Source organism: Patiria miniata, unplaced genomic scaffold, assembly GCF_015706575.1.
Source record: "Patiria miniata isolate m_02_andy unplaced genomic scaffold, ASM1570657v1 HiC_scaffold_25, whole genome shotgun sequence".
NCBI lineage: Eukaryota > Metazoa > Echinodermata > Asteroidea > Valvatida > Asterinidae > Patiria > Patiria miniata.
Window position 1 is genome coordinate 13,869,944 of NW_024037064.1, and position 64,387 is coordinate 13,934,330.

The window sequence follows — 64,387 nt, forward strand, 5'->3', positions numbered from 1 at the left end:
TTCCCATTGATTTCACATGCCTGCTGCATATAGTTCTAATGTCTTCTTTTTCTGCTGCTATTCAAAAATGTTCTCTTGCACTGTGGTTGCATGCTCGCATCCTCAAACAAATTAAATTGCTTGTATATAATTGCGTAAGATAATGCATTCAAGTCACACCATCATTGATTTTTGAAGCAAAACTATGTTTATAAAATGTAACCTCACACTGTTTCTGTCTATATATAGACAGAAACAGTGTGAAGTTACATTTTTAGCCCTACAGAACATGATGCTGTGATGCAGCTTTCATGATATGCATTTTAAATCCACTACACGCTTGACCAACTTTCTGTAATGTAAGTATGCATGGAATTTCAGATATTAAATAAGACATCAAAATTCTCAACCAAACACAGTAGGCCCCTATACTTTACGTATCATATTTCAGAAACATTTCATCTTGGTTGGAAATGTTTAAAATGAGGTATGCTAAATTAAAATAAAGTAATAAAACAAAACGTAAATCACCTGTAGTCAACATTCTGGTGTTTGAAATGGAACTTGAAAACGTTGTCTTCATCATCATCATCTACAGAACTAGACGCTGCCAAATGGCCCCGATATTCCATTAGGAACTCACCCCTTTTCTATTGCATTAGTGGTATAGATCCCAAGGCCTAGGAATTGTAAACATCGTAATTATTTTGATTAGAAATAGACGGATCTTTGAGCAACTTGTATAACATTAACATTTGTTATGCAGAATTGGGGCAGTATTACTATACCCTAGCAAGCAGCTTGTATTTCAACTGACCAGCCGAGTTTGAGGCCTCATTTTCAATTTTAAAGTGAGTTTCCTTCAACCTAATTGAGAGATCACACTTGAAGATATCAAACTAGAGGGGCACAATTAACAAGGCATCTGAATTAATGAAAACTTTCTCAAAAAGACAACATAGTCATAACAGATTTAAGAGAGATTTGGAGTGAGTCTTAAGAGGCTGTAAAGGTCAAGCATTCAATTATAATTACGGTATTGGGAATACTTTGGACACTCTTTTGTAGGAATTGAGTAAGTTCCCACCAGCCGAAATTTGTTTCTGCATATTTGCAATACATGTACTTAGCAGTTGGGATATCTTACCTACATATGTACTCACAAATCTTTTAACAAAACCATCTGGATCTTTTGACAGTGTACACCATTTCTTCGCTTCCTGCTGTGAAGAAATCCTCTGTTTCTTGTAAGGGGCCATAATTCTGTATAACAAAAAGAAATAAAGAGAAAAGGTTTTAATAAAGCAATAATATTTGAGCAAAAGTGCCATGCAGCAAAAACAAAAATTAAAACAGTGTCTGATAATCGCAGAAATTTATCGAACAATTTTTCCTCTTTTCTTAGTTATCACCAAGGCCAATCACAGCAACCATCAAAATCAGAGAACATTTCTTGTTTTGAAGTAAATAATGCCACAATTTGAATTGTTTTTACTGCACTAAAGTCTAAAACGTGTTGTATGCTCTAACTTCTGTGTGAGCAAAGTTTCCATCTTCTTTTTTCATATGATGGAAAATTGTAGAATGCAGATTCCGTTACCAAGTCCCACAATGTTCACATTCATACGTAGTCATTTAGCGGATAAAAAAAACAGGGGAAAAAATGTGTCTTGCTGGAAAGCGCATTTTGAAATGAACACATGATGACCTGGAAGCCCAAAAGTTTTGATTGACTATAATCTATGCGGTATGCGTACACAATGGTGTAAATTTGCCCAATAGGCAAGATGGCGCATATTAAAACCATGCAACACCTTGTTCGCGCGCCTAAATTCATGAGTACAAAGTCAAAATGATATTAAGCACGTAACCATATTCCTCATGGTACAAAAGGTTACCCCAAAAAGTCACTGCATGTTGCCATGGTTTTGCTGGTACAATACTGAAAAGAATTTTTTAAAATGGTTATAGGTCAAATATCCACTGCCTAGTAGTAGGCTGCTAGCCTGGATATGCCATGAACTATTCCTAATGCGAAAGCTTTACTCACCATGAAATCAACGACTAAGCCTAAGGCTAAGCTGAGCTTGAACCTGATGTAGGCTTAAGCAAAGCCCAGGGCTAGGCCTAGCCTAAGTCAGAATCTCTCATGTAGGCCTAGATAAAAAATTAAAGCCTAAGTTTATGAACTGTTAGTTCAAGGATGATCACAATGGTTAAAATAAACATCCACATGAACAAACAAAGACGGTGATATAACCAAACGCTGCATGTATTCATGCACAACATTGATTTTTTTTCGCTGTCAAAAATATGGGAAAAGTCATATCAAGTAGTTGCGGAGGGGTCTGCCATTTTGCAAGAAACGACCTAGTAGTAGACCTTCTTGGTAGATCAAGGTTTAGAAAAATACTAAAGCCCAACATACCTTGTTGCATTTGTAGGACTGTAATAATGTGTGGTCGCTGCGGTACACGATTTACGTTCAAGCATGTGTGAGTATATTTTAATGGAAATTCAAAGAGCGTGGACTGGCCTCCTAGTGTTACTATTTGCCTTAAGGGATTAACCAGATGTGACACTGCATCGGCTCAGTGGGTTCATCCAACATCATGGTATAAAAAAGGCAGGGCTTTCAAAAGGGAAAATTACGTCGTGTTTAGTTGATCACCATGTGCATATTGAAGACTTTTTCAATTATCAGCAGAATAAGAAGTGTGATTATTGACACTGCCAGTACACTGGGGGTAGTGAAGAGGATGCTCTTATCCTTGTCCATTCTGAAATAAAACAACGCAGTCATCCTTTGTTAACCCACAGTAGCATGTACCATAAAATAAAGCTGATGAATGCTCACCTATAGGCTCGCCTAATCATAATGTTAGGGCTTCAAACGCAACCTTACATGGAAAATAGAGTAGGATATAATAATGTTACATCCACTGCAAATAAGGTAGTAAACTCCGCAGGCCCAGGCATTTCTTTCTATAAACGATATTAGGCCTGCTGGATAGTACAGTGCCCTCTTTGACGTGTAGATACCTTCTAACTAGTGACGGGAAAAAAGTTTCACTTTTCTAAGACTTCTATTTTTCATGTTTAATTGTAAATATTTCTGCATTCTAGGCCTAGGCCTTTGTCCCCAAAACAGTCCTGCGCATGTTCAGTGCCTAGCAAAATATCTTTACGCAAAGTAAAAGAAAGCCATGGAGTGCCAACTATAAACATCAACTGCTTACGTTGTATTAACAGTTAGCCTTAGTCTAAGACCCGCACTGGAGACAACTCTGTGGCTGAGCCATACGTTGAATGCAAAGGTTGTATACATAGCCACAAATGAGTTGTACAGAAAATCAGCAGAACATTTTTTTTCAGCAGACTTATGAAAAAGATTAGAGAAATATTGCACATTTGGTTTGAAAAACCTTTTTTTTTAAAAAGATCCCTGAAACAAACCCTTGCACAATGGAACAGCAATATATACTGGGTGATTTGGCAGACTTTCGAAGTGGATTTAGCAAAATTTTACATGGTAATTACGGTCATCCTGCCATGTAAGACGGTTAGTCGGATTCTCACTGGTGATACTCCTACCGTTTTGCGCATGCGGAACTCGGGGTACCAGAGTGACATGCCTGTCTATGATTTTCTGATCATTTTGGAAAACATTCGTTGTGGCAAAGTTGTGCCGTACTTTACATCAAATATCTTGGCAATTACAGATCCAACACTCGCGTGAACTCACAGGAAGCCTAACAAGTAAGTGATTCACCTATGGCATGTATGGGCAAAATTATACATGGTTATATGTAGCGGATCAAAAGATGCTTTTGCTTGTATTTACCCGAGGGAAGCGCATGGCGTTGTTTCCAACGCCACGTTCACGGGTCTAAGTCTAGCCTACAGCCCGGCTTACCATGCTTACCGTATGTCTTTGCAACCTTATGATGATACTTGATAGGCATAGCCTAACTATAGCCTAAATACGATGGCTTATAGACAGCAGGGCGATAGTGACAGTCAAAATAAGTATCCAGATGAAGAGGACAAATACCGTGATTATTAATTTTCGCACATAGTCCTGTACAACGTCAAGCCTCTAACTGTGTAACGGTCTGTTACACACAATTAGGTTCAGATAACTCCACAAGAGAAGATGATTGATTCAGGATTAACAGTTCTGCTTGATTTATTCCGAGATTACGATAATTGGAAATCACATTGTTGATCGGCCATATTTGATTATCCCAGCATGCTTTGTCGGTATCCCTTATGACGTCATGAGTGGTAGTATCGAGTCAAGTCGTTTGTGTGAGTCTCCATGTCATGTCGTCATCTACTGCAGTCGTGTCAAGCCCGTTATACTCCCCCCCTCTAAGAAAAGTCATGTGTTTGTTTCTTGTTCTTCAGGGAGGTCGTGTCCTCTGAAATTGGCCATAAGTAAAATATACATTGTTAGCTGACAATGATTTACAATCTTCCATAAAATTTTGTTTCGATTACAGATAATCAATGGTGAGTTTAAAAATAACACAAGAGTCCTTCTTTCCTGCGAAAAGGAAACAAATGTGATCAGTATCCGCAACAACTGTCAAGGCCAATGAAAACACAATTAAAGTAGCAGTCCGAAGATTCACCATTATTCAAAGTGAATAACATGTAAACGTACATGTAGGGTTGTTCTCCTTCCCTAAACAAAAAGAAAATTTCTTTTCAAGACTTCTTTTTCTTCTGTTTGATGAAATAAACAATATGAACATGAACAGTTGCTTTGTTCTGAAAATAAAAAATGCACAGCAAAGTTAATTACTTTTTTCTTCTTTCCGTCCGTTAGTCCGTCTATGCCAACCTAACAAACTGGAATGCATGTACATGTGAACAAACAAGTGGAGTACAAAATCTAACTGGCCCTAGCACTACAGTCCAGACCAGCTATGACTGTAGCAAAGGAGCCTAACTAATAAGAACAGTCAGCCACATGCAAGACTAGCAAGGCTTAAGTTGGTCGATGTGAGCGATCACTTCCGTTCCAGGTGAAGACACTGGAGCAAGTTTATAGTTCACTGGAGTGAGCTGCTCCAAGACTGTCAATGGGCCACACCACTTTGGAGCTAGCTTGGCAGAAAAGTGCTTCTCTGCGCTGGACTGCGGATGGGTTTTCAGCATAACCTGATCTCCAACCGCGTGCTTGGCAGAACGACGTCGTTTATCATAGTGGTGTTTGCGCTTCTGGTAAGATTTCTGCATGTTCCGGGTCACCTCCTGCCTCACAGTATCTGCATCCTGCCTCTCTGACGTATCGGTGAGATGCCATTTGTTGTGTAGTGGACTCTGCAGCTGACGACCAAACATGACAACACAGGGGGCCATGCCAGTCGTGGAGTGGACAACAGAATTAAGCGCAAATGCAAATTCTGAGACGTGAATGTCCCACAGTCGATGATCATCAGTGAGGTACGAACGCATCATCCCCTTGATGTTACGGTTCACTCGTTCAACCCAGTTGGTCTGTGGGTGATATGGAGATATAAAGATCTGCTCTACACCCCACTCGTCGCACACCGCTGCCATTGCCCTGGAAATAAACTGGGAACCATTATCAGACAAAAGTTTCTTAGGGGCTCCATAACGGCAAAAGAGCTGTCGAACCATCAGGGACGCCACAGCCTTACCCGTCGCCTTCCGCATGGGAAACACCTCAGTCCATTTTGAAAAATGGTCTACTGCAACGAGCAGATACTCATGCCCACCATAGCTACGTGGAAAAGGGCCCATCAGGTCTACACCCAAGACTTCCCATGGCTGTTGAGAGTGTGACGATAGCATCAGACCCGGTGGTTTCCTGAACACCGGCTTCATCTCCCTACATGTTTTACAGGCTCTCACAAAGTTGCGCACATCTTTGGAGATCCCAGTCCACCACAAACAAAGGTCATCCAGGCGGTTGAGGGTCTTGGTACGCCCAAGATGGCCTGCTGTCGGTTTGGCATGACAATCGTGAAGAACATCCCGCTGTAACGTCTTTGGAACAACAATTTTCCATTTTGTCCCGGTGTAACGGTAGAGGACATCATCCTTCACCCTGTATGCACCTGACTTGTCTGCCTTCATTTTGATCAGGGTTGGGTCGCGTGACTGGTCTGTCTTGAGCTGTTGCCAGCCGGGAAAAGGAAGAGACTGGTTGTTGGCCTCACCATCTCCAACTGTCCGCCACTGAAGGTCCATCCGGTTCCTCCAGCGTGTCTTCTTGCACTTGGTGCAGGTGTACACAGGCATCGCCTCTGCTCGTCTACGGCTAAGATTGACACACTTTAGGTGATACCAGCTCTGGCATAAGTCGCACTGCACCCAATCCACCGGATCAGTATCTGGCCTCTTGCAGACAGTTGCTGCACATGTATCATCATCCCGTGCTCCATCGGTCTGGGCCCCAGGATTGACATCAGCACCCACAGGTGGCGTAGCAGGTTGTATATCATCACCAGTGAACGGGAACTCCTCTGCCAGGTCTTCCCAAACAGCTCCAACAATTGTGTCATGAGCCCTGGACAAACCGTCTGGTAACACATGGAGAGAACCTGGTCGGTATGTCACATCAAAGCAAAATTCCTGCAGCCGCAACACCCATCGGGCAAGTCGACCAGTTAGCTGGGCCTTCCGGAACAACCAAGTAAGAGACTGGTGATCGGTGACTACCGTGCAGCGTTGGCCCTCCAAGTAGACACGCCACTTCTCCAACGCCCACACAACTGCAAGGCACTCGCGTTCTGTTGTGCTGTAATTGCGTTCAGGGCCGTTGAGTGCACGACTTGCAAAGGCAATGGTGCGCATGTTTCCGTCATCCTCTTGAAGCAAGACCGCGCCCAATCCAGTGCCGCTGGCATCAGTGTGTACCAGGAATGGACGGGTAAGGTCAGGGTAGGTGAGTATGGGCTCTGAAGTCAATATCGTCTTCAGGGTTGTGATGGCGGCGGTACACTTGTCCGTCCAGTCCCACTTGGCGTTCTTGTGACAAAGTTGATTTAGGGGTTCTGTGATGTCAGCCAGGCGTGGAATAAACTTGGCATACCAAGTTACCATTCCCAAAAACTGCTCAGGCTGCTTCACAGATGTCGGCATAGGGTAGTCAAAAATAGCCTGCACTTTCTCTGGATCCATCTGCAGACCATGTGGTCCAACAATGTGGCCCAGGTAGCGCATCGTACTGCATCCAAAACTGCACTTGTCTCTGTTGACTGTTAGGCCCGCTTCACGGAGTTTCTGGAGAATTTGTTGAAGATCAACAAAGTGTTGGCTCACCGACGAAGAGTAACACACTATGTCGTCAAGATAAACATAGCATGTTTTCCCGATGAAGTCTCGAAGGACCGTCTCCATTAATCTCTGGAAACTAGCTGGGCCGTTGACAACCCCAAATGGTAGGACTTTAAACTGGTAGAGCCCTTCCTCGCATATGAATGCCGTTTTCTCCACATCTTCTGGGGCCATTGCCATTTGATGGTAGCCGCTCTTGAGATCAAGCGATGTGAAGACAGTTGCACCATGCAAAGACTCGAGGATCGCATCGATCGTTGGCATCGGGTAGACATCGATCTTTGTTAATCGATTCAGCTTGCGATAATCGACGCATAGCCGATAATCACCTTTCTTCTTCTTGGGTACCATAACAACTGGTGATGCCCACGGGGAATGCGAAGGCTCAATTCTTCTGTCCTCCAACAGTTCCTCCAACTGCATTTTCAATGACTGTCGACGCTCTGGGGAAAGACGGTAAATGGGCCCACGGACTGGTAGGGAATCGCCGGTGTCGATGCGGTGCTTACTGATGTTTGTCCGGCCGGCTTTGGTTGTCAGCACATCCGAGAACTCACTTAGTAAGTCCTCCAGGTGACAGTTGTCGACAGTCGTGAATATGGGGTCAGCTAGAAGATGTAATTCACCTTCCAAGGGGGGGGGGGGTCAGGGGTAGAAATCACAGGATCGATCTCAGGGGGTCACATGACGTCTCACGTAACCCAAGCAATGGCCACTTGATGCGCGGCCCATCCGTGTGAATTCCAATCCAATAGGAATTCTCGCTGAAATCCATCACCAGTTTTGCCCGTGTAGCGAAGTCCTTGCCTAGCAACAGGGGGGTCGGCAAAGTTTTCGTCTGATGCAGGCGAACAACGAGACTAGCTCCAGCTACCTCGACCGTCGCCTCCACAGTTCCAGTGGAGCAGAACTCAGTCCCGTTTACCATAATCAGGGGTCGGGCAGATGTCTCCGGGGTCACAGACAGTCCAAGGGATTCACATGCGCTTTGTTCGACGAGGGAGATCGTCGATCCTGTGTCCATTAATGCTGCAGCATCATGTCCGTTGACGCAAACCATAATGTACGGACCAGTGTCCAGTGGCTCCGGACAGTCACTCGATGTCTGTGACATCACAAGGTTGACCTTTGCCCCGGTTGGTTGAGTTGTTGTTTCTGGCGGTTTGGTGGGTTTCGTGTCTGGTCCGTGTTTCCAAGGCCTGTTGTCCTGTCTTGGGGTGGGCGGGAATGGGCACTCAGCCACCCGGTGCCCCAGTTGGCGGCAACGAAAACAGACTGTCTCGAAAGTTCCGGGCCGCTTTTGAGGTGTTGCTGTTGCTGTACTGTTCCTTGGTGGCGGTGCTCTTCCGGCACCAGCAGAACCACTCTCTGGTTTTGTGTGAGCATGAGTGTTCACTTTGTCATCCGTTGGCTTGGGGGGTGGGTAGGGGGGCCTCTTGAAGGAGTGGGGATGGAACTCTTCCGTTTTTCGGTTCAGTATATACTCATCCGCCTGTCGAGCCACAGCTTGGACAGTTGGCAGTTTCTTTTCACGCAGCTTTGTCCGGAGGTGTTCGCTCTGTAATGATGTCAGAAACTGATCTGTCAGTAACAGTTCCATCATGCGTTTCACGTCACCGGACGTGTCAGATTCATCCGATGGTTTCAGCCATCGTTTGAAGTATAGCGAGAGCCGGGTGGCAAATTCCTCAAATGTTTCATCCGGCTTCTTTGAAGCAGTCTTGAATTTGAGGCGGTATGCTTCCGGGGTCAGTTGATAGTGGCGCAGAATGATGGCGACTATTTTGGAGAAATCCTTTTTGTCCTCCTCAGTCAAAGCATGAAAAGCTTTTTGTGCTTTTCCAGTCAGGTATGGCTCGAGTAGACGGGGCCATTCACTCTTTGGTTTTTTCTGGGCAGTAGCCATACGCTCAAATGTAGCCAAGTAACATGTTATGTCATCATCACTTGACAGTTTATGAAAATCGGGCAGTTCAGGGCCGACTCTAATTGAGGAGACAGAAGCTTTGGTGGCTTCAGTCATTGCCTTCAGCAGGGATTGACAAAGGGCCTCAGTTTCACCCTTACGCAGGGTCTCAAGCTTTTCTAGTAGCTGTCCTACATCTTGTTGTGGAGGCGAGGGTTTACTCTCAGGTTCTTTCATGACAGTGAGTTCACACAAGCACTGAATACGGTCCTGTTTGGATTTGATTTCGTTCACGTCGATGTGATTGGAATGGCATAGCTGGGCTATGTATTCTCCGGTAAATCGCCGCAAATAATTTGCCCTGTTCTCGGCCATGATAACAGCTTATATTCTCAAACGATTGTTGACTCAATTATTACAGTTATCAGTCAATTATATCACGTAGAATTATCAATGTTCATTGAATATCGGCACTCAAGATTTAACGTTACTCACGCCACCGCCCGGACTGCCGATGGCGCTACAGTGTACTCGCAGATCAAAACCGTCCGCAAAATCCGCGAAAATCACCCCTCCAGCAGAATCATCCTGCCGACTACGCCAGGTGTAACGGTCTGTTACACACAATTAGGTTCAGATAACTCCACAAGAGAAGATGATTGATTCAGGATTAACAGTTCTGCTTGATTTATTCCGAGATTACGATAATTGGAAATCACATTGTTGATCGGCCATATTTGATTATCCCAGCATGCTTTGTCGGTATCCCTTATGACGTCATGAGTGGTAGTATCGAGTCAAGTCGTTTGTGTGAGTCTCCATGTCATGTCGTCATCTACTGCAGTCGTGTCAAGCCCGTTATAACTGTCGTACAGATGAGCAAATGTATGCCTAGGCCTATATCTATATCTTGGTCGTGGATGATCTGCCATTTTTTTATACAGTTGTGAAAGAAAACACGCTAGTTTGTGCAGTATATTGTCTACAATAGCTTAAAATCATTATACTGACCTTAAAAAGGTTGACCCACCACCGGCACCGAGCATGTAAACCGTACCGTACCGCGTACGTACGCTGGTGGTACGCACATGAAACTTTTCCCGGTAAATTGTAGACCTACTCGCGCGAACTCCAGCGACGGTGCGCATGCGTAGCGTCCATTGGCACAAAGCAGCCACAAGAGGGCGCTAATAATATTCATCCAGAACAAAACACATAGGATATACATTTTGTCACTTGCGATCGGTCACACTGAAAAAAAGTGTTTTGACGCGACAATATCCGAATGTGGACCATCGACTGTTGTACTGAAGAATGTAATCGGGGACGTCCCCGCTTTGGGAGCGTCCCCAAATGGAAGGTGTTTTCCGACGAATGTCCCCGATTGCAGGCTAATACAAATGCACGCACGCCGAATACAACAGAGTCACGATACAATATGTAACATTTTGGTTAACCAATGAAACACGAGAACCTCTTATTAGTATGTAGTGGGCGGGGCTTCCTGCCGCTTTTTGCACACGGCATTAATGCAAGGTTTTATCGAGAACGTCCGGGTAAAGTACCCCACCCACCCACTGAAAAATTCCTGGCTACGCCACTGGGTATAAGCTACGGAATTAGCAATCAACATGTTAGGAGACTTTCGAACTTTTGTAAATAATTTAAAAATGAAGAGGTATGTTTACAAAAAAAATGGTAATTATTGCGTAATTATTATATTTTCGAAATGCTCCAAAACTTTCGTGCAAAAACACCCTTTCACAGAACTAATTTGGTAAAGCCCAGTTTCTGTTGTGTAGAAAGTTTCTACGCTGGTTCCCGATGCCAGAACGCATTGCACAAACACGGTAACGTCTACCAGTACTAATATATATTTTTTCGCGCGTGCACACGTTCGGACCAGGATCCCGCCAACTAACCAACTTAAGGTTGCCAAACCAACGTCATCATGCCACGGCCAGGGCCTGCTTTTTCAGCAACCAGCGAGGCAATAATCGTGATAAAGAACTACATCAGATATTCAATTTTCGCTGTGTTATTCATGCTTATTTGGATGCTTGCTTTGACTGCCATTGTCAGCATGAATATTGTTCTCGTGTCCAACTCCAAGCCTGCTGAAGAGGTTTCAACAGTATCAACGACAACGTCAGGCCTAGCCCGACTGCTCACTAGGCCCGGCCCACTACTCCACTAGGCCTACATGTACAACAGCTCTGTAGTACGGACTTGCAATAGTACTGTACGGCCAGATGCAGTCGGGCTACGTCAGGCCAAGGCCTGTTTTCAACTGAAACCCAAACTTATCAACCTCCTCCATTTGGGCACTAGGCCCACTACTCCACTAGGCCTACAACAAGTACAGTGAAGTACAACAGCTAGCCTAGGCGCCTAGGCCTAACATGCCTAAGTACAGTATCACCTCCAGATAATCGCCAAATCGGCCATTATATCATCCTAGCAGGTGAGGTGTATGTTTTTTTGGCAGTGTAGGCTATATTTTGCCGGCAACGGCAATCATTTAGCGAACGTTTGTTTGCCGTTCCTTTGCTGTGATTTGTCAACTCCCATTACGTCATGCCGGCTTTCTTTCACTTAACGTTGGTTTGCCGGAGGTTGTTCCTGCTGATGTTTATGCATGATCTCTTGCATTTTATGATTTACGAACCGCCCTGCCGGCTTTTATTTTGTAAATGATATTTAACCGGTAATGTGGCACACGTCAATACTACAGCTTTACAAGGGCGGCAGAGAACAGATGTACATGTACAAAACAACAATGTACCCTATTGCATGGTATTGTCATGATTGTGTTTTTTTTTCCTTCAGCGATCTTACATGGGACCGGGACGGGTGTGTATGGTGTGTGCCGTTGGGGGTTGGGCGCAATCGGTCCATCTCTGCGATCGCACACTGGGGTAGACCCTAGCCCCATAAATGTGGCCTATTTACTGGACTACCTCCGTAAACATAGGCCACACATGTACAAAAAAGTGTTGCACTTTGCAAAATTTTGATTTTCACATTTATGCTTATAGTTTGTAGGGTTTTTTTGCTTTAGAAGCATACTCACCCTCTTTATAGGCTTATCAGAAAGTGCTGCCTTTTTCAGATGTCTAATTTTTGTGAAATTTATGTTGAAATTTTGATTCGCAATTGTGTGCAAATGAATCTGGAAATTTCACGAAAAATAGACAAAGTTGCTTGGACCTTAACTGCCTGCCAGACCATGTCCAAATGTAAAAAAGGCGATGGGTTCCAAGTTACTCGGACTGGGGTCCTAGCAACTACAATGGTCCAAATCTTGGTTTAATTGATCTGCCAATATTCCAGGTCAAAACCTTCAGATTGTTTCCCCCCATGCAGTCCCGAACATCCCCAATTTGACCCCTAAAGGACTTGGTGGGAATTAAAGGTTTGAATGATGGTGGTTCGGTTCACTTACCTTTGGGAAAAAAAATAAGTCAACTTTTTATGAAAGCATACAATATGCTGATTTATTTTTACCGCCGGAAGCCTTGAGCTGATAAAAATAATAATAGTAGTTACTGTTATTACGGTACATGTATCGCAATGTAAAAAGTTGATTCATGGCAACTGCATGCACTTCACTAGGACAGATCCCGTGCCAATTGGGTTGTGTGCACGTAGGGGGGGGGGGGCTTTGTAATTCTGGTCAAATATAATGCAAATATGATTTTGCTTACTTCAAAAATTTGTCATACAGATGGTTGAATTTGCTTTTTAATATCCACACATTTACAATCCGCAGGACAATACCGGTACAACATTAATACTGCATATTAAATTCATCTACATTGTGTATTTTTCAGGGACGGGATTGCCTTTCTACAACTGGCTGCAGTAAGCATAGTAAGTGCCAGGTATGTGCATGTAGAGTTTCCCCATGTTGTTCTGTAAGTAAGGCTACCATGCACTTGATGAAGTGACCACATACCCGTATTTCGCAATGAGCACTTGGAAATTAACCTGTAGTGGCTACCGTATGTGCCAAGTGTTATCTGTCTAGCATGGGTGAGATTTCTAAACAGGACACTTTTTAGTCCGAAAGCAATAACACGGCCTTAAAAGTCAAATTAGCAGTGAAAATTAGGAAGCATTTACTGAGAAAATGCTATTCAGACCACCAGTCTCCTAGGATTTGTGCAAAGGGTGTCAAGTATTCTCCATAGAAGGAAGTCTTTAGCGTGTGCACTCCAAACTACCTTGCCTTAATTGCGCTCCACAAGCTACAAATAATCTCATGCATGCCTTCATCACCAGTCTCCTAATATACACTGTAGTATTCAGTAAGCTTGATTATTTTTACATGTATCAATAACTTTTGACAGAAGAACAAGGAGGGCACCTCTGCAAAGAATGACTGGGCCATAACACTCTACTACCACTGCCAATTCAAGCAATGCCAGACTAGGAGATCACGTCTGCTTCAGCCCTGAACTGTGACACACTCACTTACATTTTGTCGAGTGCCCGGAAAAAGGTCGTAAGCACGAAAAATGGGTCAAAGGTCAAATTTTGGGGTTTCTTGAGCAATCAAAAGAGCATGGAAATATCTTTCATTTTATATACTTTGTTTCAAGAGACTACGTCACCATGACATAATTAACAATATAAAAAGGACGGAAGGACGTTAAGCTCAATATTTCTGCCAGGCAAAAGGTCCTTAATGTATATTTCTATTGAACAAAATGTGTGCTAGCGTCCCACTTTGTGGCTACCTAAGGCAAAGTTTATTCCCAGCCAAAGGATGTTAATACATTACAATGTATGCGTTTCGGCCAGGACCGCACTTTATCAGCATAAAAATGTAAATATCGCAAAAATTAAGAATTATTTTGAAATAAACAGTGCTTATTATTATTACGATTAGTACCGAATGTCACACTTCACAATTTGAGCCTAAATGATTAATTTTAATTTTGAAAATGGGAGCACAAAAACCTTAAAACTCGAATATCTCCAAAAGTGATTTTGGCTACTCTGGGCTGCCTACAACCTTTTCCTTGACACGCGACAATTTGATAATTTTTTGAAGTCAGTATTTTTCAGATGCCAGTTTTTGAGGAATGAGAGATTTTAAAGATCCTGGGATAAATGTTTGAGAATGGGTGAGTACATCTCGTACAATCCCGGGATCTTTTGCATTAAAGCAGGTGACTGGAGTCGCTCAATCCCACGATAAACTGTTGTCCTCAACAAATCCAATTTACTAATTGTAGTTGATGAACAAAGAGGAACAACATTTTAGGGTATATAAATTCAGATGACGAGAGTTTTTTAAGATCCTGGGATAAATGTTTGAGAATGGGTGAGTACATCTCGTACAATCCCGGGATCTCTTGCATTGAAGCAGGTGACTGGAGTCGCTCAATCCCACGATAAACTATTGTCCTCAACAAATCCAGTTCACTAATTGTAGTTGATAAACAAAGAGGAACAACATTTCAAGACCCTGGCCTAAATGCCTAAGGACATCTTGTACAATCTTGCGAACTCTTGTATTGAGGCAGGTGACCGAATTGATAAATATCCTCACAGGCAAATCTGTAACAACTCTAATAAATCCAGTTGGAGAATTTTCTCTGACACATCTTAATAACCAATAATGAGAGAATATACCAGATTGTTATGCCTTAGATTAGGAGTATGCCTTAGCTTAGGAGAAAATATATTAATTTTATTCACTCTTTTGAGCATACATGTATATTTGAACCCGGTCGTGGCCTTGGGGGTGGGGCGCCTCAGTCAATGCCAGATATACAATTTATTGCAGTTGTGTCCAACATTTGAACGAGTAACAATTGCCTCCATAATACATGAATATTCGGTGGATTATGTAGTTTTTAACGTTTACAAAGTGAACTGGTGTAAAAGTCTCCTTAACCCTGCTGTGAAAGTTGTGACAAGAACTTAAACCGTTACATTTAGGCGCTCCCTAAAGGAGGCCGGCGAGTTCCGTTTAATCCATTTCACAAGATTATTTTCCTTTTTTCTTATTTGTGTTTACACAATTCGGAAGGGGTTCTCACTACATTAAAAACACAAACAAACCGCAGTTTTTGGCTCGCCACCAGAGCCTCAGTCAATTAACTACATGGTGTTTCTATGGTGTCCTTTCCGTATGCCATCTAACTTTTTTATTCGGCTTACTCTTGCACCAAAGTTGACGTAACCTGCTTATTCAGCAAGGATTGATAGAGAATTACATGGAAGGTGACCTTCATTGATCCCATTTTTGTTTGTTTTATGCACACAAAAAAATGTGTCACGCCACTCCAAAACGATGTAGGCCCTTCTGTGGCTTCGCGCAGATATAGATGTATTACTATTAGATTGCTGTGAAATTTTTCGCCTTAATACGAGAAAATATTCGAGTTATTAAATTTGTCACTTTAACGTATATATTTTTATAGGATTGTTATTAAATTTGTCTCCTTAATGTATATATTTTTAAAGGATTGTTATTAATTTGTCTCCTTAAATGGAATATACATCATTTGCTTTTGCTGTAATTTTCAGAAATGGAATTAGGGGGTTGGAAATATATAGCAAATAAAGTTACACTGACTTTTTTGAGGTTTTGGGTTTGAAAATGCTATGAAAACCAAGAAAAACAATCATTTCCTGTAGTCTGGTTCCCTGACTCCATATAAGAAGAAACATATCAGTTTACATGCATTGGGGAATTGTAAGGTCAGGGAACCAGTCTAGCTGGCTTGTACTCGTTCATAGGTGTGTAATCGATTGCAAACAAGTGTGATGGTCAATTGGGGCCAGTATTTGGAAAAAAACCCAGTTTTTTTTCCAACGCTGGTCGGCCAACCAGCGTTGGAAATTGATACACAAAAATACCACTTTTCTTGAAAATGACAGTATACCAGGTGCCATGAATTTACAGGATGCAATTACACTGTCATGCACTAACAGTCCAGCAAGGTATTTCAAAATGATTTGGTAGTTATATTTTTGGAGGTTTGCAAATATTGTATTTTCCCTTTAATGTATACATTTTTTGGTCCCCTTTTATGGATTATACTCAGCTGTTATTAAATGAGTCTCCTTACTGTATATGTTGGGTGCGATCTGTCGATCTCTCTTCAATTTTACATCGGGAACCCTGACTTTTTGAAATGCTTGGCATGTGTTTGAATTTGAATTCTCCAGACCAAAACACTGTTGCTGTACCACACGATTCGGTTAACAGTCTCACACTGATCCCCTGTGCTGATCACTCTCAAGTGTACACTTGTTACAGGTGTAACAGTCTCATTGAAAGTGTGCACTTTCCAATGGAGCCAGTGTGGGAAACCACGGTCCACTGAGCATCAAAGGAAATAGCACCCTTGGGAGTGATCAGCACAGCTGTCCAGTGAGACTGTTAACCGGATCAAGCTCTTATACGCTTGACATCCAGCGACAGTACATTGTTCACATTGGGTGAGAATGGCACAAAGACACCAGACCACTTCAGAGATGGGGGGTTGCTATGTGTTATTAGTTTTGCACTGGATCACGTGTTTTAGCAACAGTGTCAAAGCCTATTTAACAGAAAGGCCTTCTCACACTAGACAAACATCGGGGTTAATTCAGGGTTGAAAACATGCAGTATTTCACTCTGAACATTTTCAACCCTGCGTCAACCCTGAGATTGATTTTGCCCCAGGTTGAACTCAAACCTTCTTTAGACCTGGCTTGAGATTTTCAACCCGGGCTGAAACTCTCACTACAGCTCAAAACAATAACCGGGCGAAATAAGCTTGGTTTGCACGAAGTGTGAAATGATGCAGGGTTAAACGCAATATTGAATAAACTTAACCCAGGGCGGCACTGGGTTTGCCAAGAGTTGAGTTCAACCTAGCCTTTAGTCAAGGCCCACGCGTCTTGATCCGGACACGTAACGCGCCCCGAACGCTGGCACGTAAAAATACTATCCAGCGAGCGGCGGCAGCCGCGAGGGCCTTTATCATCTCGTTGAGCTAATCCATTATTCATGTATTCAAGTATGCATAATGCAGAATTATTTGAACCAATCACAACCAAGAACTCTTCAGAATCTTCTATTTTTGTAAACGGGATACAGTTTTAACAAACATTTCTTTAATTTGACACGTTATTAAAATATGATAAATAAAAATGCTGAATATACTGTGCTGCATGTCTACAACTTTAGGTAAGAAGGGTAAAGATAACCCCCATTACAATAAAATAGTACTAACAAAGATAACAGAACGCATGTTTTTCAAGGCACCACCTACGAATAAATTGACAAGTCCGCTTAAAAAGTTGTCGCGTAGTCTTTCAAGGTAGCGGAAAATACTTGTTCAGTAGAAAAGTAATACGCAGAACCACTATGTATGCTTTTATCTGAAGGTTGTAACACAGATAAATGGACTTAAGAGCTTTTCCCCTGAACTTTGAATTACAAAGCGTAAATAACATAACAATTTTAATGTGATTCAAAAGACGCTAGATTTTGCACGAACACGTAACGAAGTCTATAGTAACTAGCCGGACTAGTATACTAGACTCGCGATATTGCACAGTAAGGGGTGATTGTCAAAACGGTAATATTATTGTTATTGAACTCAAGATGGCAGAGAATTTACAATCTTCGGTAAAACGTGTCATAGTCTTTGTAGCCAAGAGACAAGAAGTAAGGCCAAGGGTTTGTTTTGTATGTAAGAAAAACCTGTACCAGTTCACGAAGTATCATCGTTGACAGTAACATCGCTGCCCAAATCCGCACAGCGTCTGGAATGACCGTCGACGATACAGTGTTAACGAAGCATAAGATATGCGGGACATGCCTCGGTAAACTTCATAATATTCTCAAACACAGTGATGTGCAAGCATCACTAAAGAAAGCACTTCTAGAAGTATGTTCAACCACTGCCACATGCTGTACGCCAACTGGAAGGGTCAAGAGAACAAATATTGAAAGCCCCACTTCAACTCAAAGTAGATTAAAGAAAAAGGGAAAACGAAAAAGTAAAACCAAGCTTGACTTCGATGCAGCATCGTCGGTAAATATTAAATAGGCCTAATTAAAATAAAATTAAAAAATTCCAGAATTTACAGGCTAGCTCTTAAATTATATATAATATATATGATTATAACCCAACACCACATAAAGGCTGTAAAAGTCATACCCCATCAAAACTAAGATTTTGTGCTTACATAAAAGGGAAATTTCAGCTGAGTCTAACAAAACAACTTAAGGTTTTAATATTTGAATGGTTGTCATGGTTGTAAAGAGAGTTAACAAGCTAGTTGTCCCTTCTGCTTTAGGCAATATTCCCCTGGGACCAGCCCTAATGCAGGGAGCCACAGAATAAAGTGTTGCGGATCGGGGGGGGGGGGGTGTCAAGGTTTGGAGTCTGGGGTGGGTGGCAGCGTGGGGGGGGGGGGGGTCTTCAGTACCCCATCGTGCAATAGCCTTATTCTAATACTACACATACAATATTCAGTGCAGCATGTTAAGGTGGGGGTAAAGTTTAAATTGGGGGAGGGAGGGCTTGAGAGTTCGAAAATTGTATTAAGGATCAAACATTTGCATAAAACCTTGACTAGATACATTTGTAATCAAGTTGCATTCACTGAAAACACAATATTTTGTGAAGCACATATTAAATCACCTGAACGGTGCAAGACCTCTCCAGACTGAGTCAACCTGTAGGTTATGCGCACACTATGAGATGTGCCGGTAACATGCAAGTTCAAACAGTGCTCATAAGGTCACTCTCTTTACTCATCATCAGATGGATACTCAACTTCATCATCCTCTTCATTGACCCTCTTGCACTTTGCCTTTCCTGTTTCCTCCTGGAGAGGGCAGGGACAAGTGATGTCAGCTCTCTGGTCTTGAGCACAAAATGTTTTGATGTTCTTGTACAGGTACCACTGTCTATTGATCTTCTCTGGTTGATGTAAAGCCTGGAGTATTCTTACTGTCAGTTGATACATTGCCTTGATGCCAGTTGTAGGTTTGAAGTAGAGCTAATTGCTTCATTATTCATGTAAATAGACTTAACAATGCTGTGTTTCGTATTTATAAATCAGGTGAAGCTTGAAGTGACCAGCCCCTCAGGTGCTGTGGAGAAGTAAAACATCCCATCAATTCTGTGTGCTCTTGGCAGGGGAGATCTCCATACAGCTTTGGACCACGTTGTTAAATCACCCGGGGTGGATCCATTCAAGTTCACATGTGGCCAAATAAGCAAAGAATGTGCAACTTCGTGCAGCAATACAGTACCCACTTCATCTTTCCAAAATAGCACAAAAGAAGCTTTACAGGTAAGTAGGCCCTACAGACCTCTATCTGTAAAGACATAACCCACCCTCTTTTAACAATATTATCTAACACTATACCCCCTCCCCAGAACTATAATGCTCCACATAGCAGAGCACATTCGCTACGTGGAGCACCAGCTACCCCCCACCTATCTGACTCAATTGGTGACCAAAGAAGGTGAGTATAATTTTCAGATGCAAGTCGTAATTATTCATATATTGTGTCATATATCTGGGTTCAATTTCATTGTTTCTAATTGTTTTGGAAACATCTCAACCAAGAATTCAACAAACAAAAGATGTTAATGGAAGGTTGTTATGCCTTTCGTTCAGTATGAAGAAGAACAGGCACAGATTGTACAATGGAACCTGTGGTATTCTCTGTCAGAATTACAATGTAGCCTAATAGTCAGGTTCAGGATGGTAACTTATATCATGGAATGACAATGTTTTGTTGGTAATTGGTAGATTAGTTTTAAATATCTTGATAGATGAAGGGGATTTTTTTCTCTCTTTTTCTGTTCGTTTGTAGCACTGGTCTTATGATGAGCAGGAGAGTGAACTACAGCAGAAGGCACCTACACTGCTAGCTTGTTTGTTTTCAGCTGCCCATATCCAAGCACACAAGACCGAATACTGACAAAACTTTGGAAACAACAAAGCCAGGGATCATGACTGCTGCCGGCATCTTGTTATAATGTCGTAATGAACGCATGAACGCCCACCAAACTTTAACTGCCCTTCAAGTAAGGAGGGGTGGAGGTGGAAAAAAGACAATTTCAAGACTCAAAGCAAGAGGCATGAGTATCTCCTACCAGACACTCATCAAGAGACGATTCGACTTTGGAAAAGATTTCGACAAATCTGTCTTGCAATGGAAGTTCACAGTCGAGCAGATCAAGAAGAAAAGCAGGAAAAGGAGTTCAAGAAATCACTCTTCACAAATCCACAAGATTTCGCTGCTGCTGCTTCATTGAGAGACCTTAACAAGACTAGGCACCCTGGCTATGTGCTGAATGGAGACAATGTAGACTTGTGCATTAAACCCAGGCAGATGACCATGACAGCTGGAAGCAAAGATTTACATTATCCAGCCCAGCATTTGTCCAAACTGTTACCATCCGTAGAAGACAATTCAACGCTTCGGAGAGTGGATAACCTTGATAGGCAGAGTTGTTGCTGATCATATTTCTGCATTGAACTGGTTCAGCTCAGTCATACCCAAGCACATCCTTCATCCATAAACAAGCAAGAGCAACCAAAAGAGTGAAGTGGTAAATGGACAAAAACATCTTATTTTCCAATGAAAATTGTAATGGTTTTGATAGGGTCTGTAACATGATTTTTTTTCTTGGGGCATTACACTCCTCTTAAATGTCTATAGACTACTTGACATTCATTTTTGGTTCATTCAATTCAAAATTGTACTTCTTTAAACATTTCACAACTTTCCATGCTTTTTTGGACACTGAACAGAGAGTTACGTTGTTGATGTTATTTATGGAATTAAGACAATGTTCAGTTTTCGGAGTTCTCTGTTCAAATTGTGAACCCCAACATTTGCTCATTGCAAATTTTTGTGAGAAAAATTGGCTAACTGTCATGTACTGACACAACAAGAAATTCCCAAGCAATAAATCCAAAATTCAGGCAAATGCTGAAATAGCTCAAACATTTAGCTTTCTGCCTGAAATGATGTCACACCTTTGATTTTGAATATGTGAGTATGCATTTGCATAAAACCAATAAGGCACCAAAATACCCTTGAAGGTGGGAAAACAAATATTGAAAATAGTTTTAAATTGGAGACAAGGTGTGTTTTCAAAGATTATGTAAAGAAGAATTCACACTGCAAGGGCCCTTTGAATTCAAAAGAGTTAACCAGGAAGGGGGGGGGGGTGGTCAGTGAGCATTGGCATTACTAGGGGTGTGGGTATTGTTTATTCCCCCCCCCCCCCAAAAAAAAAATCCAACAAACAAACAAACACCCCAACAAATAAAAAAAAAAAATGAAAAAAAAAGGAGGCAAAAGAAAGAAAAAGAGGTGGGAAGTCATGTTACTGTTAATTCAGTGGGGGCTAGAATATATGGGGGGGGGGGGATGTGCTTTGTCCCCCCCCCCCCCCCTAAAAACAAATCCTGGTGATGCCTATGTTTTTGAGTTTTGCTGGGTCTGATGCTTTTTCTCCTGAATAATTTGAAGACATTTTTGGGTTCAGGCTTTGTCTTCATTCATTGAAATTAATTATTGAAAATTAATAATAATGCAAGTTCTTTATTCCTGTTTAAATTTGAAGTATGTTCTCACAAGAAGTAGAACAAAATATATTTAATCAGCAGGAATCCACCTTAGTCCTCCCCTTACGAATGAAATTGTGTACATTTTTGAATTTTATTTTTATCCCTTCTTGTATTTTCTTTATATTAGGTCAATCTCGGTGTTTACACAGAGAAATAGAATACCAATGAAGTAATTGTGAAAATAATGGATCGTATGTACAAGTACGTACCAGAAAATGATGAGAGCAATCCCTTGCCAGTAATCAGCGGAGGAGACCAACTTACATGTGAGAGAGAAATGAATGCAAAGCTTGATAGACAAGATAGCCAATCACCCAAAGCCAGGTGGGCTGGCTTAATTCCAGTATTTGATGATTTTCACAACATGGCAAATTTCTTACAGGTAAATACTCTTTCTTATTTAATTTCATGTTTGTTCCATGTGTATCGATTGATGAACTTTTGCACATTTATTTTGTAATTGTCAACCTCTGTTAATAGCAATTATAGTTAATGGTGAATTAAACAGACTTGTGTGACGCGTGACTCCAGTCCTACTCGAATCCCATTTCTGTGACTTTCTTGTCTCGTGGCTGCAATCTCTCGGTCTAGTTATGTGAGACGCGCTAAATTGAGTTCTAGGTTACCTCTCAACGTCTGTAGAGTTTTATCTAAACCCCGGAGTTCTCTGTAATTCAATCCTTCCGTTTGAGCGCCGGTGTCTTGTTCTAAATCGTCTATAATCTCGATTACCTTAACGGTGACTCTGGGTAGTTCTGTCATGGGGATACTCTCGGGTTGTATTTATCGCAATTGTTGACTTTGATCGTCACTGAGTGTCTTACGTGCGTAATGCGTAAAGCTTAATTCCTTTCTAATAAAATCTCCAGTGTCATAAAATAAACCGTCTGTTTTGAGAATAAATTTTTCGTATCCGAGATATTGGTTTTTCGTATGTGTTATAAGTATCGTAAAACTCATCAACGTGCCCATTAGTGACCATGCTTTTTTTTTGATCTAAAACGTCATCTATGTCGACAGTGAGGATTGGTGGTGCAGGAGTATCAAAGTTGTCGTCCACAATGGTCTCTGCTACATCATCATCGTCATCGTAATCATCAACGGGGTCAAAGTCAAATCCTCCCTCAGCCATTTATTTAATAAACCTATTTAAATTACGCCGTTTTAATTATACTGCCCGGTTGTATACCCTAGGCCACCAACCAATTTTGCGTGGCCAGAGCTCCACTTATAATACCCGTCATTTTAACCGCATCTTCTAAGCTGAGTTTGTCTAAATCCGGCGCTTTCATTTTGAGTAGTTTATTTCCTACCGCCATATGGCGTATCTCATCGAAAGACCCGATATGACGGCTCCGTGATAAATCGTATTTGCTATTCCGTTGGCGCCAAAGTTACTCATCGTTTTTAATATAACAATTTTTAAATTGCTGTTGCGTGACTATCGGCACTGGCTGTACTACCGGCGCAGTTGCCTTACGTTTTTAGTACCAGCAACTCCACTCCTATTATCGACGCTATAGCACCCCACATCGCCCAAGAGTTGTAGTCTGGTGAGCTACACTCTCGTTACCGTCGGTGATGATGTTGTTTTTATAGGTTGGGATGTCTCTGTCTCTGCTGGTTGAGCCGCAGGCGTTGCTGTTGCTGCTTCCTGATCTTTCATTTATTATATTAGGTTTATTAAATTTCAAATGTTTTGTTGTGATAATCGTAGCAACTAGGGGTGATATTAAAGTTCCGTATTTGTAACAAACGTCGCTCAACATACCAGCCATACTCGTGCTTATAATAGGATCAGAACTCAAGTCGTTGGTGAGTTCTTCTTCAGAATCTATATCCTAAAACTTTTACGGGTGTAACAACAAATAACACTCGCAAAAATAAACTTAAAGTGTATTTGCCAACGGTTTGAACAATTTCATTTCCAAATTTAGTTTCGTACAGATGATATAATTTGTCGAGTTCTTTACTGTCAAGAGCTTCGATATGTATTCCTTTCCCAAGTACTTTCTAGAGTTTCCGGCTGCTACGACACCGCACAAACGATCTTTATGTTCTGCGTTGTGATCTTGTTCGTTCGTTAAAGCAAGTTTTAGGTCCTCCATTTAATTAGAAACTAATTTAATTTTGTTGTATCTTTTGTAACTTTGTTACAAAAGCGAAGGTATTCGTAGGTGTAAAACGATAGATTAAGCGATATAATGATAATAGCCAAAAACTGCAAATACTCGAATATTGGTATCATTTACTTTAAAGCTAGTTATAAAGCTAACTGTAGTCAGCTGAGTAGTAAGTTGTAAAGACCTCAGTAGTTAGTTGTAAAGACCTCAGAAGTTAGTTGTAAAGACTTCAGTAGTAAGTTGTAAACAACTCAGGAGTTAGTTGTAAACAACTCAGTAGTTAGTTGTAAACAACTCAGTAGTTAGTTGTAAAGACCTCAGTAGTTAGGTTATTTACCTACTCCAATAGCTCGTAACTAATTGGAGGTTCGGTGTATACGACCAATTTACTATATTTCACATCTCTCAAACGTCGTTTTATATAATCTCGTTCTTCAATCGGTACGACGTCATTTTCGTCTAACGCTTGATCAAACGATGTTTTATCTTTGAGTAAAATAATGCCAACCAAGCCGTATTTCTCTATAATCTGTTTAAAACGCTGTTGTACTTTTGAGTCAGTAACCAACAGCTGTGATTTGTGTGTTTTCCACTAAACGCCATCTTGCTTAGCGCGCACGTATTTTTACTGTATTTAATCTCTTGATCCGAAGAGCAATCGTCCAAGATAAACAGCGTGGCAACACCTTCGAATATTTTCCTGTAAATGTCGATCGCTTCATTGAGCGTCATATTGTACAATTCCGGATCGCAGTGATGTAAATCGGGATCTGCTTGAATCCACTTTCTTTCGATGTACGTTTTGTTTTTAAATATGGTAGGGCAAATAATGACTATAACTTCAAATGTATTTTTATAGTCTGACTCTAACAGATCCAAAATCCATTTGGTTTGACCCGAATTCGTTTCGCTGACGATTAAAGCGCAATGCAGTTGTGTCATCTTAACTTAAAAGAGATTTAAAATTCCCGTCTTCCAAGTTCAATTGAGCATCCATACATCGTGAGGTCACCTTGACTTTCGGCTTCTCTGTTAAATTGAACGTTGATGCCTCCTCCGTCTCCGAGTTTCCTACCGGATCCGTGAGCGGAATTGTCGTCGTTACTTCTAAAATCTACTGGTCTTTTAGGTAGTCTCCGGGGTCACAACCCGTCAAATTTAAGTCTTCTGCCACTCCGCGCCCGCTTTTGGTATCACTGAAACATTCCTTGACTGTAGAGTTGATTGGGTTTGCTTTCTACGGTCACCGATGTTTTGGTTATTTTTGGAATGTAAAATCGCTGTGGTTTTTTTTTGATCGCGGGGTCTTTAAACAAAAACAAAATACCCTTGAGACTCCTGATGGGTTGATTGATGCTGACGTTTCAAAGCGTGTCCGATTTGCTGACGGATTTAACTTCTAGCGAGTGGATACTATCAAACAGGTATTGCATTAAACCTCGGTGTTTATTTCTGACGGTGATAGCTAGGTCTCTGTTGGTCACCACTTCGTATTTGAGAGTCAAGTCTGAGACAGAATACATCGCCGACGTATCTGTACTGTTAACGACTTTTTAAACTTTATCTCGTACGTCAAAGGTTGTTTTAAACCGCAGGGGTAAAAAGGGTGAGGCGAAGTCAGGATGTCAAAATCTAGGGGAATACAGTATCTGTTACCATAGGCATCCGCGATAGCTTGATCTTTACACGATTTCGTTACTTTGAAGCCTGACGCTGATTTCGCTGACTGAATTTCTGGCCAAATTGCTAAAAAATGGTTCTATTGTTGTCGCTTCCACCTTCGATATCTAAATTAAAAGCTAGTTTACAAGTGCCGGGTACGATCGCGTCGTCTACGCCCAATTGAGGAAACTTGACCCTTGGCGTTTGCCCCGCCGATATACTACTGGGATTGTGGGTAATGACCACCTTTTTTCTTTCACCCTTGGTAGATCTGGGTATTTTTAATAGCCTGCTGGGATTGAGCTTTTTTCCATACGCATTCATTTTATTTATACGAGTAAAAATCTTCGAGTTTGGGTTCCCGGGGTAACTCGACGTTTTCTCCGGTCATTTCGTTGTAGTAACGCAACGCTTTGTCAACGTCGTAAAATGTTTGTTTTGAAACATTTTGCTTTCTGATACGTTCGTTGAGAAAATCGATTCGTTTCGTTTGTTCTCGTTGCCACTGATATCTGGCGGCCGAGAGTTGTTCTTTCGCTAAATCGTGTCTCTTACGCTCTTCGCTGCAATCATCCTTCAGACTTGAAAAGTTTGAACCCGAAAAAGCTAAGGCGTTTATGATCGCACCTCCAACCATCACTACAACAGCTGACGCCATCTATTTAATGTATAAAACCTTTTAAAATTATTATTATAATAAATGATGGGTAAACTTCAAAAACTGTATTATAGCCCGAGCGGTTATTGGAGGGGTGAAAGCGCCGTCGACCATTTACACGATAAAACCAAAATCAATAAAAAGGTAATCAGGCCTACGAGTACTTTGCGAGAGTTTGAAAAACCAAACGACTTTCACCAAATGGATGTGCTATACCTATCCTGGGATAAAGTAAAACGCAAGACTTATAAATACGCTTTGACGGTTGTCGACGTTGTGAGTCGATATCACGAAGCAGAACCTTCGGTTTCTATTAAAACGGCTGATCCCACCCAAGATGCTATCGTCAAGATTTACGCGAGATCGCCTTTGAGTTACCCTAAAACGTTGAGAGTACACGCCGGTACCGAATTTAAAGGCGCATTTAAACAATAGATGACCTAAAAAAAAGTCAAGATTATCGTAGGCGAACCCGGTGTAGCGTAAATATCCGACTCCATGAAAATTTGCCTCCAAACTCGTCTTTAAATTTACCGATCACTTTCTTATTGGTTGGATCATACAAAGGATGATCCGTCGGATAATTCTAAAGGTCGTATTGTTGTCCGTTTTGCTGCATATCTTTGTATACGTCGTCAGTGTGCACTACGAGTACCAAACTGTCTGTATCTGTGTACATCAACCTGATTTTATCTTCGTACTTGTCTTTCAAATGGTAATAAAAATCGTACATACGTATTTATCTCGATCGTCATCGTTACTGTCTCTGAGTAGGTAACCGTCAATCCGGTTTCTGACTTTTCCATCGTCTTACCAAACACGCTGTTATTCATCAGTCTAAAATACAGGTACCTGAATATAATACAGACAATATTTGATTACCAAAGAGCTCAAGCTTTTTTTTAAGTTATTTAAATTCCACACGAAACAATTTCATTAAATGTTAAGAAGAACCGTCCAGTAGCAGTTTTGATATGCGCATAATTATCTTATGCGAATACACACTGGGTACACAGTGTTTATACGTCGGTGAAGGGCAAAACCTAATTTGATTCATAATTATTTTGATTGAAGATCCGTTGCCTACGCTACTTTCTAGTTTCACCCCGAAAGTTTATTTACTTTTTTCAACTGCTATTTTCCTGCGAAATACAAGTTATTCATTTTTGAAAGACATCGAACGAACAAAATTATAAACTTCATTGCATTTTTTTACAACATGAAAGTTAATACCTGCTAGAAAATTAATCAGCTCTCGCCACGGAGGTTCCCGCAAAATGTGTGGGTTTTGTTTGGTTATTTTTAGAGAGCATTGGGCACGCATCTTTTCTGGCGCATGACTCGACAAAAATGACTTTGTTAAGGCGGACGTGCTAGTATGAACATTTTGAGTTGGAAGGATTTGGATATGCATGCATTGGGTTCACGGTCTTGAATTTTATAGTATAGATAAATTTCATGAAAACATAAATCGAATTAATATAGGTGTCTGGTGAACGTCAGGTAATCACTTAACAAATTTTGACCAAGGTGTATTTTCAACACATTTTAAAAGTTAATTTCACGATCTTACAGAACATGTATAGAAGGTCAGTGTATGTTGAATTACTTACGGCAACAACCTTGAAGAGATGTATGGGGTGGTTTTCAAAATAATTAGAAACTTCCTCCCTCGAAGACTGCTGAAGTTAAAAGTTTAAACATGCCACGTCCTGCAGCCAGTGCACTCACGTATAGCATACCTGTGTACTGCATACCTGGAGAAAGTAACGATGTTTTTTTAAGTTTGAGAAATATATAACACTAATCAAGTTTGAACACGGTGTAAATATGATGTCCCGTGCTCTTCAACCCACATGTCTTATTTTCACACAAAAAATAGTCTACAAATGACCCTTTTTAGAAAAGGCTTTTATAGTTCGCGTATTTTTCATTGATCTTGTAACAGTGCTGACCTGGCCCTGAACCCTACTCCACACACTTTGGTCAAACTCCAATAAATCACGCCAAACCCTGGGAGCTATACGGCCCGAAAGCCCGGATTGAAACTGTATACACTTGTTATGTACAAGCCAACGAAAGCCAGATGACCGTTTATACGTGTACGGTCCTGGTACGTGAACTTAAGGCCTGACCCTTGAGACTGAAATGCTAATGCGCGTTGCTATAACAACCGTACACTGTACGTCTTGAGTAGTAGGGAAGGTGGGGGAACCGGAGCAAAATGGAAAAAATCTGCGGCAAGCCTGGACACGCCGCTCTCGATTCTAAAAATAGTGGGGGGAAAATAAAGGGGAATCCCCCGCGGCAAATTTTTAGAAATCTGAAATCGATTCGTTGATCCTTTAGTACCGATTCATTTAACCGTCCAAGGAATGTAACTGCTTCCATTCTTTTTAGGACTATCTACACCGTGGTAGCCGCCGTAAATAACGTTGAGGTTGTCGGGTAATGCTCTATCGTATTCGCCCACCGCCACAAACTTGCCCTTATTAAAGATGTACAAGGTACCAACACCGTTGTTTCTCTCGTCTGTTTAAAAGACTGGTTTTGATCTATGCCAAACAACAAACAGGTATTGGTAAATGCTCTGTGATTATAACTGTTGTCTAGAGCGTTAAATGCGTCATCTCCCTGTAAAGGAGCGGCATAGTCGTACAGGATCCTTCTCACCGTAAAATATAAATGAAAGTTAAAGATGGCCCAAACGTAACGGTTGCTCGCATTTAAAAATCGAATCCAACACCGCACCCGGTAGTAGCGCAGTAGATCGCAAAATTTAACTGATTTTGATAAAACGACATGGGAAGTGATTTCCAACGATCTACATCCCCGTCCTTCTCAACGTGAGGCAATTTATAGTCCGAGGTTAAGTCGGGAAACAATCTTAAAACCCCGTTGTTATTATTAACTATGACCTCCAGTTAACTAGGTTTAGTGCTGTTTAAAAACTTTGCTTGGGATGCAGATTGATGCTTTAGCTCGGTTGCTTTGGCTGCATTTTGATTTATTTGTTTTGTTATCTGATAAGCTATACCTTGTATTTGCTTTTTTAACGACTAAATATCACTCATTATTTTAGTTTCAGTTTGAATATAAAAAGACTTTAAAATAAATGCAGACGTTTAAATTACAAGACGTCGTAGATAATCTAAACGGTCAAAAATCTGTACGCGTAAAAAGGGTGATGTTTAACCCCGGATATTTTAATATTTCCAGCGCCACGGAGATTGAATTGTATACGCATATAGCTGGGAAACCCGCTGAAAGAGAACCTAGTATTATAATACGTGGGTATGATTTAGACCCCAGCTCACTAATAATATAAGATAGAGATTTTATCGAATCGTTGATAGGTGATTTGCTCTACGACTTCGAAAATACTTTCAATAGAGTTATAAACGATGTTAAAGAAGCCTATGAAGAAGATAGACTAGACTCTGCTTTAGAATAGAATTTTCTATAAAACAAAGACCTTTAGTAGATAAAATGCAAATAAGACGCACAAAGCAATAAGCTTACGTTTTTGGCGGTCATCTTATTTGACAGATACATACACATCAATGAAGGTAGAAGGATAGCACTAGAATATATTCAAGGTAAAATAACCAAAACTATAGGGAGAGAAATTAGACAAGCCGGTGTAACAATACGGGGGAATGTTATCGTGTCAGGTGATAATTTAGATTTAATTTCTCCGAGACTTTAAGCGCCGTTACCAGCTGGAGTCGCCGGTTCGGTCACCATACCTCCGGGGTGGTACGAAGTCGATTGGTTCGATTTTATTTCGAACTATATACCTGGGGTAAGTTTTCGAATATTTAGAAAATCTAAAAAGGTGACGTTGGTGGTAACCGACGTAAATCTTAAATTGCACTTAAACAAAGAAGTCTCTCGAGTACTTAATTTACCTAAAGGAAGACTGATACCCAAAGTGGTGTATACGGGCTCTTACAACGTTAATCCGTTTAAACTTTTGTTTATTCGCTGCCCGCAATTAAGTAGGAGTGAAAATGTCCTCGATGGTCGACCGTCTGATATCTTAAAAATCGTACCCGTGGGTACGCACGAACCCGAGCCTGATAGAGTCGAGGATTTCAAAAAAATTAAAAACGGTATAATCGACGAACTAACATTTTCAATCATAGTTGAAAAAGGACAGATCATCAACAACAAGGGGGTGAGTATAATGATAGAATTGGAGATCTTTTAAAATCTTTTTATATTAAAAACATGAGTATAGATGATTAGGCGTTATACCCCGATATTTCTGGAGATGTACTCCGATTAAATAGGAACGAAGAAACAAAAGTCTACAGACTTAAAAAGATTGAAGAGATTCGATCTTTAATCTTAAAAGAGAGAGACCACCGAGAGCGCACTTATAAAAAAATAAAGAGAATTATCGACACTATTAATTGCGTAGAGCTAGGATGAGAAGGATTTGGAGCTATAGCGGGGGCTGTCAGTACTCCCGCTCTTATGGGTGTTATCAGCCCGCATTGGATTGGTGCTAGAAGGAACGTTTATAGGCGCTTTTGGTGTACATATTCTGCTTAGAATCGCGTCTAAGCGATTATCCGCCAAGCTGAAAAAGCACGACCAGATTAAAATATTAGCGGACTCCAAACTTAACACAATTGAAGAATACGTGTATTAAGCCATCAACAACAGAGATATATAGCACGAAGAGTTTATATTGATTACGAGAGAGCTCGCAAAATTTAGCATGCTTAAGCAAAAAATTAGAACAAAGACCAGCACAAAGCTTCCAAAAATTAAAAACGATACAGACTTTGAAAAACGGCTGGCAAAAGAAAAAAAAGATTTGAGTTCAAATTCTCGGTAAATTAACAGTATGAAAGCAATCCACCGAGTTACACCTCTATATCACCTCTTTATTAAATGATTTTGAGTCACTTTAAATAAATCTCTAACTCGTTCTTTGTCTAATCAAACTACATTATGAAAACATGCGGCTATTAAAGATTGTTTAACGCATTTGTTTCCCCTCAATGATTTGTAATTAACGAGCTCGTTGTCTTTATTGATTGTTTCTTTGACATATTCTGAGTCTTGCTCTGGACACACAGAAAAAATCAGTTTCTCCACGCTTTTCTTTTGATTTCTCTTTAAAATGGACCAATTGAAACGATCTTCTTGCGCATTTTCTGCTGAAAAGTCAAAGTAACGTGTGACTATTTCACCGCACGTTTCACAAATTAAGAAACCATTATCGATGATTATATGATGATCGCACTTATCCCCAAGTTGCGGCGTCTCAAAGTATTCCATCTATTTAATAAACTTTAAATAAAAATATTGCATTTTTAAATAAAAATTAAATATCACCCTTTGTTTATAATTGATATCCCTCACACCCATAAATAGCGCCCTCCATATGATAAACAATACTCAGACACAAACATAACAAAATTGAAGAAACAAATTATATTTACAACCATTTATTTAAACAAATTTTACTAAGATTTACAAACAATGATTAACTTTAAAACAAAAATATCAAAGTCTTTTTAAAAATCATTCACGTTGCTAGGCACCACACTTAATAAATCATACACATAAATAGACTCTGATTGTTATTGGTCATACTCGGACCGAATACAATAAAAACCACTTGTCATGTAAACAACTTTGATGATTCATATAACGATCAGCCTTGTCTAGTCATCGTGACGAGCAGTGACATTTTTTTGTGTTTGTAAACAGCCATTGTAATAGCACCTGGCACTGACAGTAGGGTAAACAGCCATTGTATACGGTCAATAAGCCGGCGTGCGAATATTTAATTTACACAATAGTACAGGGTACCCATTTTTCAGGCGACTTGAATCACGGTTATAGGATTGTAGAGCGCCGCTCTACAATCCTGTAACCTTTTACCTACGCGCGCGCGTGTGCGTTTACTCTCTCCACATGAGTGAAAGTATATAATTTTTGAATTGCGGGATCAAGACGAGCACCGCCGTTGCCTAGTGGTGGTTAGGCATGCTGGATAATGATCGGAGGTCTCGAGTTCGATTCCTCGCTCTGCCCATTCAGATTTTGCTCTTTTTCTCAACAATTTAAAGTTTTATCTTAAAAACGTTATTTTTTAGTCGGATACTACTTGTATAGCAGCAATTTCCTTTTTCTTTTCTGATCCGAGGCTCTGAAGGATTTTTTTTAAAAGGGAAATAAATTCCGAAATCCGTACCAAGTTGAAAAATAGTAGCCTCCACTCAAGCCTGTTTATAAAAACCAAGCCCCATAGGAAAGCGCACAAAGTACCCCATATAGTTGTGTAAAAAAGAAATATCGCGGCCGGCGTACTATTCAGTCAGCGATTTGGGTCAAGGCAAATGTAGACTCGCGCACCAGTCGCTGTGAGTCTGTGTTGAGATCTCCAAGAGGGCGACTGTAAATATGAAGAGCCTGGCCTGATTCCGAGACTTAGATATAGGGAGGGGGATATATTGGGAGGGGGATATATTTCGGGGATAAATTGGGGGAGGAGGATCTATTGGGAGGGGGGAGGGTGATCATTGGGAGGGGTAAAGTCTGGTACCCGTCCCCTCCTTCTACTATTTCATCCCACTGAATATTTTAGAGATATGAAATACAGTGTACAGTGTATCAACACATTTTCAATAATAAAGGAGAAAGGCATCAAATGTGCCCCCTCAAAAAAAAAAAAAGTAAATGACAGCTTCAAAACATTTAAGCTGAAAGCATTATGTAGTCATTGTATGTGAACTTCAGACCATCCAAATATGTTGTCCTAAAATTGACTAGCATCCTTTTAAAAGGTGGAGGAAGGCTTCATCTGCAATATCATCACATTAAAAACTTAGGAATGTGGACACTGCTTATTGTGTATTGGTTCTGGGTAAACAAAACAGTAGGAGGCTCCTTATGTACATAACACCAGGCACTGCAGTGTACAGAACATTAGGAATAATGATTGGTTGCTCTAGCTAGTTCTGATATTTTGAAATCACAGTCATATTGAAATAAGTGTACTCTTGTTTGAAATATTGAACAATACAGTGGAAGATGTTTGATATATCGTGATTGCAGTTTCAGTAAGTAGTTTTAATCTTGTGATTTCAATTTCCCATCTGTTGCAAATTGTTACTTCACAAACTTTATTTACAGCCTACAATCTGAAATTCACTCATCCTTACTTTCTCTAAATGTCTCCACAAAAAAAGGAAGAATATAATTTGCTAAACTATGCCTGCAAGATCAGAGATGATCCAACAGCTACATGTATAAGGAATTCAAAAACAAATTATGACATACATTAGATGAATCCTTATACGTGTAATTATCCAGCCAGTCACATTTTGTTCAATTAAGACAACATTAATCTGTCAACATATCCCCCCCCCCTTTATTTGGTTTTCAGGTAATTTGGAAACTTATGTATGACACCGAGTCTGCAGCAGACATAGGTACACTATATGCAGCTCGCAATTTCCTGAACGCACGAGATATACCTGTGAACCCCATGAGTAATTTTAATGCATCAAAGTACTTCTTACAGAAGTACACAGAGGCCCTAGTCATCAGTGCTACCATGACCTTCTTCTGACTAGAAAGCATGGATGGTGAACCAACCAAGAACCTGTACAATGCTGCAGAAAAGGCAGCCATGCTAAGTATGTTTTGGACATCCTTGGCAAGTTACTGGATGGTTATGCAATTCCTTCAAAGACAGAGATTTCAATGCAGGCTAAGCGTTTGAGCTGCCCTGTAGAGGGTTGCAAGAAGACGTACAAAAATTTGAAGGGTCTGAAAGGACACATCAAAAACAAGCACGCACCTGGTGGACCCATGCCTGTCAATCCTCGTCAGTCAAGAGATGGTGACGATCGACTATTTAACTATATTCAATTAAGTTTGTGTTTGTTGGCATGGGACTTCAACGATGCATGCAAACCTGGTGATGGAGAGCGCGTCATCAATCTGTACTTGATGCTGTTCTTCAAAGCAACAGATATATTCAAGTATGGGTATTAGTCGTTGAGACTGTTAGCTCAGGTGTACTGTTTCCTAACACAAAGGGAAGCTCACTGCTGCATGCATAACAGGTTCATCAACCATGAAGGTGGACTGACAGGGAACATCCCTTTGGACCTAGGCGTCGAGCAGGAAAACCGACGGCTGAAAGAGCAGTGTGCTGGATTTCGAGGCAAGGTTACTGCAGCAGCGATAAAACGTGTAAGCGAATCATCACAGCGTGTAGAACAGTTGATGAGGCAGTATGAGAAAGCTACAGTTGTGAGAGAACAATCAGGAAAGCATGTTCATCAGAGTCATGTAGATGATGTCAAACCTCTCGTCAAAAAAAAAGCAAACTGGAGAAAAGAGTATATTTGACAATGTGCCTGGAAGATACCATCTCAGCTTCCCCGACTTTCCAAGTCGCCCACTAACAAAACTCAATCATGATGACCTGAGCCAGTGGTTCAAAAGCACTGTAACTGATTTGGCATGTAAGAGTTGCTTCTGCAGAAAGTAGTCTGTTGTCAAATGTACATAACTTAACTGATAATTTTTTAAAGCCTTAGGTTGCTACAAACATTGACGGACATGGCCCAAAAATGGCAAACGTGTATTATGAAGAAAATGTTAATCTGAATGTGAAGACCATTCCTGTTACAATCAACCCTTATCTCAACCCTGGTGAAGTTGGATACATTTGTGTACTTAGCAAGAAAACTGACGCCAAGCAAAGCGATCCTCTTAGTCATTGTGCATGTTGACATAATTTAATTCAATTAATCAATACATGTTGTACCCTCATTAGCATACTTAGTTTCAGTCAACATGTTAAAATCCGTCACCATTTGGCTGAGATCAGATAAGGCGCGCAACCCCCCCCCCCCGGGTGTGAGTGACCTGAAGAAAACGGCTCTTTTTTTGAGGGTTTGATCTTAAAATAGCCATGCACCTTTTAAACTATGAAAAGAAAATGACAAAGTATCACGTGAGTGCATTCATAGGTTGGTCGCTCTTTTCCAGCACAGTGAATACGTTTATTAAACTAGCAATCAGCGGTTCATATGTAAGTTAGTATTTAATACTAGTGAAAATATAGGTTAACTAAGAGCATTTGTTGTATTTTGAGTGCGTGCATACACTGTACATTGTATTAATGTATGAATTGTGTGGGGTAGGATCATGGACGTGTGCAGTATTTTGTAAAATTCAACGATTGAAACTACCCTTGATTTTTCAGTAATTTTACATACTAATGTTTAATCAATGTTCATCTACCCTCAGGGTTTTTGGCTAAAGTTGTAATATGAAACTTTATACATGTAATTAGTGTTTCTAATTCACGGGTGCAGGAACATCAATCATTATACCATTATAGCCTAACTGTCATAACGCCAAACCTCTTTTTTTTAAATAAATTTAGAAATTCTCCAGTCACTTGAATAGTAAGATTCCTTACTAGTAACATTTGCTCACTTTTACTTTGATGAAATTCAGTCACTTTTTACTGTTACAAATGTGATCACAATAAATATAAATATAACTTTAAAAAGCAAACAATAACAAATTAAACTGACCTACTTATCCTGGGTTTTTTTCAATGCACAATGCAAAAGGGAACCTACTTGTTTTCTATTCAGTCTATTATTTTTAATCATTTAAGTTGGGATTTCTATTTAATAAATCTTACTACATTTCACAACATTAAGAATAAAAGGACTGAATGCTGATTTTCACTAGTGGTAGATTTTTCATGAGTAGGGGCCTACACTGCGGTTTGCATTGTTGTTCGGAGAACTAATAGGAATGCATTCAACAATGTGAACATTGAGATCTTTAAAGCATTCAAGTTGTGACTAGACACAACCAGTCACAGTACCGAAAAACCGGGAAAAAAGACACTTGTTAGTTCCAAAAAATGAAATGCTTCAGTTTTATTCTTATTCCAATTATTCATTTTTTTGGGAAAACAAACAGGTATACTGTAGAGAAAACCACCTTAATTTGTTGTCTAGTACTATTGATAGTTGGTTGTGCCAGCTGAAAAATCATTCACTAGACATGCCAGAGCGCATATGTAAATTAGAGCTTCCACTAGCTGGCCGAGCCAATTGTTCCTTTTTCTACTAGCCTGGCTCTCTATTCCATTGACATATTTGACGATTCATGGATTAGCTCGCGCTCGCCAAAACCAGGTCACTGTATTGGCTACACCTCTATGTTCCGACACCCCTATGTTCCGACTGCACATATTCCTAACCCTAACCCTAACCCTAACCGGTAACTGGGAGTAACCCAATCTTATGTGCGGGCAGTGTCGGAACATAGGGGTGTCGGAACATAGAGTAGTGACCACTGTATTAAGGCAGGAGTGTTCTAATTATTTGCATAGATTACTTACCTTGCATTCCAGTTTAGTGGAAAAGTACTGGGCTAGCAGTGCCAGTATAAAAAGCCTGAGCACATGTTTGCCCACTGAGGATTTAGGACTGGTTGTGGTAGGAGAGACATGTCTCTCTGAACCTGATTTATTTTACTTTTGGACCTGTCAAGATGGCTCAAATTGTAACCGAATTTCAGTTGCCAACCTATTGGTGTCGTTAAACTTTGTAAGTTTTTCTTTCACATGCAGTATTGTGCCCCGTGCCCCATTTCAGCTGTGCTAGTTCATTTTAGAATATTGTGACGTGTCGTGCCAGCTCTCCTGCGTCAGGCTGGTTTGGTTGGTAGCGTGCCGTCCCGGATAGCCTGGTGCAGTGGTGGGCCACAGCACCAGGCTATATCCCTGCTTCTCGGTTGACCGGATCAGCCAGTAGTAGTCAGGGAAGTGGAATGGGAGTGGGAACCAGGAATCGGAATGGGGAGTCGTAGGAATGGGGTGGAATAGGCGGAGTCGGAATGTGGGTGGAGTAGGAATGGGGTGGAATAGGCGGAGTCGGAATGTGGGTGGAGTAGGAATGGGGTGGAATAAGCGGAGTCGGAATGTGGGCGGAGTCGGCGGAGTCGGAATGTGGGCGGAGTCGGCGGAGTCGGAATGGGTAGACCAACTTATATCCCTTGGGACTTTACCCTTGACTTAGTCCTAAGTAGACCCTATACCCTAAGACAGACTAGTAATTGGTGAACAAAAACAGTAATCAAGTACGGTGGTCATGCCTTTAATCATCATCATTCGTCATGTCATTCCACATAATCAAGAGCCTGAACAATTATTCTAATCATAAGAGAATCAAGCAATCAACTGACTAAATCCTAGCCCTGCAGCTCCTTTTATAGACTTTGAGCCCCATAAGCTAGTGCGCAACTTCTCTTTGCCATACAACAGTGCATAAACTCAATTGACCAATCAGAAACAAGGATTCCTTATATGCAAAGTGTGGGTGACTCACAGTGCGCTAGTGTATTTAAAACATACAGTTGGTGACTTAATTCCTATTCCGTCACAATATCTTATAATTGTATTAAATTGTGATAGTAAAATTTGCTAGACTGTAATTATAATTGTTTGCCTGATTTGCTTTCTGTGCACGTGGCTTTCCTGTTTTGGTGGGTGCTTTTTGGCAGGGTTGGTTGCTTAGGCCAAAAAACAGTCTTCGGTTTCTGGTATGGAGCTTGTCCAAAAAGTGGTGCGGCGACGCGGCTTTTTTTTTTTACCCGACTTTTTGCCTCGAATGTCGGCTGATGACTGTAAATGGTGCCCGACTAAACTTGGTGCAAATATAGGGGAGTCCAAAGAGGCCACATAAAGCTTATTCTCGATCATAACCCCCATCTAAAAACACGTTAAAATTTGTGCAGCAGCAGGATTCAAGTCAAACAAGTGAGTTTGGCGGTTTTGAGAAATCATCTTTCATTGAAAAAAAAAAAATCATTTTGCCGACCCAAATGGTTACGGCGACGCGCGCGCATACCAGAAACCGGAGACTTTTTTTGCCTTATCGTTGAGGGGTTGATTCGTCTCCCTTTGGATAGCAATCCAGGAAATATTTTTTAAAGGGCGATTTGCCATCTTAAAGGCCTATAGGTAAACTTGTTTGTTATTCTTTTTCCTTGTTTTGACCTTGTTTGTGTTCAACTACCAATTTGAAATCGAACTAACATGTATTTCACGTTATTCAATCCTTCTTAATGTATTTATAATCACTGAAACCATACTGCCAAATTTGATGTTTATAATAATAATAATAATTTAAGTATTTTTTAAAACATACTGGTTGAAAGAAAGTATGGGGACTAAACTCCCTGTGAAATTTTCCTTTCTGGCAAGCTCTCATTTTGAAGAAATCAACGAAAAAAGGCATTTCCAACGGTGCTTCTTAAGAAGCACCGTAGGAAAATTTAAATTAGTTGTTCGTTTTGTTATTCGGCGCAGCGCGCACAAGCATTGGAACGACGCACAGGCGCGCGCGGTTGCTATAATTCGTTGGATCAGTTACGCAACATCGCGTAAAGCTGCAATTCAAAACACTTCGAAACATGATTTAGCAACTTTTGATTTTAAATTGAGATCCTAGAATGCTGTTTTTCTCGGAATATGAAGCTGAAGCTGAGCTGAAACTTCATCAAGTAAGTTGTTCAGTATCCTTCATTAGATTTTGAACCCTTTTGTTGCTTCAAACGAACAAAATGCACTAATTACAAATGATGGACTATGGCTTTAAAGGCCACAAGAAAATTTTCAGTGACTAACGGAATTGAAACGTCTTGTTCCTTCTAAAATTATTTTGTATAGCTTTCACTTAACTGGCGGATTCCTGAGTAGGTTTCGTTACAGTTTTTGGTGGCAGCGGTAGGATCCACGCTCACAGTGTTTGTAATTTTTTCCTTCCTCTCACCATAGAAATATTTGGGGTTTTTTTTTTTGGCAGGCCAGTATGGATTCAAGAAAAGATGTTCTTAAAGCCCAGTTGGAGAGTAACGTGGCTATGTTACAAGAAGAGTAAGATCGTAATTTAGATTTGTTAAGTGCGGCTGAAGTGGGGAACACCACTCGACCTGTGGGTGTTAAAGTTAGTTTCGCACCCAGTCCTAGCTCCTCCCCCATGGGCAATACTGAGCACACACGGGGCACGCATGTAAAAGTAGCGCAACAAAGAAATAGGCCTACTAGTACTCCAGTTTCTGTTGTACCACCCCCATCTGTAAATGGTAGTCGTAGGCACACACAGAGTGAATTTGCAGATAGTGTATACCCTCGGTGATTTTAATTTTACTCCCAAGTGGTCAAAATTAACCCCATCAAAACCCATTTCACTGCCTGATACTTATGATGGTAAAACCCCATTGAAGGACTGGTTGACATATTTAGAGTCATGTAGCCAAATTAATGGATGGAGTAAAGAGCAGAAGACTACCTTCCTAGCTGTAAGACTAAGCGGTTCAGAGGAACGAAAGAGTGATTTTTCTGGGTTAGTAGATGCCCTTAAGGAGAGATTTGGTCCAAAGGGAGAGACGGAGCTTTATCGTGCCCAGTTAAGGGCTAGGTCTCTTAGAAAGGGTGAATCATTGCGTGAACTTGCTAGTGAAATCCGTCGTTTAGCTGTTATTTAAAGCTTACCCTGACATTTCTTCAGAACTAAGAGAAGAGATCGGTATAGGGATCAGTTTATCGAATCACTAGAATTACCTGATGTAAGAATGCAGGTTAGGCCAGCATAGCCAAAATCATTGGGTGCAGCTTTGTCATTAGCACTAGAAGAGGAGGCTTTCCTCCAACTTGAATGTAATAAAGAGCTACCTAAGAAGCTGGTGATGGCTAGTGCAACCAAGCAAACAGAGCTAGAATGTAAGATTGATCAATTGGAACAGTCACTGATAGAACTTAAACGTCTTGTAAGTTCAAATCCTAGGCGAAATCAGTGGTTTAAATGACCACTTATTTGCTGGAAGTGCCAACAACCTGGTCATAGACGAGCAGAGTGTCCAAAATTAACAAAAGAACAGGCCCCATCACCAGAGGCATCGACCTCAATGGGTCAACATCAGATACAGGAAAACAGCAGTGGACTGAGCAGGGGGCCACTGCTCAGTCGAACCTAGACAATCGGGCCCAGTCCTCAGCTTGCTTTGTACAAGGTTGCATTCATGGTGCTAACATTAAGTTACTCAATGATACAGGCTCCTCACTTACCATTTTACATCCGCAGATGTGGGAGATGATGCCTTTAAGTATCCGTCAAAAGCTCTAGCCTTGGGAACAGTCCATAGTAGCAGGTACCCCCCAAGAATCGTGTGCCAGCCATAGAGACATACGTTCAAGTTATAAATTCCCAAGTCACTAACCCGGACAACTTCCCCCACAGGACTCATGATAATCTCCCCAGAGAGGAGCGCCTGGCTCTCAACTCCTTGCGCTCTCGCACCGACATCATCATCAAGCCAGCAGATAAAGGTTCAGCTGTGGTCATCATGGATCGTCAGCAGTACATTGATGAGGCCCACCGTCAGTTGGATAATCGCACTAACTATACCCGCCTTGACTCTGACCCCACAGGCACTTTCTGTCGAGATATACAACAGGTACCTGACGATATGCGATCACGTGACCAGTTGTCCAAGAAAGCTCACAAATTTCTTTCTCCCTGTGATTGTAGGACTGCCAGATTTTACCTTCTACCCAAGATTCACAAGGCTGGCAACCCCGGTAGACCCATCATCTCCGGTAATGGCTCACCCACGGAACGCATCTCCCTGTTCATTGACAGTTTTCTCAAACCCCTTGTCCCACAGATTTCGTCATACATTCACGACACCCCAGACTTCCTACGCAAGCTTGAAGGAATCAAGGACCAGATTCCCAGCACGGCCATCATTGGGACTTTCGACGTCTCATCTCTGTACACCAACATCCCACATGAGGAGGGTGTTCGTGCTTGCTCCTTGGCTCTGGCCAAGGCAGGACACACGACTCCTCCCATCAGTGATGTTGGCACCCTCATGAGACTTATACTAACGAAGAACAATTTTTCCTTCCTTGGTGAACACTATCTACAGGTACACGGCACTGCAATGGGCACTCGCATGGCCCCATCCATGGCTTGCCTCTTCATGGGTGACCTGGAAGAACGCATTCTTGCCTCGGCCCCATGTCGCCCTTGGATCTGGTGGAGATATATTGATGATGTTTTTTCATCTGGACCAGCGATGAGGACAGTCTCTTGACCTTCACTAACCACATCAATTCCTTCCACAGAACCATCAAATTCACATCGGAGTTCTCGGCTCACCAAACCCACTTTCTGGATGTCACCGTCCGCAAGCAAGGCAACTCACTAACCACTGACCTGTATTCCAAACCCACAGACACCCACCAGTACCTCCACCCCTCCAGCTGTCACCCCAGGCACTGCAAAACTGGCATAGCGTTTAGCCAGGCACTCAGACTCAGAAGAATTTGTTCTAATGATTCCGATTTCTCCCGCCATACACAGATACTGAGGAACAACTTGGTGGCCAGGGGTCACAGCTCTCGCCAAGTTCATCGTGCCATTGCCAGAGCTAAAGCTATCCCCAGAAATCTAGCTCTCACGGGAAAGGCCCCTGATGCCATGGCCAAACCCATGATTCCCTTGGTTACCACGTTTCACCCCAATCTCCCTCCCCTTCGCAAAATCACTAATGACAATCATCATATCCTCCATACTTCAGATCGCCTTGCCCGCGCCATCCCCAACGGCCCCACATTGGCTTACAGGCGTCCTCGAAATCTACGGGACTTGATTGTTCGAGCTGAAGTCCCATCCTTAGATGCATCCCCTCCCACCCAGCATGGTACTTTCAAGTGCAGTTCCAGATGTGTTGTCTGCCAGATTCATATCCAGGAGTCTGACTCCTTTTCTGGCCACTCTTCTGTCACTACCCACAGAACCATTGGTAACATCACTTGTAACACCCCTAATGTCATATATCTCATTTCTTGCAGGGTCTGTGGAGTGCAGTATGTAGGTGAGACTAAGAATACGCTCAAGAAGCGTTTCTATGCTCACCGGTCAACGGTCAACACCAAGAAACTAGACACCCCTGTTGGTCATCACTTCAACCTGCCTAACCACTCCATTTCTGATATGATTTTGCAGGGCATTGAATCTCTTGGCCATCGCAAGGACTCAGTTCGCCTCAGCAGAGAGAAAGTGTGGATGAATCGTCTTCGAACTATTCAACCACATGGTCTCAACATCCAACTTGGAAATGATTAATCTTTCTCTTCCTCCATTGTCTTCTGTTACAGATAATCCACCTGGTCTTCATTGTTTGTGTTTACCCATCTTCCCCCATCTTTCATCCCTTTCCACCTCCATACTGTGTCCCCCCCCCCCCTGCATAATCCCCCTTCACTCCAACACTCTTTTGTCCGTTCCCACTCCCTGTGACCTTTGATTCCTTCCCCTTTCTGGTCCCTCCCCTGTTTATACCAGACCCCTTGTGGTTTGCCATCTCCCTTTGTTTCTTTGTTCTCTCATCCACCCTCCCCTGCATCTTTCCACACCTTTCCCACCTAATCCTCCAGTCCTCCTTTTGTGTTTCTTCTTTCATCCCTGCATGTTTGTGTGCACCCCCATGTTAATGTATGTACCTCTGTCATTTCTGTTTTAGCCTCTGAAGAAGAACTTGCTAAGTTCGCAACGTCAGGCCACATTATTTTTAGATTTATATATTTCAGGTCCACCCAGTCAGTAAGCAGTTTGCAGCAGTCTTACTTTTTTTCATGCTGATGAAGTTGTTAGAGATGTAGACACAAACACAGAAAAGGAATCTGATAAGTGTGATTTAGATCCTGGTTTGAAGGGTTAATATGAGCGTAGATCTGAAACCCTGAGTACTTCACAACAGACTGGACTAAATGAGTTGTTACATGAACATGGGCAGATTTTTTCAAAGTCAGGTGAACTGGGACAAACCGATTTAGTTTATCATTATATTGACACATAATGTACTCGTCCACGTCGGCCACCCTGCACGGCGTTTACCTTACCACCAACAACAAGAAACACAAAAACAGGTGGCAGACATGTCCTTGGGCGACAGTCCTTGGGCAAGCCCAATAGTTTTGGTGAAAAAGAAAGATAATTCCATCAAAGTTTTGTTGATTACAGGGAATTAAACAAAGTCACCATCAAAGATGCATATCCGCTACCACGAATCGATGATTGCCTGGACGCCTTGACAGGTTCACGATTGTTCTCTTCGTTGGATTTGACCAGTGCCTATTGGCAAGTGCAGATGAGCCCCAAGGATAAAGACAAGACGGCTTTCACTACAGGTAATAATGGGTTGTATGAATTTAATGTCATGCCATTTGCCTTTGTAATGCTCCCAGTACCTTTGAATGACTCATGGAGTTAGTGCTTGCTGGTCTCCACTGGAAAACCTGTCTAGTGTATCTGGATGATATATTAATTTATGCCGAAACCTTTGAAGAACATGTGTTTCGATTTAGTGAAGTTTTTGGTCGTCTTTCTGCTGCTAAGCTGAAGTTCAAACCCAAAAAGTGTTGTCTTTTTCAGTCAGGAGTTATCTATCTGGGTCACGTGGTCTCAGAAGACGGCGTCTCTACTGATCCCCAGAAGACCTGTAGAGTCCGTAACTGGCCTACTCCTTGCAATCTGAAGGATATCCGTAGCTTTATTGGGCTGTGTTCATACTATAGACGGTTTGTTAAAGATTTTGCCTGCATTGCATCACCATTTCATAAATTAACCAAGAAAGACGTAGGTTTCAAGTGGACCGAGGAGTGTGAAACTGCCTTTCGAACTTTGAAGGAAAAGTTGACTACATCTCCTGTTCTAGCATTTCCAGATTTCTCACTTCTTTTTATTCTGGACACAGACGCCAGTGGCGACGGAATTGGCGGGGTCTTATCCCAAGTGCAAGATGGTCAAGAAAGGGTCATTGGTTACGCCAGCAGAAAGTTGAGCAAACGTGAGCAAAACTACAGTGTTACAAAAAGGGAGTTACTAGCTGCAGTGTATTTCATCAAGCAATACAAACACTACATGTATGGCAAGACATTTTTACTAAGGACAGATCATTGGTCCCTGAGGTGGCTGTATAACTTTAAAGATGTTCAAGGGTAACTCGCAAGGTGGATGGAGATATTGAGTAGTTTTGATTTTGAAATCCGTCATCGGCCAGGTTCTCAACACAAGAATGCTGATGCTCTTTCTTGGGCCCCTGTTGATTCTGATGATAAAGTTGACACTAAAGAATTTAGCCATAGTAATATAAATTGCAGTTCTATCAGTAATGTTTCTTTCGGGTTTGAGTATGGATGACCTTCGCCAAGCTCAGCGAGATGATCCCGACCTGACTGCTGTCATCAGTTGGAAGAAGACGAGTGCAGAAAAACTTTTTTGGAACCAGGTATCGGGCTGTAGTCGAGAGACGAAAGGCTAGTGGTATTTGTGGGATCAACTGGAGATGAAAGATGGATTTTTGTACAGGAGATTTGAGGGTAAGTGTCCTCCTTCTTCAATTCTCCAAATTGTGGTGCCTACATCCCTACCAAGACATGTGCTGATACAGGCTCATAGTTTAGTGACCGGAGGCCATCTTGGGTACACAAACAACATTCAAGAAGATACAGCGATCTTTTTATTGGCTTGGTTGTCGTACCAGTGTTGCACGTTGGGTTCAGCAGTGAGAGAAGTGTGCTCGTCGAAAGTCACCAAGTCGGTAGTTTTCCAGTCGATTTGTAGATTGCTAGGCATTAACAAAACACGAACCACACCATACCATTTTCAATCAGATGGTCTTGTGGAAAGGTTTAACCGAACCATTCAGACTATGCTGAGTATGTATGTCAAGGAAGACCAGTCTGACTGGAACATACATCTTCCCTATGTCATGATGGCCTACAGAGCCAGTGAGCAAGATACTTCAGGTGTTAGTCCTAACCGTATGACGTTTGGTGGGGAGGTTTCTTTGGCATTAGATTTGTTGATTAGTAATCTTAACTCAAATATTGTACCACAAGAACCAGAAACGTATGCCACTGAGTTGTATGAACGGTTGCAAAGGGCCTTTAATGTGGCAAGACAGAAGATTGTTGGTGAACAAAAGAGACAGAAACGAATATATGATGCTAAATTAAAGGGTAAACCTTATCATGTAGTAGGCGATCGAGTTTGGCTTGACCACTTTGTCAAAAAAGCGGGACTGAGCCCTTAACTTCAATCATTGGAAAGGGCCATATGTTGTAATCAAGAGAATTTCTGATTCAGTGTATCGTATAAAGCACTTACAAATTGGTTACAGGACAGTATTCCATTTTGATACATTGAAACCATGTTTTGTTAGTAATGATTTCAATGCAGAGACCTTGAGAGAGCCAGAAGTCCACTCTCGAGATGACATCAGGGATGGAGATCACATCAGAAGTTCGACTGAAATAGATGAACAAGATGATTTGAGTGGAGAGGTCGATGCTCAGGACGTTACCAGGGAAACAGCAGACGCAACTGGCGACGGGGAGTATCTGAGCCGGGCCTCAGGACTGGACTCTACTAGACTGGGAGTGATGAGCAGTCGACATACTGATGACGACCAGCCCAACGACTACGGAAGAAGTACATCTCCAGACCCGCTAACGGCTGAAGACATCCAACCGTCACGTGGATATCGCCGGCGACAGCCACCACAGTGGATGAGAACTGGACAATATTTATTGTGATTGATTTTCTATGTGAGGCAGCTGCTTGAACTCATGCCAGTTTTTGGGTGCACACCAACACTTTGACATTGGAGAATACAAGTTTGAACTGTTTATTGAAAATTAATTCACAATAACAACTTGCCAGTTATACATGTTCATGACTAGAAGTCAGAATTCCTCCGAGATGGTAAAAAATTACCAACCAATTGTTCTGCCTGCAAGTATGTGGCCAGGAAGGTATTTCAAAAAGCTGAAATCCTGCGGCAGACTATAACGGAATATGGAGCCCAAACAATGTTTTTCTTATAAGGATGGCCTGCAATGTTCCTATATGATTCAACATAAAATTGCTAATTTTGAAGCCATTTTATTTAGGGCATTTGTGATTACGAAAACGTAAACAATTCCCGGTTGACAATATGTCGAGTTGATTAAGATTTTTTATTATAGTACTAAGGGGATTTCAGCATCTAATGGATAAGCCAAATTACCATTTGGTGGCAGATTCTATCTGTTGCAAATTCTATTACCGGTTCTACTTGCAGGTACAGTCATGGAGTCCAGCAAATCTCACTCGGAGGATGATATTCCATCCGTTAAGGACCGTGATTGACGAGGTAGCAAGCTGCCAGTAGCACTTGTTGGGAAGAGAAAGCAACTGTATAAACGCATCAAGAGGAAGATGAAAATGATAGACTGCGACTCCGACTCTGAAGGAAAACAGCCTGATTCCGACATGAAGATCAAGAAACCAAAGATCAGTATACACAAAGGTAACAAGAACGCCAGGAAGCCTTCACGCAAAGTCGAAGTCAGCGGGGTCCATAATGGAAGGTCCATGGAAGCTCGAACAGGAGGCAGTACCCGCAACAGTATTGTAGGTCTCGAGACCGGTCTCGGTCTCGAGACCACTTTTTGCCGGTCTCGGGAGCTGTGGTCTCGGTCTTGGTCTCGGTCCCCTTTTGTCTCGATATTTTGGCTGGTTTCGAGTCGAGACCAGCCAAAAGGTGAGGGGGGGGGGCGGATTCCGCCCCCGGCCCTTTTAGGGTTAAGTAAAGAATCAGTTTAGGGCAAATGTGACTGCAGTGTGATGCTAATGGACATGTCTCTCTTTACTTTCTAGTGAGTGAGGCATAGTCCAATAACCATTGCTCCTCTTCTTATTTCTCGTTTTTATTGTGGGATGATCTGTTGAAACAAGCACTTAGCCATCCTCATTGATTCCAATTGCAACTAAGATTTAAATCTTATGAATCAAGACTAAAACATTATTTTTACCGTCTGATTTTGTATTTTGAATGTGGGGAATAATTCAACTTTTTTTCCCTAGAAATATTGGTGATTTTTTTTCAATTTTTCCTTTATTCGTTGAGGCGGGGAAACGTTTTTTTTCATACGGTCACTTTCTTTTTGACTCGCCATGTATTCATCTTTTCATCTGTGATAAACACAAATTGAGCTACTGCCATGGTCACACAAAAATAAAGTCTAATTGCCTGCCTTGTCTCCTTCCTAAATGTCAATTGCATATGCATGAGTCGAGAAGAATTGTGCTCCATTATTCGCTATATGCTGTTTACGGCCATCACAATAAACTATTAATATATTGGCAATATGTCGTACTTGTTAATCACTAAAGTATTCAAGAAAATTGCCCAGCAAAGTAGACGATGCAGGCGATACGATGGCACGGTACAAAACACAGAGAGGCGTGCGTACTGAGCCATGAATCCTAAAAGTGCATCTCAGTCAGTTCGTGACAGTGCCCTTCTATTGTGTCGGCCATATTCGCAAATAGGCTAATGATGATGTAACGCGGGCAGATTAACAGAAGATAGATCAGGCAAATATAGTTCATCAATCTTCTATAGTATATGTAACGTTATTGACATTAAACACAAATAAAGTGGCATTACATTTCAGCCTTAGCCAGGCCTTCTTCAGAGGTAAATGACAGAGCAACAAGAAACAAACATTTAGGGGACACACAAACATGCAGGGTTGAAAGGAGAATCACAAAGAGGGATGGGGCAGGCAGACCAATCCAAATCTGGCTACCATCTCTAATGTTTTTGGTCTACATGTACAAATCTATATTCCATGACTGAAATTTTAAAAAAAATAATCAATATTTTCTTGCTCCTAATTCTTTCCAATCAGGTTTACAAGGAGGTCCAATGAAAAATTAAAGTTGCATTTAAATATCTGTTAGTGGTCATTGCTGAAACCAAGGGGTGGCTTTGGAGTTTTAGGGTCCGAGTTCCTATAACAGATGTTCAAGTTTTGCAAAAACTAGTACACATTTTCGTACTCATAAGTTAGAGTTTCTTCATCATATTTACACTTTATAGTAGTTAAACAATATTTTAAAAAAAAATATTTTTAACAAAGTGGCACAAATATTTGGAGTTCATCAAATAAGGTTTTCCCCTTCTTTAAATTAGGTTGTTTCCATTTTTTAAAATTGATTCTGACAATAACAAATTCTGTTGCCATGTTGTAATTTATGGCATGAAGCAAAGACGATGAGCACTCGCATGACACAATTAAGCAGGTACAAGTGATTCCTTACTTTCAATCACTTCCTTCACATCACCATGAAAATCAACATCTCAAGGACAGACTGTTCAGCTGTAATTAGTGTCTTGTTGTTTACTTAGATTATTGTTATTTATTATCTGCAGTCTCGGTCTCAGTCTCGGTCTCGGACCATTTCGGTCTCGGTCTCGGTCCACCTTGAAGGGGCTGGTCTCGGTCTCGGTCTTGGTTTCGCAACTTCAGGTCTCAGTCTTGGTCTCGGTCTCGGACTATCCGGTCTCGACTACAACACTGACCCGCAAGTTAACGGTCCCAAACCAACCTCTGAGGAAGTGATTGTGGAGGCAAAAAGTACTTCTTTCCTGACGGGAGATCGGCCAGAGGGATTGAGGCCGAGCATTGCACATTCGAACTCAGAGATTTCTCCCACAATCATATTGCTGAACACGAAACAGTGGCCGATGTCCACGAAAAAATGATGCCGCTTGGAATTCTGAGATTCCATGTTTACACAACCACGCCCACCATGCCAAGCGCAGGTCACCAATAGACGAATCAGGTGGAAGTGTACCAGCAGATGAGAGTGTTCAAGACACCACGGACACCATTGAGCCAAGACAATCAACCTCACAGTCTGGCACCAAACTGTCCCCCACTCTGCTTGTTGCAAATTCTCCTCTTGTCGGAAATCCTTCAGCCAGTCAGCATGGGGGCAGCAGTGACAATGCTATCATCGAAGATGCCACATACTACGTACTTGATGTCACTGACAATGATAATGCACGCTTCATTGTGCAAGGAGATCCAGATAAAGGTTGCAGTATGTCTCACACTATACCCTCAGATATCTTTGCTTTCATTGATAAGAATGATACACAAAGAGACGTGAATGTGTCGCCAGTTGCTACGCCAGCTCAGTCAGCAAACCTTTTGCAATTCTCTACTGAACCATCCATTTCAAGCACTCCCCCACTGCAATCACCTATGCCCCCACCACGATCGCCTGAACAGGTCAATTCAACTATGCAGCGGGAAGATGCTCATTACCAGCGTATAAATCTACACCGGGCAAATATTTTACAGGAGATGGTTGTCATTTTTAAGGACCCTAACATTGTGAACACTAATATCAAATTCCACTTTATTGATGAAGCTGGCGCCGATGCCACAGGTGTGTCGAGGGAGGCGTATTCAGCGTTTTCGAGGAAGTTTTTCTTGAAATCGGCATGTGGAGAAAGCTCCCAAAGGCATGCGTACCATGCTTAGTCTCTAAGCCCGGCGGAACTGCTTTAACCGACAGAAGAAGGGGCGAAGACGGGAATCTGGCGCCTCAAAACCAGACGCTTCGGGTAGGTGGGGCTCGACAGCCTGGGAAGGCAGCTCATCACGGGGAAGGAAAACCTGATCTCAAACCTCCGCTGCCTTGCGGCATACCCATCCACGGGAAAGGCTTCGGGAGTCAACCCTGAGGAAAAATCTGGAGCTGGAGTCCCTTAGACGGTTTGCAACTGTCTTCAGGTACACTCCGGCAACTCCTGCAATGACACTGGTGCCAAGTGTATCGGCGTCTGCCCTTCCCTTGGACTACATTGGTGGCATGGAGAGGGAGGATCAGCTGCATGGGCGACAGCCGATTCTCCATTACTACTGCCCAAGCTTCTTCCCTGGAGAGGACACTACAGCGTCGCTTCATAGCGTCGACGCAACACGGGGAGCAGCAGTTACCGGTGATAAGCCTGATACTCGTTTGGCGTAGAGTGAGGCGCCAGGGGCCGCTCCCGACGGTGGGAGAAATTCTAGGATTTCACCTGGATAGCTACCGCCCGCCTCAAGCTGGGCATCCCAAAGCCAATAAGGTGCTGTCCCACCACGGTCCGCCTGCTCCACTGGGTGCGTGGGGCTTAGACTAAACTCCGACAAACGGATCGACAACTGTGCACCAGGCAAAAGAAAGAAAAAAACAAAACAGCCCAATTATCAGACTGGGTACATGGAACGTAAGGACCATGACACCGGGCCTCTCAGAAGACCCACAGTAAGTGACTGATGCTCGTAAGACCGCTCAAAAAAGAACTGAGCAGGCTCAAGATGGACATTGCCACCCTCTTAGAGACAAGATTGTCCACGTCCGGCACTATCAGGGAGAAGGACTTTACTTTCTTTTGGCAGGGTAAACCCTCTGAAGAGACCAAGATACACGGTGTTGGCTTTGCCGTCAGGAACGACTGCTGGGCTCCATTCATTGTATTACCCACTGAGGGCTCCGAAAAGATCCTTAAGCTCCAGCTCCACATAGCAGCAGGAATGGTCAGCCTCATTAGTGCCTATGCACCAACACTGACATCCTCTGCGGAAACAAAGAACAACTTCTACGAAGACCATAGCTCCGCTGTTAGAGAAGTACCTCAGCAAGAGCCAGTCTTCGTTTTTGGTGACACAAGAACGAAGACGGTGCCGATCACAGCTCTTGGCCCTCCTGCTTTGGCCAATTTGGAGTTGGGAAGATGAATGAAAACTGGCAGCGCCTCCTAGAGCTCTGCTGTCACCACAATCTATGCATCCCAACTCCTGCTTTGACACCAAGCCCCAGCACAAGGTCTCCTGGAGACACCCCAGGTCCAAACACTGGCACCAGCTTGACCTGGTGCTTACAAGACGCGGTGGTCTTGGAAGTGTCAAACTGACCCGCAGCTTCCAGAGTGCAGACTGCGACACCGACCATTCTCTCGTAAGCTGCAAAGTTAAGCTTCAACCCGGAGATTCCACAGAGCAAAAAAAGAGGGCAGACCTCGCATCGACACCAGCAAGACTCGCAATCCCGAAAAGGTAAAAGAGTTTGTTAAGGCGCTGGAAAATGTCTTACCTGGACCGCCCAGCAATAACACCAATGTGAGATGGTCACACCTTTGGGACACCATCTACAATGCTGCAATGTCCATCTTCGGCAAGAGGCAAAACAAGTCAACTGACTGGTTTGAGGCCAATGCAGAGGAAATGTTACCCCTCATCGAGGAAAAGAAACAAGCCCTCTCAGCCTACAAGAACCTGCCATTAGAGGGGAACCTGCAGGCACTCCGTACAGCCCGCAGCAGAGTTCACCAGTCCGCACGGCACTGTGCCAATGATTACTGGTTTCAACTCTGCTCCAGCATACAGACTGCTGCCAACGTCGGCAACGTAAGGGGCATGTATGAAGGAATCAAGCAGGCAATTGGCCCCACACAAAACAAGTCAGCTCCCCTCTAGTCAGCCACCGGAGAGATCATCAAGGATCGGGACCAGCAGATGAATCGCTGGATAGAGCATTACTCAGAACTCTACTCCAGAGAGAACCTGGTCAGCACAGAAGCCCTGGAAGCAGTACAGCGCCTGCCCACAATGGACAACCTCGACCAAGAACCGACAATTGAAGAAGTCGAGAAGGCGCTGGATGCACTTTCCTCAGGGAAGGCACCCGGTGGCGACGGCATTCCACCTGAAGTTCTTAAGTGCGGCAAGGGGACACTCATCAAGGAGCTTCACGAACTTCTGTGCCAGTGCTGGACAGAGGGTTCTGTGCCCCAAGACATGAGAGATGCAAACATCATCACTCTCTTTAAAAATATAGAAGATAGGAGCGATTGTAACAACTATCGCGGTATATCCCTCCTCAGCATTGTCGGTAAACTCTTCGCCAGAGTCATCTTGGTCAGATTCCAGATCCTTGCTGAAAGAGTGTACCCAGAGTCACAGTGCGGGTTCACAGCCAGGAGGTCGACCATCGACATGGTGTTCTCCCTCAGGCAGCTTCTGGAGAAGTGCAGGGAGCAGAGAAAGGCTTTGTCCATCGCTGTTATTGACCTAACGAACGCCTTCGACCTCGTGAGTAGGGGCGGACTCTTCAAGATCCTGGCAAAGATTGGTTGCCCGCCAATTCTCCTCAGCCTAGTACGATCCATTGTGTATGACGGCACAACATCGAAGCCATTCAGCATCCGTAGCGGGGTCAAGCAGGGCTGTGTCCTTGCTCCGACTCTGTTTGGCATTTTCTTCTCTTTCCTGCTTAAGCACGCCTTTAGAACAGCCACAAAGGGCATCTACCATCGCACGAGGTCTGACGGAAACCTATTCAATCTGTCTAGACTCCGTGCCAAGACGAAAGTGCAGATGAGACTCCTCAGGGATTTCCTGTATGCTGACGACGCAGCGATTACCACCAACACAGCAGAAGACCTGCAGCAGCTACTGAATCGCTTCGCCGAAGCCTGCAACGCTTTCGGCCTCACGATCAGCCTGAAGAAAACGCAGGTGATGGGACAGGATGTCGATGAGTCGCCCTTCGTAACCATCACAGACTACGAGCTAGAGGCAGTCTACGATTTTGTGTACTTGGGCTCTACAATCTCTGACACTCTCTCCCTTGACACCAAGCTTAACAGGCGCATCGGAAAGGCTTACAAAGCGTGCATGGACAAACAGCAATCTGACGGAGCACACCAAGGCCCAGATCTACATGGCGTGCGTACATGGCATGAGTACGCTCCTTTATGCATGCGAGTCATGGACCAACAGGGCGGTGCTTGAGAGAGCAGGAGTCTCCTCCAAGCTCACTCTCCTGAAACAGAGACGCCTCCGCTGGCTGGGACACGTCGTACGAATGGAGGACGGCCGCATCCCAAAAGACCTTCTCTACGGAGAGCTGGCATCGGGCAAGAGGAATGCTGGGCGACCCCTGTTGCGCTTTAAGGACACCTGCAAACGTGACCTCAAGGCACTCGCCATCAATACCAACACCTGGGAGACAGTAGCTCAGATAGATGCGCCTGGAGGCACAAAGTGAACAAGGGGATCCAGCAGCTCGAGAGTGAAGTAATGTGGCAGGCGGAGGAGAAAAAAAACCAAAGAAAGGCACAGCAACCAGCAGACAGACCCACCTCAGTGTTCCTCTGCGCTCACTGTGGCCGGGACTGTCATTCCCGAATTGGACTATTCAGCCACAGCAGACGCTGTTCACCAACTAGACATTCAGGGCAGAACCCCATAATCCCCCGGGATTGACGGATGCCTACTAGCTATTCGTTACTGTTCAGTTGACAGTCAACAAAATGTGTTTTAATCACCTGAGGAATCAATCCACTCATGTTTTAAATCGTATGTTCTTTTAATTTAACCAGATTACCATTTAAACATTTTAATAGTACATTTTATGGTGTTTTGACTGCGTTCCATGACAGTATATGTTGAGTTACAATATTTCCTAACATGCATAGCTATGACCATCTTGATTTCAATTAAAACATTCCATGTTCTTACTCAATGGCGTACTGTTTGTCCATAAGGCTTATTACACTGTTCATTAGTTCAAGAGCACTTTGTGATGACATTGTAACACAGGCTATTTCAGCTTTTGTGAAAGAAAGCGTGTTTTATCCCATCTCCCTCCCCCTCCCCCCCCCCCCCTCCCCCACTATCCCTTACACGGGTTGAATACGTAACTTTACGTATACATGACAAGGGATAATGTTGAGTGTTAAGAATGCCCGACCTCCCAAATGGATAAAGGTGTAATAGTGCCTTCACCCGCACTACAGCTCAACTTCATAACGACATGGCCTATATCCAGACTAGCGCCCCCGTGTGGCAGGTGTCAGTGTGCAGTACGTGTGTAGGCCTACCGAAACTACCGTACACCGTTTAACAGATGCGGTATTGTTAAAACCCATTCAGGTGTCCCACACACTTGAACTGCTCAAGCATTTCCTTAACAGAACTTAGTTAATGCTGTGCAGTAAAAGAATAAGTTTATTCATACAGAATTTAGTTTTACTGGAAAGCTTATGCTTTTCCTTTTTGCTTTTATTTCGTAGCATTTGCTAGTTTTTATTCATACGACCCCTCAAATGTTGTATTGAATTGAAAAAAAAAGGTTACTTCTCGTATCACCGATGCAAGCTTGCTTGCAAGCTTGCATGGCTGTTTGCAAGCTTCCTGCAAGCTTGCATGGCTGTTTGCAAGCTTGCACGGTTACTTCTCAGCAATGCAAACTTGCTTGCAAACTTGCATAATTGTTTGCAAGCTTGCGTGGCTGTTCGCAAGCTTCCTGCAAGCTTGAATGGTTACTTCTTAGCAATGGAAACTTGCTTGCAAGCTTGCTCAAGCTTGCATGGCTGTTTGCAAGCTTGCAGCAAGCCTGCATGGTTGTTTGCAAGCTTCCTGCAACCCTGAATGGTTACTAAAGAAAGTTATAGCCTTCTTTATATTGGGAACTAGTCAAGCTTTATTTGAATTACAACACGAGTTCACATACGAACATGTAAGCGGCCATGTTAGGAGTGATGCATGCTGGGATACATGGATTAGTCTTGTGCAATGCATCGATTAGATGGGAATCGCTACAGTTACTTCTCAGCAATGCAATGACCGAGTTCATTCTCAGCATTGCAAACTTGCTTGCGAGCTGGCCTGGTGATTTGCAAGCTTCAGCAAGCTTGCATAATTTCTTCTCATGTTTGCAAACTTGCTTGCAAGCTTATGTCATATACATTGTACAATACAACGTATGTATATGTGCTGCATGCCCACCATACCTTTGCAACCAAATTACGAGCACGAAATTGAAGGGTGCCTTCCAATTTTGAAGTACTACATGTAGGTGTGTTCAACGTATACGGTGTCTTAACTTTAATTTTTCAAGAAATGTTGGCACCTTTCTCGAAGTTATACGTACAATGAATTTTGAGTGCTGCCATCTTAAATAGATTCCCTAAGGTGGAAGGCATTCCATGCAAACGAGATTGCTGTTTTGTTGTACTGATTTCGTACGATCCAACGAACATTATGCGCACAAAGAGAGAGAGTACAACAAACAGCCGTTGTGTCGCAACGCACTGTACCCGCTTTAAGATCGGATCTTGTTTGCACTAAATGGCCCCGAACATGCATAAGAATATAACGTACAACTGTCAAATACAATCGCTTGAATCTTGTGAACTTTTAGCTGGATGTTTCATGTTTATGACCTAAAAGGTTATAAAAAGGGATAGTATAGGTTTTCATGACACATTTCAGCAAAACGTTCAATTTCATTGGCATTCAATTTCAGGTTGGCGTAGCGGTACATTCCTCGCCTTCCACCGATGTGACCCGGGCTCGAATCCTGCCTGGGCCAATATGTTGATTGGGTTTTCAGTCTCTGCCTGATTCCTTGGATTTTCCCAGAATATTCTTCTGGGCTTCTCCTCCCACCTCTAAAAACTGTAAGTTCTTCTCATTGTCTTCTCTCCACAGGTTTCTTCAGGCTTGTGAGCTACAGAGCTTAGGGCGCTTTTGAGGAATCCTTGGTTTCATTACCAGAAATGATTAATAATAATAATAATTATAAAAATAATAATATCGTCGTCGACACCACGAACTGATACCCGGTGGTCAGCGTTGCAGAAATACAATTGGAGAAAAACGCATCGAAAGGTTTGACACGAATTTACTCAGTAAAATATTCCATTTATCTTAGAGGTTTTAGTATCACTCAACGTAAAAATGCTTTCACTACTCAATTAAAAACGTTATATTGTACAAATATGCTTAGTTAATTAGCAATTAAATGATTAAGATGGGTGTCAGTTTGTGAAAACCAAAATTTACGTGTTTTCGGAGAGTGCGTGCATGCAATAGCGTTAGTGTGTGTCAATTCGTGAAAACCAAAATTGACCCGTTTTTGAGAGAGTGCGTGCACACACTGCGCATGCGTGCGCGCACTCTCCCAAAACGCGTCAATTTTGGTTTTCACGAACTGACACTCACTAATGCTATTGCATGCGCGCACTCTCTGAAAACACGTACATTTTTGTTTTCACGAACTGACACTCTGTGCAGAGTCACTTCGTGGTAACCAAAAATACCAGAATTGACCAATTTCTTTAAAATTCATTAATAAAATTCGCTTATTTTAGATGATTTCAGCAATTTTAACCTCGTCATGTTAAATTTCATGATACAAACTGTTAATATGTGCAAAAAAAGAAAATTTGGATATTTAATTTTTGTTTGTTTACACATGTCATGCAGAGGATGTCAGTTCGTGGTGTCGGTGACGTTATGAATGCTCCCTTACATCAGCATTCAATCGTCAAAAAGAGTCATTGGATTTAATTGACGCTAGTCGCAAGAGGCTGATCAAGAATTCAACTACATCAATTAGCAAATTTTTTTTGCATACAAATTCATTTATGTGTAGTATGTGCTTTCGAATTCATATTTGCCAAGATAGGAGTAGCTATTCTTTTGAGAATTCATTTATACATTTTTTTTTTGTCTTTCTGATTTTTATCTCAAGGAAATATGGATAAACAGGGAGACCAATGCAAATGGCTCCCCCGCCCTGTGCCGTAAACTTCCCACATTCATTGTTCTCGTCCAACATTTAAATTGCAGTCTATTTTTTTCATGCTGTTTTTTTTTTACGATAATAGCATCGTTTTTACATCTTTTTCGCATAGATTTCGCACAATTTCGCACTGTTTACACACGTATTTGCTGCAAATTTGCATAGGAAAACTGATAGAAAAAGTTGTGGAAAAATTTGGATCAATTTGCACAAAATCCGGTTCACATTTGCAGTGTTAACTTTCAATTACAATGTACTGTTTATGTACCGCTGTGACTGATGCCGACATTTAGTTGAAGAAAAAGTGGGGTTTAAAATAATGTTTTTTGGACTCTCTTTAGAAATTTGTGTAAAAAATGATTTCATGAACAGGAATTTATAGGGATGTAGCCATGCACTGTAACTGACATCACCTTCAGTTCGGTCCATTTAAGAGGATGTTGATTGCTCAAAAAAAAATTCCGTCTTTTTGTATTTCTATGCAGATTAAGGTATATTATAATACAACAGGCAATTATTTCTGCCATGAAATAATAACAAAGTTACATTCAAGAGCTGTGACAACAGTTTTTATTAAGTCCCGTCTAGCCCGCTGGTGCCATTTGTCCAAAAGTCGCCGCTGCGGGCAGCAAACATATCTGACGTCATTGGACGTACTCCCCTTTTGTGTCTAATGACGTCTGATATGTTTGCTGCCCGCAGCGGCGACCTTTGGACAAAAGGCACTAGCGCGCTAGACGGGAATTGATAAAAACTGCTCTTCCAGGTATTTTTTTAAATTTTTTTCAAGGCAGAAACAATTGCCTGTTTAATTACATATATCTTAACCTGCACAAAACTACAAAACGACTCAGACTTCTCTCAGCAATCAATATCCTCTTTAAAAGTGGCTGTTCCCCTCTTACATCATCATTGACAAGGTGAAGATTATTTGTATTCTCAACAATATATGTGAAGGAAAATAATTCTCCCCTTTTTATCATTTAGCATTGATGCAACAAATGAGCAAACAAACAGACCAACGTTGGGGAGGCTGGTGAATTGGGGAGAAAAAGGGAGTGCAACAGCCGTATCAAAATTATTGAGGATTCAAAGAATGGAACACCATTGCTGTGCTTTTTCGCCACGAAAAACATACCGCAAGGGCAAGAGATGTTGTGCAACTATGGCCTTTCTGACTTCGTTGAATTCCAAGAAGCCCTTCATATACCAGTACATGTACATCATCATTACAACAACAACAAATGTTCAGCTCGAGTTCAAGCTGCAATGCAAATGCATGTACTCCTGATGAGGAAAGTTCGAACGTGGTACATGTACCTATTGATGCACGACCTGAGTCCAGTGAAGGCGGCATTGAAGCAGGTGTTATACCTTTGCAGTCCAATCTAATGCAGCAGCAGCAGCAGATTCCAAAAGGTAAAGAGACAGGGGAATCTTCACTGGAGCCAAACCTGTCAGATGCAGGTTATGTTCCGGAGACAGTTAGTAATGAATCTATTGACAAAGGTGGCATGGAAGTAGATGTCAGTTCATCTACATCATCATTACAACAACAACAAATGTCCAGCGCAAGTTCAAGCTGCAATGCAAATACACGTACTCCTGATGGGGAAACTTCTGACAGGGTACATGTACCTCCAGCAAGTTGCTATCTCGTGGTGACTTCTGACACAGCTGACTGCATGTACTAACGTTTCATAGAAGTGGACAATACATCTGAGAGTAGCTCACCAAGAGTGGGCTTTTCTGTGCATGCTGCCAAAAACAATAAGGTACAGACTCAGTTAAAAATTCCCCTGCCTAAATATCAAACTGAAAGCAATACAAAGACAGGACTTTATGACAAAGGAAGTTTTGAAGAGTGTTTGGTAAAAATGTACCAATACACCCTGTGTAATCCTGAAGAAACCTTTTACCAGACCATCAATGGACAGACACAGATTGAGCAGAAGATTCATCAACCTGAATGCCATTCTCTCAAAAGGCAAACATGTGATACATCCTGTGCATGGCAGAAAATTTTTAGTGATGCACGACTCGAGTCCAGTGAAGGTTGCATGGAAGCAGGTGTCATACCTTTGCAGTCTAATCTAATTCAGCAGCAGCAGCAGATTCCAAAAGGTGAAGAGGCAGGAGAATCTTTACCGGAGCAAAATCGTTCAGATGCAGATGGTGTTTTGTAGACAAGTATCGATGAATCTAGTGATGAAGGTGGCATGGAAGTCGATGACATACCTTTGCAGTCCAATCTAATGCAGCAGCAGTAGCAGCAGCAGATTCCAAAAGGTGAAGAGGCAGGGGAACCTTTACCAGAGCCAAACCTGTCAGATGCAGGTTATGTTCCGGAGACAATTAGTGATGAATCTCGTGACGAAGGTGGCATGGAAGTAGATGTCAGTACATGTACAACATCATTATAACAACAACAAATGTCCAGCGCAAGTTCAAGATGCAATGCAAATACACGTACTCCTGATGAGGATACTTCCGATGGGGTACATGTACCTCTAGCTAGTTGCTATCTCGTGGTTACTTCTGACACAGCTGACTGCATTTACCAACCATTCCTTGCAGTGGACAATACGTCTGAGAGTAGCTCACCAAGCGTGGGCTTTTCGGTGCATGCTGCCAAAAACAATGAGGTACAGACGCAGTCACAAGTTCTCCTGCTTTAATATCAAACAGAAAGCAATACAAAGACAGGACTGTATGACAAAGGAAGTTTTGAAGAGTGTTTGGTCGTTGATTCTGCAGAGCCTAGAGTAATGGATACCTATCTCCACTTCCATCTAGCAGGAACACAGAACCAAACTCTTTTATAAATGGAATTGCAGTGGAAAAAGATCAGACAGAGATCTGATAAGTGGTGCTCCAACGTATTCCCTCAGAAGTAGTAGATCCTGATGAGAAAGACTTTTGGGCAAAAAGGTACCAATACAACCTGTGTAATCCTGAAAAAAAACTTTTACCAGACCATCAATGGACAGACACAGATTGAGCAGAAGATTCATCAACCTGAATGCCATTCTCTCAAAAGGGAAACATGTGATACATCCTGTGCATGGCAGAAAAATTCTAGTGATGCACGACCCAAGTCCAGTGAAGGTGGCATGGAAGCAGGTGTCATACTTTTGCAGTCCAATCTAATTCAGCAGCACAAGCAGATTCCAAAAGGTGAAAAGGCAGGGGAATCTTTACCAGAGCGAAACCGTTCAGATACAGATGATGTTTTGTAGACAAGTATTGATGAATATAGTGACAAACCTGTCAGATGCAGGTTATTGTAACGTGCGTCGCCTAGTCGGTCCCTTGCCTCTCTGGCCCAGTCCCGATGGAGTTGAAGCACCTGCGGTTGGAGGCCACAGCACCAAGTGACGAACAGCACTCCCAAATCTGCTCCACCAGGGGAAAGCGCTAACTCAACTAGTGTTTGGGATTTAGGGATTGGGTGGATTAACCTGTGGTTTTGGGTGGATTAGCCTATGGTTTGGGTGGTTGACCGGTGGCTTTGGGTGGCTGACCAGTGGCTTAAGTGGCTCAAGTGGGGGAGACTTACACCCTAATTAGTGACAATTAGACAATACAACAGAGACAGCAAACTTCTTTGACTTATTTGGTCCCACCAGGCAAAGAAGTGAGATTTATTCTCTCGAACTGTGCCTTTTATAGGCCAACATGGCCATATACATTCACATACAATAAATGCCCCTCAATACTGAAGTACACATGGTGCCTCAACCAATGAAAATGCAGTATTGCTTAGTAGATGACTTAAGCCACGCCCACTAACAGCGCTGGCCAATTAAATGCTGATGTTCTAGTATGAGTGACTGGGCACTAAAGAAAAGTCACTATACAGTTCATGTTAATGTATAAAACGTATAGTTGATGATTCATCACATTACCTCCCCCCAGAGTTTGCAGTCCCTGAAACTGTTAAGTCTTAATTGATTAAAGTTTCCACACAACAACATTTGTAAACTTAAGATTTTGAATCAGAGCCACATCCTTCATTCAGTATTCTTATATTAAATTTACAATCTTCGCAGCTGACAAAGTTGGTTTAATAAATCTCATAAGCAGCAATATTTGTGTACACAAACCTAGTTTAACAATCATCTTAGAACAACTCTAAAATGGAATGATTAATCCTTTTTATCAACACATGGCTTTATATGAAATAGATGACTTTATATAAAATAGATGATCAACACTTTCAAAATACCTCTATAAAAGTCTTCTTAGTACATGTACATGTATAACAAAATAAAGTGGTTATTATTAAACCAACTCTTTTAGAAATAACTTGGTCCTCAACTTTTAAAGTTTGAAACTTTAACCTTTAAAACTCTGTAATTATTTGGAACTTTAACTTTAGAAGTAGAAATCTTGCTTTGCCTCTTTCTGGGAGTGCAATACTCCTCGGCGGAATACCCGGGTGATGGTCGTTACCTCAATATGATCTGCCATCTCTCCAGCTGGGTCTTCACTTTCTGTGGAGGAGCTCACTTGGGGCACCATCTCGGTGTGAAGCTGCCTAAGCAGCTTCAATGACTTTCCCTCAGTCTTGGGGTGGCCAGTAGCAGTGGAGGTTGAGGGGGAACCACGCGGTGGCTGTGGTGGCTGAAGTGGAACTAGCGGTGGCTGTGGTGGCCGCAGTTAAAAGTTGCCGCAACGATGACCTTTTAGCTAATTTTTCTGCGTAATCCCTTTCTTTCTTGTATGGGCTAAACTTTGTAATCCTGCAGCCTAGCGGGACGTCGTCGCTGGCGTTTTGGGTACCGCCCGACGAAGAGTTGGGTATTTGATACTGTTTCTTGCTCCTCGTCTGGAATTAGGCCCGTTGTGATATCTTCACTGCCGTTTCCTTGGACTGAAATTCGTTCCTCCCCCGCCGATTCTTGTTCTGTCGATCGTTCAACAGAGGGCTCGAGGTGAAGTGGGCATTCCCCCATGTTGTCTGTGATTTCTCTAAGTGGACTATCTTCCGGCAAGTGAACACCATTTTCATCAGTTGGTGGAGGTTCCTGCTCATCCTCGGTCACCGGCTCCACAGGAACGCTATCTCTCCCCCTCGGTTCCCCATTTTCTTCTGATAACCTCTTCAGGACTAGATACGGACCAATCCATTTGAACTGCAGCTTGGGAGCTAATCCTTTCTTCCGTGCAGTGTTGTGCAGCCATACAAACATTCCAGCTTGTATATTGCTACCCGAAACATGGAGATCATAGTTGCGCTTTTGCCTCCGAAGATTTACTTTCATTTTGCTCCGAGCTCTTTGATGTGCCTCACTCATTTTCTGTCGGAGACTTTTGGCATAGTCAGTCGACATGTGGTCATCACTGTCGATTGGTAGTTCGGTAAGCGCGTGTAGTGGTTTGTGCTATCTCCCGCCCCATAAGCATGGTGCAAGGTGACTCTCCGGTGCATTCTTGAGCCGTACTTCGGTATGCCATCATCGAGTATGCCAACTGGACATCCCAATCCTTCTGGTCTGGCTTTACGAACGGCCCAACCAGATTCACCAAGCTTCGGTTGAACCTTTCAATAAATCCGTCGGACTTAGGGTTCCATGGGCAAGTTCGCGTCTGGTCGATCCCCAGCAATCTGCAAACTTCTTTGAATATGGCAGACTGGAAGTTTGTGCCTTGGTCACTGTGGAGTTCTTTTGGACAACCGTATCTGCAAATAAATTGCTCCACCAGAGTTTCTACTATGGTCGGTGTCTTCTGGTCTGGCAGTGCGTACGCCTCAATCCACTTCGTAAATGGATCTCCCACAACTAGTACATACGCATTGCCTCGGTCGCTCCTGGGCAGGGGGCCCATAACATCCAGAGCAATTCTCTCCATCGGTGTGCCAACCGTGTATTGTTGAAGGGGAGCTCGGGGTTTCTTGCCCGGTGATTTCCTCTCTTGCACACACTGTGGATTGTCGAACCTTGGAACGCACATCGGCCGATACTCCTGCCCAGTAGTACCTTTGTCGGACCTTGTGTAGGGTCTGGCGCACTCCTTGGTGACATGCCGTTTTACTATCATGGAGTTCCTCCAGGACACTTTCCCGCAGGCATGACGGCAAAATTACTTGCAACTTACATTGCCTTCCGTCATCTGTCCCAAAGCGTCGGCATAGAGCTCCCTGTTGCATCTTCAGCTGTTGCCACTGGGCCCAATATGTTTTGGTTGCTGCTGACTCAGTGGAGAGAGATTCCCACTCTGGTCGGTCCCTTCCATTCTCCTTAGCTCTGATTATAGGTCCAATCGTAGGATCACCCAACTGTTTCTCCCTCAGTTCCTTCAGCGTCCATTTTGTTGAGAGCCTTATCATTCTGGTTCCACGATCTGCATTCACCCCTGTCGTCGGTACGTTTTGTGGGCCATGACCTTCCTCTTTTGTCTCCTCCTGTTTTCCCTCGTTCCGAGGATCGCCAATTGCCGAATCTTCTGGGCAACTAATTCTAGGCATCTCCACCTGGTCCTTTTCGTTCTGCTCTATACCTCTTCCGCACTGCTTGCATGGCATGCGGGAGAGTGCATCGGCATTCTGGTGGACTCGACCTGGCCGATGTTGGATCGTGAAGTCGTACTCACTCACGATCTCCATCCATCTAGCCAGTTGTCCTTCTGGGTCACGGAAGTTTAGCAACCATCTCAAGGCTCCATGATCGGTTGTGATTACAAAGTGTCGACCATACAGGTAATGCCGGAAGTGCTTGGCAAATGTCACAACGGCCAGGAGTTCTCGCCTCGTGACGCAGTAATTCCTCTCTGGCTTTGACATAGTACGGCTGGCATATGCAACGACTTTCTCCACACCATCATGTTTTTGGGATAGCACAGCTCCCAGGCCTGTGCTACTGGCATCTGTGTCCAGTACAAACTCTCCTCCTTCTTCGGGGTAGACTAGTATGGGTGCTGATGTCAACTGTGTCTTCAGAGTGCGGAAAGCAACCTCGCAGTCCTCTGTCCACAGGAACATCCGGTTCTTTTCCATAAGTCGGTGCAATGGTTGGGCAATCTTGGCAAACCCTTGAATGAAACATCGGTAGTAAGAAGCCCATCCGATGAAACTCCTTACATCTTTGGTGGACCGAGGTGTTGGCCATTCCTCCACAACTCTCACTTTCTCGGGGTCCGTGGCTACGCCCTCACTAGATATCACATGTCCCAGGTAGGCTACTGATTGTTTGAAGAGGCTACATTTCTTCGGCTTTAGTTTGAGGTTGGCCTGTCTCAGCCTCCGGAAGACTTCCTCAAATCTCTCTATCTCCTCATCCACCGTCTTGGCGAAGACCACGATGTCATCTAGGTACAGTAGTAGTGTTTCCACTGAAGCCCGGAGAGAATCCTTTCCATCAGCCTCTCGAATGTAGCCGGGGCGTTACAGAGGCCAAAAGGCATAACCTTCCACTGGTACAGTCCTCCTCTGGTAACGAAAGCTGATTTGGCCTTGGCATCCTCCTTTAGTTCCACTTGCCAGTATCTGCTGGCCAGAGCTAGGGTACAAAACCATTGTGCCCCTAGCTAGCGAATCTAGGCTGTCGTCCACCCTGGGTATCGTATATGC

General features: G+C 42.5%; 1 protein-coding gene and 1 pseudogene across 1 annotated transcript; one reads left to right on the plus strand and one right to left on the minus strand.

Moving 5' to 3' along the window:
* Positions 1-4,965: 4,965 nt before the first annotated feature.
* LOC119733100 lies at positions 4,966-7,716 on the minus strand. The gene has a single exon (XM_038206680.1). The coding sequence runs from the start codon at positions 7,714-7,716 to the stop codon at positions 4,966-4,968; it is 2,751 nt and encodes a 916-aa protein (XP_038062608.1).
* Positions 7,717-11,282: 3,566 nt separating this feature from the next.
* LOC119733102 lies at positions 11,283-46,527 on the plus strand (annotated as a pseudogene).
* Positions 46,528-64,387: the final 17,860 nt, after the last annotated feature.

Bases quoted from the DNA above. Each gene is read 5' to 3' on its own strand.
- LOC119733100 (XM_038206680.1), bottom strand. From the start codon at position 7,716: ATGCAGTTGGAGGAACTGTTGGAGGACAGAAGAATTGAGCCTTCGCAT.